Below are 72,089 nucleotides of genomic sequence, written 5' to 3' on the forward strand. Positions count from 1 at the left end.
GCCCCTCATCCTGCTTATGCTCTCTCTCTCAAAGAAATAAAATCTTTAAAAAAGAAAAAGAAAGAAAGAATGGGAAAGGAAAGAATGCGCAAATCCATGAGACATGAAAATTATGCTGAGACAGGAGGAAGGAAGGGGGAAGGGAGAGGGCAGGGGTGGGGGAATGAACCAGAATGATTTCCCTCTGTGTTCTCTGCAGTGGCAAGCAAAGGCAGCCCCCAGATCTCAGGCTTCCGCGGGGTGTGGACTGCCAGCAAAGCTGTGATTCCCAGGCTGTTAATTGCTGGAGTGTTTGCTTCTCTCCCCAAGGCATTTTGGCTCCAGTTTGGCCATTTTTCCCCCATTTAAGAAGTTTCAAATGTGTAAATATCTCAGAAAACAGTATATCCCTACAGGAGGGAGTGGTGGAGGGAGGGCATGGCTGGGCTACGTTACAGAAGAGAGGATGGGTGTGGGGAGGTGAGAAGAAAGCAGGTGGGCAGAGTCACCTCTGGGGGTGGGTTGCACTGCTCCTCCCACCCCCCACCCTTCCTGCCGCTACACCCCTGACCCCCTGCACCACGGAGTAGGGAGTACAGTGTAGAGCCGCAATCACGGTAAACTAGGCCACCTGGACCCGATTTTTGGACAACGCTTTGGGATCATGGAGTAGCTTGGAAGATACCGCAGTGGAAACGAAGTCCAACTCTCAAGAGTTTTAAGAGATTTCCTTCATGACAATTGCTATGTGGGCCAACCTTTGCTGACATCTCACTGTTTGCCAAGCACTGGGCAAAGCTCTTCTCCAGTCTCCAGAAACATGCCGGAGGCTAGGGTGGGCCAGTGAGGGGCCTAGGGCAGCAAATCTAAGAAGCCCTCTCTGCGTACACAGTGAGAGTGAGTGCCCTTTTTTTTTTTTTTTAAGAGATTTTACTTATCCATTTGACACAGAGAGAACGAGAGTGAAGAGTGAGCACAAGCAGGGAAGAGCAGGCAGGGAAGAAGCAGGCTCCCCGCTGAGCAAGGACCACCCCCCCCCACAACATGGGGCTTGATCCCAAGACCCTGGGATCATGACCTGAGCCGAAGGCAGACGCTTAACCGACGGAGCTACCCCGGCGCCCCCCCCACCCGACGTGAATACCTTCTTAAATTTTGCTCCCTCTTGTCCCAGTTTTGGTCTTGTTCACAAACACCTCTTCAGACAAGATCCCTATTCCCTTTCTACAGATGGGAAGGCTGAGGCACAGAGAGGTTGAGTAAGTCTTGCAAGGTCACTCAGAAAACGGGAGATCCAGAATTCAAACCCGGATCGGCAGCGGCAACTTCACCCGTGCCTCAGTATGGCCAGCGTGCCCTGCCCCAGGACAGACCTTCTGAAGCAGAAGGGTTGCAAAAACATTTCTCCGCCCTCTGCAGCATTCTGTGATTTCCCCTCCATTGTGCCTCACACAATACCCTAAGGGGATAGGAATTGTGGCCTGGGGAGGCTGGGAGGGCAAGAGCCAGAGAGAAAGGTCCCCTCCTCCTGGAAGGCCTCCCCTCTTCACTTCCTCCCCTAGACTGCACGGAGACCTTCAGATCCACGTTGGCTAGGGACTTCCTCTCCTGTGTCCCAAGTCCACAGCTCAAGTAAACATCTAGAATTTTATAGGACTTCCCTGCCAGCTGGAGAGAAAGGGAAGTATTCCAAAACAGAAGCAGAGTAGCTTTTTATAAAACCGTTTATTGAGATACAGTTCACCTTTGGAGTATACAATTCACCACTTACTGTATTTTATATATCCTATTTTATATATTACATTGTCAATTTGAGAACATTTTCACCAACCCAAAAAGAAACCCTGTACCCCTTAGCTATCACCCACCAAACCTCCCATCCCCTGTCAACTACTAATCTATTAATCTTCTTTCTATGTTATTAATCTTCTGCTTCTCTCTCTTTGCGCATTCTGGATCCCTCCAATGAATGGAAGTACCCGATATGTGGTTCTTTGTGTCTGGTTTCTTTCCCTTGGCGTGTTTGCAAGGTTCATCTGTGATGTAGCACAAGGGCTGTGCTTCTTTCCTTTCTATGACCAAACACTATTTCATTTCAGGGATATACACTTAAAAAAATTCATTCACCAGCGATGGACTTTTGGACTGTTTGGTGGCTTTTTCACAGGCAAGACAATGCATACACTTGGCAGAGGGAGGACTGCCTGGAAAACAGTTTCATCCTAGAGTCACTTTAACTCCAAACTTCCCGAGCTTAAGCAGCGTGCCCAGGACAGCTCACTGCACTCAGGGCAAAGCCCCAGCTGGCGGCCCCACCTTAGCGATCAGCACACGGAGTCTCAGGAAGACAGGACACTTGCACTTTGGGTTCTAGAAGTGCCACAAAGCAGAGGGAAGCACAGATGGGTATTCTAGACCCCAGGCCGCACCGAGCCATCTTGCCAGCTCATCATTCCACCCCAGAAAATTGAAGACACCATGGGCTGTGTGAAAACACGTTTCTCTAAGGAAGAGAAAACACTGCCACCAAAACGGTGACACATGGCTTTCTGGACACATCACACGTAAAACGCATTCCAATTTCAGAAATGTTTTGAGAGAGCACGCATCCTGGAACAGAGGAATATGGTCCCCTTTCTGCAGGTGTTGGCTGATTCTAAACACGCCTGCTCATCCTCTCTTCCTCGACCCATTCTGATGCTTGACTTAACGTGGTGCATCTGGGGTCCCCACGTGTAGTCTCAGAGTCTCCCTATGTCCCCTCGTTCCCTCTTCTTGCCACCTCATCAGTTACCTTTCCTGGCAAGGGCTCCCCACAGTGGCCAACCCCTCTCCATCCCCACTGCCAGGGCCCTGCTTCTAGTTTCTTCCACGTCGTCGGTCAGTGCTCCTGCAGCCCTTCCCATCCTCTGCACTGTTCTGATCACTGGCGGGACAACACTGCTTTGTTCCCGGTAAGCCTCTGATGTGGCAACTACAGGACAGAATAGAAACTCCTTGGCACTGTGTCTCTGGAGCCTGACTGGCCTCTTGGATCCCCCTCCAGGTTCGGGTGTGGGTCCCAGACCTTCGGCTAGAGGAGAAGGCTCCAGGCTCCCTGTCTTTGCCCTGGTTCTCCCTCCAGGAATGCTCTTCCCTTTATTCCCACTTGGGACATCTGAGTCAAATGGCTCTGCTTCTGTCTCCCATTCCTTGCTAAACTGGTTGCACCCTTCACTTGACTCCAGAGTTCTTTGCACAGCCCTCTGGGACAGCTGCTTACTGAGTGATGGCGCACAGAGGACAGGCGAATTTGTTGGAGCTTGAATCTCGCTCCACAAGAATCTCTTGCCTGTGACACAGGCAAGGTTACACGATCTCTGGGAGCTCTGGTTTGAGTATCAGCCCTCAGTGCACACTGGAAAAGGAAGAAAAAAAAGCTGTAGAAAGAACTTTTCCCGTTGTACCACTCCTTTCCCCAGCTCCTTTCCAGCCAGTCCCCCAGCCCCCAAGAGAGGCACAGTGACCAATCCTTAAGAGCCAAGCCTGCCTTCCTCTCTTCCTTCCCCAGAAAGCTGCACAGGCAGACGTGCTCCGGAGCCTGGCCATCATGCTTTCTGTGAATCAGCCCCAGTTCGTGCTGGTCCAAGCCTCGGATTTGGAGAGGGGGCAGTCTGATGCGGAAGAGGTTTACGGAGGTCTCCAACAGTGTCGCGTGCTTCAGCCCAGGTTTTACCTTAAAGCTCTGCTTTCATCAAGGTGGGTCAAGGGAGCTGTCGGGGTCAGACTGTTGTCCAGTTAAACTGTTGCCCAGTTAAGCACATCTTGCTTCCTGCTTAGCTCTGGCTCCTTGCACACTGCCTTCCTGCTTTGGAACCCCGTAGGGGCAATGGTCCCTGCAGGGCTGGACTGGGGTATTCCTAGCCCTCCATCCTCATGCCACCCGGGTACCAACAAAACATCTCTCACCGTGAACAGTAGTAACCGCACCACTATGGCCGCCAGCCTCCTCTTACCCTCCTCCCTGGGGCCTCCCTGTGTAGACTGGGACCGCCTTTAGGGAATGTCCATCTTACTCCTCACCATCTGCCCAAGCCCACCCCCGCCCCAGCAGACGAGGTGCTCTACACGCTGGTCGATGTGAAGCCCAGGATCTGGGCAGAAGCACCCAACGGGACAAGTGGGACCCTGTTCTGGAATGCGACCAACTGGACTGTTGCGAGGGAGGGGGCTGCCATGCAAATCATTGAGGAAGTATGATTCTGGCCTGTGACATCGCTAACTGGCTGGTGTTGCCTCCCAGTGGTGTCTACCCACACCTGACAGGTTCGTCCTGCCTGGAGCTCTGGGCTTCCCTCTGTCTTCCATGCTGAAATCCAACCCCTTTGCTTCTTTCTCAAACTGCAGCTCTTGGCATCTCCTGTTTGTTGTGAGTTTAATGAACTCAGGGACCCAGGGAGGTCCAGCGAGCCCTAGTGATTCCCACGTGCATGCAGCTTTATGAAGGAGGAAAATGAGAGAATGTATAGCAAAAGGGAGGAGGTCTGTAACATTTCTGGACTTCAGGCCCTCCTTATTCTCTCTCCTTGGAGACTTCTGTGATAAATGAGACTTGATCTATACTTTTCGAACAGTTGGCATTCCTTATGGGGGCTTCTGTTTGGCTGGGACAATTGTGAAGAGTGCAGGGATGATGAGACCAGACTGGGTGAGCTCCATTTGGCCTGGTAAATGCCCTTGGATTGGTGCCTCTCAAGACCGAGAGCAAAGACCAGTAAGGCTTGAACTTCTCTTGGATGCTCACAAAACTTTGGCTTAAGCTGACCTTGAACCGAGGACCCGTATATCCAGTTCTACCCAAATACCCACTAGGTCTGTGAATTTATCATGTGTCCATCGGACTGTCCTTCTTGTTCCCCAGTCATCAGGGGTAAATGGAATCACCATTTATGTGGCGGCTCAAGTTAGAAACTGGGGAGTTACTAAGACATTTTTCTTCCCCATCTTCTGAGAATGTGGCAATGTTCTGGGTCCCTGTTCCTTCATTCCCCCCAATCTTTGCTCCCTGTCCCCTGCTCTGCACCCCTCCTTTGCCAGACACACAGCTTAGACACATTTCCCATGCTCCCGTGCAGCTTGGTGTGGTCATGTGACTGGCTTCTAGCCAATGAGGTATGGAAGCCCTACCAAGAAACTCCTTGCACGGGGACTCTTTTCTCCTGTTTCCTGTTCACCTGCATGGACTGGAACTCTGAGGGCCCTGGGGACAGCAGAGGCTCAAAAAAGAGGGCCTGGGTCCTGAATAACTATGTGGAGTACAGTCACCAACTGGATTTTATGTAAGTGAGAGATAATTTACGTTGCCGAGGTTTGGGGGGTTATTAGAGCAAGCTTTACTGTATCTAAAACACCTTCTGAACATAATAGGATCCAAAAGCCTGAATTCAGATAGAGAATAATACTCTTAAATATTCTCCCTCCTTACAGTCTTCCCCATGACTACCTCACTCTTCTCATGTCCTGTCTTCTACCTCCATCCCATCCCCCTTGAGCCGCCCTCCCTCCCCCCTCTGATTTTGTCTCTCATCATGTTCCTCCACTTTGACGATTAAAAGCTTCTTTTTTGGCAGGCAGGACAAGGCCCAAATGCCAAAAGCCAAAACAGCCCAGCCATCCCATGTCATCCCCATGCTGGCCATTCTCCTGAAAACGCTAGAATACTTTCTGCCTCCTCAGTTTAAAATGCCTTCCCCTCCTCATCCCCCAGACAAGTATTTGTCTTTCGAAAACTTGCTTTTAAAATCACTTGCTGTAGCTTCTCTCTGACATCCCAAAATAGAACTAATCACCCTTCCTTTTCCTGTCACTTCTCTCCTTGTGTTAGGACACTGACTCCCCATGTTATCATTTTCTGTGCCTACTTCTCCCCCATAGACAATACGTTTCATTTTTACCTCCCATTGCTTAGCCTGCTGCCCCACAGGAGCAGCCCTCAGCAGAAATCTGCAAATGAATGAATAGATGCAGAGGGAAGCCAGATTTCAGCTTGAGCCTGATTGCATCCTCTGCTCAGTTTCAGCCCAGATGTCTCTGTGACGCTCATAGGACAGGTGGGAGAGGCATTGAGTGGTTGGAGATCACTGTCTGATGAGCTGCCTGGGAGGTCAGTCAGTGGGCTATCAATGAAACCTGAGAGGCTACTGGTATACTGCCAAGAAAGTGTGCTTTGGAAGGAGCACTCTTAAGTGTTGTGGCCCTGAAGCTGCTCTTGGGTCTGAATTCATCTCCCCACCCTACCCGGTATATCTAAGGAAATCATCAGAGGCTAATTTTTGCTGCTGGGGCCGTAAATGGATCTTGTCTGGTCAGACAAGACTGAACTTACCTTTTCAAGGGGGGAACGAACACAAGTACCCACAGATGACAGATAATAATGCCAATGATTGGAGACAGTCTAGGCTAAGGTAGTAGGGAGTGGTGGGGACTACAGCAAACCAGAGTGTAATAGACCTCATTCAAAAGGAGCAACTGCCTCTCAGTTCTCTAGCTCATGGCTGTCATGCTGTTGTATAATCAGACTTTTTGAGCTTTTAGATGGGAGCTCATGAGAGAGGGGGGAGGGGGGAGTGCAAATACCATATCATCAAATGTAAAATACCCTCTATTATAAGCTGCATCATTATTTTATGTACCATTAAGAAAGAAAACTTTACCAGTTAAACTATGACACAGGGCTTTCTTATCACAAAAGATTTATTTCACATGGGTAGAAAGAGCTATTTTAGACTTATTTAGACACAGATTTCTGTCCTAGATCAAGCTTGTGCCTACATGAAAAAAGGAAATCGTATGCGAAATTAACTGGTTAAAGTTCTTCTGAAGTTCCTCCCATTTGGAATCGGCTTTGTGTGGCTCCTCTGCCAGCATTGTGGGAACCTGCATTCAGCCACACAGGATCATCTTCTCTCCCTACTGCCCTGTCACCTCCAGGACTTTTTTGCACGCTGCTAACACCCATTCTGCAAGCAGCGATGGGAACACGCGCTGGCAGCGACGTGTGGCAGCTGATGCCTCCCTGACAGTGACTTGAACATGCATCCTGACTTCAGGGATGCTAAAATGAGAAAAAGGGGGTGGGGAGAAAAGAAATACAGTAATTCAAATAAAAAAAAAAAGGAAGCAAACAAGCATGGGAAGCATTGACATTACATGGAGAGAACTAGGACAACTCTGGGCCAAATCTGGCCACACAGCTGGCAGTCTGAAGGCCCTGATGAGTCAGCACTGCTTTAGAAAGTCTGTGGGTTCCCAGTGAAAGGGCCCTACTGCCTTCGTCTACTGGTTTCTCCAGTCCTCACGAGACCCTCTCCCACCGCCAGCAAGTGAAGATGCGGTGGGGGGAAGTCTGCTGTCGGCTGGGCTTTCCAGGAGCATCAGGAGCTGGCTGGCTGGCAAGGACCAAGGCCCTAGGATGGGGCTGGAATGGCATGTGGGGAAGCTCCGAGGCTTTGGAATTAGAAAGAACAGCCTCTGCCTCCTGGCCCTGCCGCTTACTAGCAAGGTGATCAGAGGTTATTATTTCCTCATCTATAAAATGGGGAAGAAAACAGTACTTTCTTTTTAGGTGTGTTGTGAAGACTGAATGAGGTCTTGGCCGTAAAGCCTGTGGCACGTGGCATTTCCTGAGCGCTCAGTGTGTGTTACAATCGTTACTCCCTTCTGATCCCAGGTGTTGGGCTGACAAAGTTGACCTGGGATTGGTACTTCCCCGAGCTCAGCTGATGGAAGGCCTTGGGCCACCTTGGCCTCGCATCCCTGATCAGCCTCCTAGACAGAACTCTCATCTCAGGCCCCCTGAAAGGCCCAGCATAGGCAATAGAACCAATTAATTAGAGAAAGTGGTCTCCACACGCACCCTTTCTGGAGAGAAGATAATTGGATTTCTGTGGTTACGAAGACAGACTCGGTTCGGGCTCCCCCAAGAATGAGGCCATTTCCATGATGAACACAGCAGACTTCCTCCTGTTTCATTCCACTCTGTGGTGGGGTACTTGGTTGATAATGGGAGTGAAGACTATTAGGGGCCTGAGGTAGGGGGACAAAGGCCTCCTGCAACTCCAGGATGAGGTCAAGTCTCTCGGGGGACAGAAGAACCTTCCTGATGTCAAGGACACATAGGGCTCTGGCTCTGGAAGACAAATACATTTAGGTGGCTCCAACTTTGGGGAGTAATGAGTCATTGTATGCCTGTCTGACAGCCATGTTCCCTTCTTACTGTAGCAGCTCCTGGTTCTAATTTGGGGGCCGGTTCTGACCCCATACAGTTTGCTGGGCCTTCACTTTCAGTCTCAGATGGGGAACTCCCCTGGGGCAGTCAGCAAATTCCATCCCCAAGGCCATCTCGGGCAGAACTCAAGGATTGGGCACAGGCCTTGGGCCAACACCATCAAACTGGGTCAGAGCAAACCCAGGGGCTATGCTAATGGCCCCCAGAAGAAGCATTTCCACCTTTCCTGCTGGTTGTAGAAATGAGAGGGTATGAGCAGGGAGCACAGGAGCTGTTGGACACAACTTGCTACTGGGATGGAGAGACTGTGGGACATGGAGCCAAGAGCCGGACACCCTGGAATGCAACCTGTGGGTATTTGAGCTCCTGGATCACGTAGTGCCTGAAGCTGTTCATGCCAGACTTTTTAATATAAGGCCAATAAATTCCTTTTTTGTTTGTTTGTTTCCATTTTGGTAGTTTTTAAGTCAGTTTGGGGTGGGTTTTCTGTTCTTCTTAATAAAGTTTATCTGGTAAAAGAACTCGTGGCTTTCTTAGGGCTCACCAGGAGCCAGTCACTGTGTGACTCTGGGATGCACTGCAGACTTTCCTTGCCTTTCCAGCCTGTCAGTATGGGTGAGGTGCAGGAGCACATGGCCAGTCAGGGCAGAGGTGAGCCAGGATGTCCCGCTCTAATACCATCATCCTCTGAAGCACTCGGCAATGTAGACAAAATCTGCCCTAAACCTGAACCTCAGCTCCTACCACCTCATCCCCGGAACCATCTGCTGTCCAGGATGCCCATATCTGGCTGAGAGAGCAGAGCAAATTAATGAGGTACCAAGCATCTCTCACCTCAGGGCCCGAGGCCCACTCAGGGGCTCTCAGGGGGACCAGCTCCTCTCCCTATGCCCTGTTCTCAAGGATTGGTGAGAGGGCAGAGGGCAGAGCACTCCAGGCTAGCCTTCTCTGGGGGGTAACTGAGGCCGTCCCATTATTTGTTTGGGCACGTACAGCTGCCAGGGGCTGGATGAGCTCAGAATCCCGGAGGGCTTTCATGCTGCCTTGGGAGGAACAGGAGTGCACTTAATTCTCCTGCCTTGTTAGGCAGCATCTCCATTTTTTCTGATAAACAGAGACTCAGAGAGAGGGGAGGGGTCTATTTAAGTTCCCATAGCTGGACGGGGCTGGCAGAGTCAGAGATTGCCCCAGACCCACCTCATTCCCAAGTCCCTGCTTGTGGATGCTGGCCTGGAGCCTCAGTGATGGGGTGGGTTAGTGCCTCCTGTCTGGGAACTGAGGCCGTGCTCTTGGGAGCTGGGAGCAGCAGGTCAGGCTTGTCCCTGAGATGGAAGGTATGGGGGTCTACCAGAACTCCACTTCACTCACTGAGCCAGGCTGGAAAGCTGGAGGCCTGGGTCTGGGCTGATGTGGTGGCGGGGGAGTTCTTTGTTCTCAGAGCTTTTATTTTCAGCTTCCCCCAACCCTGGGGGATGGCCTGCTTTGCTGATGACACTGGATTCCCCGCACCAGGGCCTGTCTACCGGCTGGGCTCTGACATCATCCCCAGCTCTAGCCAGCTTTGGCTCCTGGGGGCTGGGCACAGGGCTGCCTGCCTGTCACAGGCTGGGGTCCTGCCAAGGCCAGAAAGCCCCTCTGGAGCCCCACAGACCTCCCTTAAGCACCTGCCTTGTATCAGCTCTCCACCCACATCTCCTCCTACAATCCTCTCGGAGCAGGCATCCCCACCAACTGCTTTCGGATGACAAAACCATGCCAGACAGGTAAGGCGAGTGCCCAGGCTGTGCCCAAGGTGGAGAAGGGAGGGAAGCATCCACACCTGACCCCACAGCTTTCCCCCCTCCTCTATAGTCCCTGAAGACTTTCTCCAGGAGGGGCCGGCTACACCCACAGGAGTTCCTTGCCTCTGCATATCTAGGTGACATGAGCTGGCAGTGTCAGAGACCAGGGTAAGAAACAGCCCCTGGAGTCTGGAGATGTCCCAGTAGTGATTTCTCATTCTCTCTACCTCGTGGAGGAAGCAGCCAGCCACCAGCCAGGACCCTGAGTGTGGGCAGCGAGCACACAGCCTCTGAGCCCCACCTGGCTGAGCAGGTGGAGGTTTCCAGAGAGGTTGGGCTAGGCCCCGCTGCCCTTCCTAGATTTCCAACTAAGAACCAGGAACTCTGCTGGCCCTGGTCTTCTGAGGTCACACTTAATGGCCAAGAAATTGGCCTGAGTCCCCGTCACATACTTTGAGGACTTCCTCTGGGAATTCCCGAGGGTTGTCTTCATGGTTTCCATTCTCTTAATGTCCCTTATGCCTCTCATGCCCCCAACACAATTAGTGACCCCCATTAGTCAGTCTGCCCAAGGCTACTGCCCCTCTCTGCCCCTTCCTTCCCACCTCCAGCCCCTCCAATACTGCTGTGATGTGTTAACAGATGTGTCTCAAACCCATGTGTTTGGGGACAAGGGAGTCGTCACAAAGGCCTTAGTCAGAGCAAGAAACAAGTTATTCCAATCCCTGCTCTCAAACCTTCTACCTGCACTGAGTCTCTCCTGGGGCCGTTTTCTCCCCATGGCCAGCCTGCTCCCCTGTGCTTAGGCCTTCTTTCTCCCAGACCCTTCTTCCCTGCCTCCTGGTTGCCCAGGGAAAGCTCCTCATTCTTCTGACTTGATTATGTAGAGAAATGTAACCTACTTCTGGGCTTCCCGCAATTCTCTGAGCTTCTTTGCCTTAAACCCCAAAAGGCCAGAATGAATTTTTCTAAATAAAACAGTCATCTACCCTGGGCATTTGCCCCTATGAAATGTGGGAACTGTAAGTCACTTTGAAAGCATGATTGTCTTTTATTTGTATCAGGTCAAAATCTTGGGCAGGCCTTCGTCTTCCAGTAATAGGTAAAATCCCTTAAAAGAAGCTGATCTCCCACTCCCACCCGCACCCCTGGACACCATGGGGAGGCAGAGCCTGGGGCAGGCATGGTGTCCTGGGACCTGGGGCAGTCCTCCAGCCAGGGCACCAGGCAGAGGCGGGGATTTGAGTCAAGGCCACAGGGCAGGAACTGGAAGAGAGAAATAAGATTCAAGGTCAAAGATGGCAGAGCTTGGAGAAAGCCCCAGAACCAGAACAGGTAGATAGCTGGGTTTCACTGGAGACGTCTGGTAGATCAGAACACAGGATTAGACCCGGTGGGGGCTACATTTGAAGAGCTGGTTTTTGAACATGGAAAGAGTTCACCCTGTGGACAAGGTGGGGAACAAAGGACAAAAGACAGGAATTGTTGGGGTCTGGAGAAATACGATGTAGGGGATGGATTTTGTACAGCTCCACACTGACTCAGCTGTTTCATTGTTCTGGAAAAATGAGAAAAGATAAAATCTGCAGCCCAGCTTTAGAAGTCCTATCAGAATTGAAATCCATTGAAAGCGAGGGCTTCCAGATGCCAGGCAGGGTAGTTCCTGAGGGCCCCTGGGAAGGCCATGGGAACCGTTCACAGGGCAGGCACCACCGAAAGACATCCAAAGTAGAAACACCTAGAAACACTGAGCCATGCAGACACACACATGGAGGACAAATTCGAGTGGCCACAGTGTCAGTACGATCTCAGTTTTAGCACAGGCTAAGAAGAGCAGTTGTGGGGCTACGTGCTGGCTGGCTGGCTGGGGAATCATCACTTTTGAAGGCGCTGTGCTTCCCAGATGCTTCCCAGATGCTTGTTGGCCATGACATGTTGTCCTGCCAGGGAGAGCTGAGCTTGGTCGGAAACTAGTGGATCCTTTCTGATGCACCATTTCTGATTTCTGAATTCATGGCTCAGTAGAGTCTACGAGTGTGTGCGTCCATTTGCATTCAGATAACACCCAGGGCATCGTTCCTTCTGCCTGAGACGTGCCATCGCCACGGCTGTCATCCACAGACATTTATAGAGTCCCCACTCAGGGCTGGACAGAGGTGGGTGGGTCTAATTCATCCCACTTCTTGGAAGAAGTGAGAATTTTCTCACGCCGCCTTTCTTCCCTACCTCGGAACTAGGTATGCTTGTTGCGATGTGAGTGGTGGTTAACTTGGCTGGGAGGGAGCCCGTTTGCCTCCGCTTTCCCCCACACTCTATCTGCTTCCTCTTTCTGCCGACTTGGGATAACAGCTGATACCTCCAGCATCCAGCTAGGACCAGGATATCACAGGGAGATTAGAAGCTCCATGCAAGTTCTTAATGACATCACACCAGCTTCGCACTACCCACCCCCATATTTCTTTTATGTGAGAGATCTGTATTTCTTTTTAAAGACTTTTTTTTTTTTTTTTTTTTTTTGCTTTTCTATTTGAAGAAGTTGAACATAATACTGATAGGCCTGAATATGTGTGGTTTCTGCCCCACATCCCTTCACTCTGCTTGTAGCCATGCTCCAGTTTCCCTCTGGTGGGCCACCTCCAGCACTACATTCAGCCTGTGTCTCTCTACAGGAGTTGACTGACCGGGGACTGAGTAATCAAAGTGGTATGACCCCTTGTGATGGGAATTGCTTGAGTTGGGCATCAGCATGTACCCTAAAATTTCCAATCAGAACAGATTCCAGGATTTGCTGAGAAGACTGCCTCCCTCAGTGAGGCTCACATATTTCTGTTGGCTTTGTATTTGGTTGCCTGAGCCCTGGGAACTCACATTTGTTATTTATGACCACACTGGTACAGCTTGCAGAGAAGGAAGCCACATTGAAGAAAACAGAGCTAATAAATGGACAGAGAAGTTTATTCTAGTCACATAATTTTGGCCCTGGATCAAGCTGGGCCTGAAGCCTCCAGACTATTTAGCTGTGTGAGCCAATAAATTCCTATTATTCACTTAAATACATCGAGCAAGGATTTTCCTTTCATGTGCAATGAAAAAAGCTCAAATTTGATGATACATTCTTTGAAAAACAAAATAGCATTCCAGTAGGCCAAATATAGGAATTTCAAAGGAAAAGGTACTCTAGTTCACTTGAAACACTTGGAATAACACTGGGAAAAAGAGATCAGTTGGCTCCCCTCAGGGGACACTTTGAGTCACGGGACAGGGTGAGCATGTCCGAAACAAATCTGGGATGGCGGTTCGGGTGACTCCCATGATGTTTCGGGATCCAGGCAGGAGAGGATGTGTCCCTCTCCACATCACCCTTGCAGGCTACACAAACATCAGCTTCTCAGGCAGTAGGAACTTCTAAGTTGGTGAGGAAACAGCTCTGCCCAGAGCCAGTGGGGAGACTCTGGTGGGAGGACGTAGGCTGAGGAAGGAGACAGGAAGGAGAATTGTCAAACTATACAAAGACTCACCCATCTGTGCCCCCCGGGGATTTTCCTCTCCCACAGCAAATATTACCGTCTTTCCCAAAGCTCGGCTCAAATAATATCCTGCTGGTTAATACGGTAATTTTTGGAGGTATGTGAATTAAAAAAAAATTTTCTTTAACCGTTTTGGGCTGTGTAATTTAAAAATCCTGTTTTTGTTTTTGTTTTTGTTTCTATTTAAAGTAAGACTATAGTCTTTCCTCCTAAAATACATTGATTAAAAGGAAATATTCGGTCATTAGCATCGAAAGAGGTACAGCATGTTGGCAAGATTGGGACAGCTGCGAGCTAATGACTGAGGTTTGGGGAAACCATACGGCTTCTTTCAACTTTGATGGCAGCCCTCGTCCTCTGTGGAGAATATCACACCCATTTTACAGAGCAGGACAATGAAGCCCTCAGAGGTGAAAGGCACAGCTTATGTTAGACCTCAGACACCTGGATCTTTCCATTAGCCCCTCCCCCGGTCCTAGGGCACAGGCTACCTCCATGAGAAAGCCAGGGAACCAGTTATGGGGATGGCACGAGACCCCAGAACAGCGGGCCCTCACAGAGTGGGCCCGCTGCAGAAAAGAACGAAAAGCCTGACCTTCTCAGGGAACTGCACAATCCTTTGTTTGAACAGTTTCCAGGGAAGCCTAATTAATCCCATTGTTGATGCTAATGCGCTGCTTTTTTTAAGACTCAGAGTTGATGCTGCAAGCAAATTTCTTTTTGATTTAAGGCTTTGGAAAGAAGACAGAAGTTTTATCAAACGTGCCTGGGTTATGCTGCAGGCTCCGTGTGCCGAGAGATGAAGGCCCGCTTAGCTGTGGCAGGGTGGCCAGCCCCCCTAAAAACACCGCTCCTTATGGTGGCCACTTTCCAAAGACCTTTCTCTGTTTGGGTTTTCTTTGGTGAATTTTCACTCTGCTGACTTGTTTTACAAACATATGGATGGAGAGTCAGGCAACCACATAAATTTTGTACCCATGACAGCAAAATGCTTGTAATAATAACAGTAATTACAATGATAGCAATAGCTACCATTTATTTAATTCTTACACATGCGGACATTTAAATATTTGGAAACAGTTGAGATATAAGAAACATTTTCTGAATGCTAATTGTGTGCTGGGCACACAGAAATGAATTAGACCTAGTATGTAGGGAAGAATGAGGTACAGTCTCACTCCGCAGCAGGCAGGGGATCTTCAGCCCACTGCTGGGGGGCGGGGAGGGGAGATTGCTGCCATCCTCTGGTTCCCGGGGAATGGGTCTGCACAACCAGGGTCTCGACACAGAGGGTGTGCATCCTAGGACTGGGGACTAACAGAAAGATCAGGGTCTCTGAAGTCAAGTGTAAACTCTGCCTTTTACCTCTCTGGGCTTCACTATCTGCCTTTATAAAATGGAGGAGAGCAAGGTTATCATAAAGGTTAAATGAGATAACGTAGTTTTCCCAAACTTCAGTCACTGGCACATAACTATCCCAGTAAGTAAGGAAAGTGGATTCATGGCACTCTGACAAAGTCAAGGAAGGCTTCCCTAAAGTGGGGCCATTGGGATTGGGTTTTGAGGCATGACTAGGAGTACACTACCTGACGAGTAAGGATAAGGGGCATTTTAAGTCTGGGAAAAGTTTATGCAAAAGATCACAGAGTAGAAGTGTAAAGTCTCATAGCTGTTAAGGGGCAAAACAGGGATTTAAATTTGGGTTTCTTTGACCTCAAAGCCTGGGCTGATGAGCAGCAGGCTATTCTAATGAGGACATAGTATTGACAGTACTTGAGGAAGAACCCCTAGGAAGGACTGAGGTTCCACTCTGGGCAACGAGATGGATGGTGTGGCAGAATCTGCATGCTTACCTTAGTATCTGTTCTCTCCCTCTTCTTCAGGGATAAAACCTCCAGTCTTTGGTTGGATATCTGGAGTAGAGGCTATATTCCTAGCATCTCAGGAGGTAGATGTGGAGTGGGGCTAACTTCCAGACAGTGGGATGGAAGCAAAGGAGTTGTATGGCAGTTTCTGGAAAATATTTTCAAAACATTGATGACCCATTTGCCCCCCTTTCTCTCCTTCCACATCCTGCTATTTGGAATATGGACCTGATGGCTTGAATTTCATCTCAGACCATGAGGCTGAGCACAGTTCCTGGGGGTTGGTACAGAAGAAAGCTGGAAATAGTTTGCGTCCAAGACCAAAGTGCAGCCACCCTGCCGGCCCTGGATGGCTTATTCTGGACTTGCTGGATGTGAAAGAGAAACACAAGGTCTGTGTCAACTCCCTTGGCTGAGATGTCATGATGCGCACCTTCATCCATCGAGCGGCTCGGGCTATAAACCGTGGAGTCCCCCTGGACTCCTTTCTTTCACTGTGCATGCGTTCCTGGCAGTTCTGCTTTCAAATATCCAATATCCAAGCATTCGTGTCCACCTCCACTGCCATCACCCTGGTCTGAGCCACCATTGCTCTATGCTAGGAGCCTCCTAACGGAGCTTGCTGCCACCACCTCTGACCCCTACAGTCTATTCTCAGCAGAGCAGCCAAGGGGACTCTAAAGGTCGTGCCATTGCACCCCTCTTCTGCTCAGAGCTCTGCATTACTGCCACCCTTCCAGGGTAAAAACCAAGTCCTTACACGGGCCTTATTCCATCTTCGCCTGCTCCCCCTGCCTCTCTGGTCTATACCTTTTCAAACTCACTGCACTCCAGCCACACTGGTCTCCCTGCTGTTGGTCAAACATAGCAGAACACGCCTGCCTCCCGCCTTCGCTTTGGCCGTCACCTATCCCAGGCACCCCCTTCCTCCTGGCCGCCGGGGGCTCACTCCCTCATCTCCGGCAGGGTCTTCACACAGGTGCCCCTGCCACTCGGTTCAAAGTGACAACCGCTCCCTCTCTAACTCGTAACCCAGCTTAGTCTGTTCACAGTTTCTCTGATGGTTTTAAACATAATCAAATTCATAGTCCCTCTTCCCCCGCCCCCAACCTCCCACGGAATGTGAGCTCCAGGAAGGCAGGAATCTTGTTTTGCTGTTGATGTATCTCAATCACCTACGCTAGTGCACAACACATGGCAGGTGCCGGACAAAGTATTTGTTAATGGTTCTTGCTGAAGGCATTATTTTTCACAGTTTTAAAAAATTACGGTCTGTTTCAAGTACGCATGAATAACTAGAGAGAGAACAGTGTGTCCCACTCCAACATATCCAACTCTGACAACCGTCAGTCATGAACAACCTTTTGTCCATCTACACCCCTTTCCAATTGTACCTCGGATGATTTTGTTTTATTTTCTTAAAGATTTTGTTTGTTTATTTATTTATCAGAGAGAGAGAGAGAGATCGCAAGCAGGGAAGTGGCAGGCAGAGAGAGAGGGAGAAGCAGGCTCCCCACTGAGCAAGAAGCCGGATGCAGGACTTGATCTCAGGACTCTGGGATCAGGACCTGAGCCAAAGGCGGACACTTAACTGACTGAGCCATCTAGGCGCCCCACCCTGGAGGTTTTGAAGTGAATCCCAAATGTCCTATCATTTCATCAGCAAATATTTCAGTGTGTATCTCGGAAAGCAAAAACTCCTATTTTAACAGCTTTATTGAGATATTACTGACATAAAACTTGAGAGTGTAAAAGCTACACAATTTGATATTTTGATATACAGTGAATGATTGCTACAACCCAGGTACTTAGCATAGCTACTGCTTTTACATGTCCACCGTGTGTGTGTGTGTGTGTGTGTGTGTGTGTGTGTGTGGTGAGAAGATTTAAAATCTATCCTCTTAGCAATTTCAAGTATACATTAGATCTCTAGAACTTACTAACTCTGCATAACTGAAACTCTGTACACTTTGACCAATATTTTCCCATTTCCCCCTCCCCCATCCCCTGGCAACCACCACCCTACTCTGTTTCTAGGACAAAACTCCTCTTTTATAATAAAATCGCAATACCGTTGTCATAGCCGAGAGCAGTCAACAATAATATCTTCATATCATTAATTATCTAGTCAGTGTTTGTACTTCCTAGTTGTTTTATATATTTTTTAAGTTTATTTGTTTGAATCAGGATCCAAATAAAATCCACTCTGTGATCAGTTAGCGTGTCTCCTAAGACTCTTTTTAAACTGTAGATTCTTTTTACGTCATTGTGCAATTTGTAGTTGCTGAAGGAACGGGGTCATTTGGTCTCTTAAGTTTCCCACAGTCTGGACTTTGCTAATTGCATTCCTTTGGTGACATTTAGTAAGTTGCCCTGTCCTCTGTATTTCCTGTCCGTTGGTGGTTGGCTCCCGAAGCTTCACAGGCCTGGACTGCTGCTCCAGGAGCCCCACTGTGTATGCAGAACCGTGTTTAGGAAGCAGCTCAGATCCAACTGTCTCTTTTCCTGAAGTTAATGTCTTCTCATTACTAATGTCGAAATTCCTTCTTTCCTTGGGGGTTGCAAAATCACGATCATCCAATTCTACCTTCCTTCCTCACCAGGTTAGAACGAGGAGTTTCGCCACATTAGCAGAGATGTGGTATGTGTAGAACTTCTCGGGGTTTTTACTTGTGTCCAAACCAGACCCACTCACTCTAGGTGGTGCAGCCACTACCCATGCTGTTGGAGGAGTGAGCTGGGCGTGGGAGAGGGAGAGGTGACAACTTCAGGGTTGTTCACAGGCTGAGGTGGCTTTGTTCTTTCTCAGGGTGTCCTCAATGAGGCCAGAGCTGGGAGCAGTGTAGCACTGTCCTCACTGTCTTGTTGGTGGAAGTCAAAGAATGGGTACTGCTTGACACACTTGCCTTCTGTTGACAAGTGGTTGTGTAGATGGATGGACGGATGGACATGACCGTGGACAACTATCATCACACACAAGGTGGTTATAATTGAGAGATTGCTTAAGGAGAGAGTATATAAAAAAGTCATTATCACCACATTCAGACTCTAATCTTTACAACTTAACAGAAGAATAGCAGAGTCTTTGGGTTTAGTATTTTTCCACTCAGAAACTCAATTTTATTTATTTTATTCTTTTCCCCTTGGAGACAGAACTTCCATAACATTTCCCTTTAAAGGGGTTATTTATTTTATTTTTTTTAAAGATTTTATTTATTTGACAGGCAGAGATCACAAGTAGGCAGAGAGGCAGGCAGAGAGAGGAAGGGAAGCAGACCCTGGGATCATGACCTGAACTGAAAGTAGAGGCTTTAACCCACTGAGCCACCCAGGCGCCCCAAAAGGGGCTATTTAAATTCCCAAGGCCATGAGTGCATCCTTGATGGGCAAAACAGCTTCTGACTTGGCTGCAGCCCCCTCTGTCTTCAGAGCTCTTGATCCGGGAAATGCAGAGTAGAGACCGGCCATAATGTTCCCTGGCTCCCCGTTCAATGGTAACAGCTTGATAGCTTTGGGGAATAATTGGCAGATTCACAGCTAACTGATCCAGGGGGAGGCAGAGAGAAAGAGAGAGATTTAAAGCTCTACTGATGAGTGAGAGGCAAAATTATCTAGTCATATCTCTGCCTAGTAACAGCCCTGCTCACCTGTCCAGAGGGCATGGCTTTCCTGGTCCTGGGGAAGCTGGCTGACTACCGTGTGCCACAGGGTGGCCACAGTGGGAACGGTCTCAGTCCCTGCTGTGGCCAGGCACCGGGCCAGGTGCTCCATAAGCATCAGGAAGCCACACAGCCTGGTGGGTAAAAATCTGACCTTCGCATACGATGAACTGGATTCAAATTCTCATTGTTGGTTGGGTTGGGCATTTAATCTCCCTGAGCCTTGATGTTCTCATCTGCAGAATAGGGGAAGTAATTCCTACATCATGATGCCTTTGAAATAGTCAAATGAGAAAATACAAATGAAACACCTAATGTGAATTCAATCAATAGTAGTTGTTTCTGTCATTGTCTCTTGTCCTGAGCTGTGCTTTTTAAACTGCGATGCTCAGCCAACCATCAGGGGATTCTGGTGGTGTTTTAGAGGATGGATATATACATTTGCAGGATAAAGCTCTTCTTAAAACATTTTTTTAAAATTATGTCCAGGGAAATTTTCAATGATTAAAAAGACATGATACACGATGAACTAGAATGTACACGTCATGTGTACTTTTTAATGACGGCATGGGTTTCAAGATTATTTCATCGTTTATGCAGTAGCGGCATTAAACCGCTCCCCGCAACCTTCTAGAATTGCCCATGCATTCCTGCCTGCCTACTGCTCCCCCCAAGAGCTTGAATGATGGTCTTACCACAGTTGTCCCCATTCTGCAGATGAAGGAGGAGTCTCAGACCTTCGATGACGTGGCAGCCGGGAGTCCAAACTTCACCGTAAAGTCCGTGCCCTTCCCCATGCCTGCCATTATATCAGAGCTAAGAAGAGAATAATTATATGATATGAAGTGTGTCTTTCAGGGTTTCCCAGAGAATCAGAACCAATAGGGTAGACATAGGTAGAAGGAGATTTTCTGTGAGAAGCTGGCTCACACAGTTATGGAGGCTGAGAAGTTCTATGACCTGCAAGCTGGAGGCCCCGGGAAGCCAGTGGTGGAGTCCCAGTCTGTGTCTGAAGGTCTGAGAGCCCAGAGCACTGATGTCTGAGGGCAGGGGGAGATGGATGACGAAGCTCAGGCCGAGAGCAAATTTGCCCTCCCTCCATCTTTTTCTTCTATTCAGACCCTCAGTAAACGGGATGATAACCCATGCACACTGGTGAGGGCCATCTCCTTCATTACCAACTCAGACGCTAATGTCTTCCTGAAACAACTTCACAGACACACCGAGAAACAATGTTTTGTTGACTGTCTGAGCATCTCTTAGCCTAGTCAACTTGACACGTAAAATTAACCCTCACAGGAAGCATCCCGACAAGGCCCACCTGCCTCTGGACAGGGCCACTTGGCTTCTGTCCCAGAGGCTGCTGCCTCAGTGACTACCTAGCACTGTCGCCACATCTGAAAAGCCCGGGCTGCAGTTGCTGGGGTCTCCGCATCTAAGCTGGCCACGTTCCTCCCTCACGTCCTCTGTGGTGCCTGCTGTAGCGGGGAGTGCCTCAGTGCTAGAGAAGCCCAGACCCACGGAGGCTGCGGAGGCCAGGTGACACCCTCAGAAAGCAGAGAGTTCGAGCCCAGTGAGAGATGGAGCAGAGTTAGGGATTTATCTAATAGCCCATAAACCATATTGCCACAAGTGTGGCACAGGAGGGACACACAAATCAAGAGGGGCTAGAAACCAGAGACCTGAGGAAGAGGGCTTAGACAGAAAAGGGAGAGAAAACTATTCCAGGCAGAGGGAAGAGCATGTGCAAAAGCCCTGTGGTGGAAGGGAGCCTGATGTGTACAGGGAACTGATAAAAAGGCAGAGCGACTGGAACGCAGCAGCAAGGGGCCATGTGGTGACAGATGAGGCTGGGGCCTGGCCTTGTAAGGCCTTGGGCCCTGGGAAGGACTGTGTTCTTCATCGTAAGATGTGAAAACATTGATGGAAGTGGAGAGCAGGTAAGAAACTTTGCTTCTTTGAGTGATTTTTGGAGTAGGGTGAAGTCCAAAGGGTTGGAAGGAGTAAATAGTTTATGAAGATGTTCAGACGGGCAATTGACAGCACCTGATGATCAGCCAGATACGCAAAGAAAAGGAGAGAGTGTTGCTAAGAGGGATTTGTAGGGTTCTGTTGTATGCAGCTCAATAGAGGAAATTGCCTTGTGCAGAGAGGAGAATGTCCGAAAAGAATCTGTGGTTGGGGGGCGGGGACCCATGAGTAACAGGGAAAAGACAGCTGAGTTGGAATGCCTCGAGAGTGGCGAGAGGAGAGGCAGTATGGACAACCTTGGATTCAGACCCGGATTCTGGAAAAGGGGTCTGTGCTGGAAGCAGGAGCCTGTGAGTCACGGCTGTGAAGGTGGTGGTTGGAGCTGGGGGTGGATGAGATCGCTGCCTGACATTTCAGGGAGCAGTCAGTGAATGGAGAAGTGCTATTAAGCTTTGTAAAATACTTAAAAATAGCTTCCGTTCAACCACCTCTCCTGCCCCCCATCCCATCAAGAACCTGAAGAGATTTTAGAGAGCCAAGTCTGAAACCAATAACCTGTTGGGTTTTCCAACTGACTTTGGTGGTGGGATTTTCTAGCCATACGAATAAACCCAATAAATGATAAAGTGCGCCAACTAAAAACAGAGCAGGTCTAGTTAATGCAGGGTCACAAAGGGCAGGTTCTCTACCACTCAGGCTTCTCCTCACTCACAGGTATCTCTGGGACTCTCAGGGTGTCAAGGAAATCAGCATGCGACCTGCGGGCCTGAATGATTTCCTGTTTGCCTCCACCTCTGAGGGGTTCCGAGTCTTTGTTGGTCTGACGGGAGTGTGCCGACCGTCATCAGTCTGTCCAAGATGGCCCCCAAAGGACCCCGGGATCTTGGCGGAACTCTGGGTCATCTCAGCAAACCTCAGGCATCCGTAGCCCTGACCTTCAGATACTTTGAAGACTTCCAGCCAAAAGAAGTCCAAACAGGCCAGCTTTTACCCAGGATGCAGTTGAAAAACCCAGCTTTCTTCAGTTGAGAATCTTTTTGACAGTGAAAGCCTGCTGGGTTTGCTGAGTGGCGCCCTCATTTAAAAAAAATGCAATTGAACTGTCAGCGGAACTAAGGGCATGTGTTGGATACTGCTCAGTGGCATTGATTCTGCTGCGACAAAGAAGTGGAGGGTGCCAGGAGAAGCCCGTGGGTCTGGGAAGAAGAGGGAAGGGTGGCATTTGGGGAGTTTGCTAGTGCTAAATTGCTCCATCTGTTGCATTAATAACCAATCAGTCCAGGGGGCTGGGAAAATGGGTAATTAAAGCATACGGTACCTATTAGGACCTATCTGCACATATGTAACTGCTCATTTCATCTGTACAAACGACTGCTTACTTATGCAAATGGCAGGTCTGAATGCCCATGGTGGGGAATTCTGCTAGGAAAGCATTTCCCATGGAAAGGCTGGAGTCAAACCCCGAAAATGCTGAAAAGTCTAGGACCGGCGATGCCATGCATGCAATAAAGAAAAAGGATACAAGCAAGGTGGAAAGAGTAAAGTCCTGTTGGAAGGATGAGGTGTCCAAGGCTATGCTTTCCCCAAAGGGATTGGGGAGCCCCGCCCTCAAAGCAAAGATTGCAGCACTCAAAGCAAAGTCCACCGCGGGCCTGGAGCTCCAAAATTTGGGAGTGGTTGGGCGAGATCGCCCAGTGTGGTTTGTGGGAGAGACACAGGTATTAGGAATGGCACCATAACTAGTCACGGGACCCTTGACATAACCTTGGGCTCCTTATTGCTGAGGCTGCCATGCAGAAGACTGACCTAGAGAACCAAATGTGTCTTCGTGATCTGGGGGAAACTCATGGGGAATTACTTGTGATACTTTCTGTCTTCATTCACCTGCTTTCCTGCCTGCTGTATTTCAGCCTATAATCCCTAGAGACCACAGTCAGCTCTGTCACTGGTTTCTACAAGTGGTCCACATTTCGTGGCTTTGGACACTGTACCAGAGTGGGGAGATGTGGGGACTGTCGAGCAAGAGGTGTGACCACATATGGCTCTGCTCTTTCAGCCATCTCCTCACTCCCTTCCCTCCACTTTCCTTCTTATTCTATCACTTTGATACCCTCCCAGACACAAACAATACCCTCTCCTCTGTTCTGCCCAAGCTCAAAGGCTTTGCATTCTCTGCTGTGACCTCAAATACTTATCAATCCATTTTTCCCCACTAAGACAATGATCTCTTTCTAAGAGGAGTTTTGGTAAATGCAATTTTCTCTAATTTGTTACATAAAAATGGACCCTGATTCAAAATCCAATATAAATTTCTCTGTATAACTCTGACCATTCCTCTATTTCTGAAAGAAAAGTGGGTTTGGCTAAGCACTATCAGATCTTGGACAGGAGATGACTTAGGATACTTTGGGCTCCCATTCAAATTAAATGATAAAGCAATTTATATCTCACCTCATAAGAACTCTGGAAGTGAGGTAGCTTTCTTGGGGTTGGCTGATTTGGTAGCTCAGTTATCTAATTAAAGACCCATATTTCTCTGCCCTCCACTCTGTCACTTTCGGTAGGTGAAATTTGTTCTTACATTGGTTCTCCAAATGCCCATTAAATGGTAAAACACTTCCAGGCATGACGAGTCACAACCTTGTTCAGAGAAGAAAGGAGGCCATGGCTTCTTCGTGTCTCTTCAGAAGAGCAAGGAAACCATTTTTGCAAATTTCTATAGGAAATACTCCTTCCTGTCCCAGCGGACCAGTAATCTGCCATATGCTCATGACCAGCATTCACTGGTGTGGTAACCTGACTCAACCTGATCTGCCTCCAGAACCCAGTCTCCACAGCTTGAAGTACAGCGGTTACCTCCCAAAAGCCCACGATCTGGCATGGGGGAGGGGAGTCCCTAAAGCAAATCTGGGCTCTGTTGAGAAGGAAAGAAAGGAGGAAATAAACATTGAGTAGACAACCAATTTTTTTGTCTGCTCTAGGAAAGGTAATTTAGTGCAAAACAGAAGGAAGTTGCCATAGGGCTGTGGGCAATGTTGTTTCTATGGTTCTGGAAACTACTATAGGCTCTTGCATAGGCACAGATGAAGGTACAGAATTGAACTTCTTTCTCTCTGGACTGTGAATGCTGGGCTTTGAGCAAATCTTTGACCTTATCTTACCTGCCAGACAAGCCCAGTACCTCCTTGATTTTGTTCTTTTCGATTACCTGCCCTATAGCTTCATCAAGGACCACCCACCTCTACCTCAACCTTGAACATGATGGATCCCATAGAGCTCATGGATTCTGATACATCAACTGCATTTACCAAAGTGGGCATGGCCAGGATGGGTTACAGAATCAAAGCCAGGAATGGTATGCCAAAACACAACCCTACCCCAAAGACATCCAAGACCTGATCCCTAAAACTTTACATTGTATGACAGAAGAAGTGATAGGATTAAGGATCTTGAGCTGGGGACAGGATCCTGGATTATCCAGGTGGGCTTTAAATACAATGGAATATTTCCTTACAAAAGAGCAGCAGAGGGAAATTTGAGGACAAAGAGGAGAAGACGATGTGACCATGAAGTAGGATTTGAAGATGCTTGCCTAGAAGACTGGGACAAGCAGCCGGAAGCCAAGAAAGGCATCAGCCTTCTGTAGCTGGAAGAAGCAAAAACCAGATTCTCCCTTAGAGTCCCCAGAGGAAGTGCAAACCCGTTGACATTTTGATTTTATCTCAATGAAACTCATGTTGGACTTTGGGACTGCAGAAGCGTGGGAGACTAACTTCTACCAAGTTTCTCGTCATTTGTGACAGCAGCCATAGAAAACGAGTACACCAGATCTAACCAGAATGAGAGCTGGTGTGGGAGGTGTGGGTGGGCAGGGCAGGTTGCCTCCATTCCCCCCCCCGCCCAGGGGTTCAGTCTTCAGGAGTCCAGCAACAGATGAATGAGACTGACCGAGATTGACTCCTGATTGCTTGACAGAGACCCTGCGGGGATGCCCACCTGCACAGATCACGTACTGTGTGAGACACAGGAGATGTCTGGGCTCCGGTCCCACTATCCGAAGAGCAAGGGATGGCCACAAGGTCTTTGGAGAAAGTGACCAAAGGAACAAAGCCTCTTCTATACCCAAGGGAGACAAGTCCTATGTCACCACAAGTCAGAGGAAGGCATGGAGGGGGCTTCTTCTTAGCAGTTTAGCCTGTAAGAGGGAGCCAGAGATTCCATTTGGGGGAGTGAGAGCTGAGACTTCAGTGCCTTTCCTCCATTCAGGGAGTTTCAGAGGGCCCGTTTGTTACTTAGGTATTTAGATAATGGAGGCCTTGCCATTGTCAAGGTAAGGTTGTTTTCCCCTCTAGCAATGTACTAACATTAAGATGGTTGTGAGATCCCTGGAAGAATGTCACACAGGTCCCGCCCAGAAGTGGGGAGAGGAGGTACAGGGTATCCCTTCGTGCTTTGTCCTCAGCTAGCCTTCCGCTCCCTCATCACAACCATAGTAATGTCCTCAGGCTGCTGTAAAAAAAAATACCATAAACTGGGAGGCTTCAATAACAGAAATTTCAAGTCTCAGGGTTCTGGAGGCTAGAAGTCCAAGATCAAGGTGTTGTTAGGGTCAGTTCCCTCTATGGGCTGTGAGGGAGAATCTGGTCAGTTCTCCTGTCTCCTAGCTTCTGGTAGCTTTGGGCATCCTCGCCTTGTAGGTGGCATTCTCCTGCAGCCTCACACCATCTCCCACTTGTGTGTCTAAATTTCTCCTTATAAGGACATCTATCACAGGAGATTTTTGCCTATTCTAAGGAGCTCAGCTTACCTTGACCGTCTGCAAAGACCTTATTGCCTATGAGGTGACATTCACAGATATAGCCAGTTAGGACTTCAACATTGTTTTAGGGGACACAATTTAACCCATAACAGGAGTCATTGGTCACACAGTTTATGAAATATTTTCCTAGCTGTTAACAAATTCTCATAACATTTGTGTGGGGCTTCTAAATCAGGTCTGCCCATTATACAGATGAAGACCAAGGCACAAATCCATGGCCAACCAGTCAGTGTCCAGACGAGGACTGAGACCCAGAACTCAGTCGCTTCTTTGCTAGGGATCTTTCTGGAGTCTGTGCTGATGAGGAGTGGAAGGCGAGCTGAGGACAAAGCACAGGCTGACTCCCCGCGGCTTCCCCAACCTCTCCACTCCCAGGTGGGATCTGTAGGACACCCCTCAGGTATGCCTCGCTGCCCTAAAACTAAGGGAAGGCAAAAACAAATGGGTAACTGATAGAGATCACTGTCCTGCAAGACATGAGCCTCCATCTGTTTACCAATGTCTTCATGATTTACCAGGAAAAAGCATTCTGATCAATAGCCTAGCTTCCAGAGACCCATAACTCAATTTCCTGGAGCCCTAACATCACCCTCCCTTTCCAGGAGTGCTATGGGAAACAGAGGCAGAAGGGAAAGTAAACAAAATAAAATGTCATTATAACCTGAAGCCCATTGACAAATACTTAAGGCAGGGCAGAGTGTATCATTCCCCCAGCAAGCTCCCAATTATCTTAATGTCACTGCCTTACTAGAGGGGAAAATGACCTTAGCTTGACAATAGCAAGGACTCCTGTATCACTCAAATCTTCTTCAGCATATGAAAGTCCTTTTGGACACCTCCCTTTTTCCTTACCTACCCTGACTCCCAAGTATAGAATCAGCCATTCGCCCACAACCGCTGAGCAGCCGCTCTTTCTGCCCACGGCTTCTGTCCCGGTGCTTTAATAAAATCATGTTTTTCACACCAAAGACATCTCAAGAATTCTTTCTTGGATGTCAGCTCTGGACCTCACCGATGTTCCAAAAACGACATCCCATGCTACTTCTCTTGTAGGAGCGAGGGAAGGAAGAGGCCAGAGGGAAGGAAGCCACCTGAATGGCAATGGGGTGACCCAGAGGCAGGCCCCAGAGCTGGAGAAGTTCATCTGAAACTATGTTTTTTTCCAGGTGGGTTAACTAGCTGCGTTACCTTTCTCCCAGACCAGAGCCAGTTAGAAAAGGAGGAAGCTGCTGGGATACCTTCAGTGTTTGGTCTTGATAACATTTTCTTCCATGGTGGGACTCAAGGGTTTCTGCTCCTGTGGCCAATAAATTATTTGGCTAATTAATTTTCCCACCCCCCGCCCCCATCTCTTATGGCCATTGGGAAACTCGTGGCTACATGACTCTGTGGGGGGAGGCTCATGACCTACATACCCACGCCCCAGCTTCCTTGCTGTTCTCGACTTTCTCATGAGATGCATATTTTCTTTGGCCCCAGTTTTTTATTTATGACCTCTAGTTTATTGAAAGCATTCGTGTAAGCTGCCTCTATTCCTTTGTGGATTGAAACAGAATACAAAGAAATAAAATATTATCTTATTCCAGGAAGAAAAAGAAGTTTTGGAAAATGAAAGCCTTTTTTTTTTTTTTCATGATAGAAACAAGATAAGGGAAAGATTATCCAATTTCAGCAGCTTTGTGCTCTGAAGAATACAGGCCTATGATGCTCGCTATTAAATGCATGGGCTACAGCATAAATTTCCACTATTGTAATAATTGTGCCAATGTTGTTATTTTCATCTCCATTAGCACTTTAACATGTTGTTATTGGGGGCGGGGAGAGTAGGATTTGAATTCTTTCATCCTTTTTATTCAAAGTCAGGTTTATCGAGAATTAATTTACAATTTGGGGCGCCTGGGTGGCTCAGCGGGTTAAGCCTCTGCCTTCAGCCTAGGTCATGATCTCAGGGTCCTGGGATCGAGCCCCTCATCGGGCTCTCTACTAAGCAGGCAGCCTGCTTACCCCCCTTCTCTCTCTGCCTGCCTCTCTGCCTACTTGTGATCTCTATCAAATAAATAAATAAAATCTTAAAAATAAAACAAAACAAAAACCAAAGAGTAACATTTATCCTGCTTGGGGATGCCAATGCGGTGCATTTCGACAAAGGTTTAGAATCCTGTAACCACCGCCACAGCCCAGGGATAGAATATTTCCATCACTCTAGAAAGTTCCCTAGTGTCCCTTTGTAGTCAAAGGGACTCTCTCCTCCTCTCCCCTGCTCCTGCTCCTGTCCACTCAGCTTATTTCTGTCCCCATCGTGTTGTTTTTTCTCCGAGTAACATATACGTGAAATCATACCTTGTGTAGCCTTTTGTGTCTGGCTTCTTCCAATTAGCATAATGTGATTTGCGACTTATTCATGCTATTGCGTATATCAGTAGCTGATTCCCTTTGATAGCTTAATAGCATCTCACTGGAGAGATATTTCTTCATCAGCTGAAGGATATTTGGGTTGTTGCTAGTTTTTGATGTGTATGAATAGAACTGCTCTGTACATCTGTATACAGGTCTTCTGCAGACATAGCATTTTTCTTGGGTAAACGTCTAGAGTAAAATTGCTGGGTCATACAATTGATGTGCGACTATAAAAGATGGCCAGTCGTTTTCCCGGAGCGGCCGGAAGGACCGTTTTCATGCCTGCCAGAGATGTATTCCGGCTGCAATCGCTCTGCATTCTTACAAGGTGTTTGTCTTCGTCCGTTCAGGCTGTTAGAAGCAAGGACCCCTGACTGGGAGGCTCATAAACAACAGAAACTTACTGCTGGAAGCTCGAGATCGGGGACCAGCCTGGTTGAGCGAGAGCCCTCTCTTCTGGGTGGATTCCTCCTTGTGTCCTCACAAGGTGGAAGGTTCCTGAAGAAGCTCTGTAGGAGAGCTCTCAAGAATCCCATTCCTGAGGACCTCACCTTTATGACCTAATAAAACCCCAAAGACCCCACCCACTAATACCATCACCTTTTCCGGTTAGGATTTTAACACATGAATTTAGGGCAGGGGGCACACAAATATTTAGACTATAGCAATATTGATGGGTTTTTTTTGTTTGTTTGCTTGCTTGCTTTTACCATTCATTCTAATAGGTGTGCAGAGGTATATCCTTGTGGTTTTAATTTGAGTTTAGGTCATGGCTAATGATGGTGAGCATTTCTTCATGTGCTTATTTGCCATCTGTATCTTTACTTTAAATAAGTGTCTGTTAAAATCTTTTACCCATTTTTGAATAGTAATTATCTCTCCATCACTGAGCGGTAGGAGTTCTTTATGCGTTCTGGACACAGACAATTATCAGAGAAGCGTTTCACAAATCCTTCCTCCCGGTCTGTGGCTTGTCTTTTCATTTTCTTAACAGTGCTTTCTGAAGAGCAGAAGTTTTAAATTTTAATATAGTCCATGTTATCAATATTTTTTTCTCTTATGGCTTTTTGTGTCCTTTCTTCTGTAAAAATCATCTAAACCAAGGTCACAAAAATTTTCTCTAGTTTTCTTCTAGACGTTTCAGGGTTTTAGGCTTTGCATTGAAATCTATGATTAATTTTGAGTTGACTTTTGTATGTGGCATGGGCTAAGTGTTCACGTTCATTTTTCCCATATGGGCACCATTTGTTGGAAGGTCTCTGTCTCCTTTGACTTACCCTGGTGCCTTTGTGAATTCTCTCATTCTTGATTTGGAATGAGATGCTGTCATTCACATCCTGCCCTTGCTTTCCAAGGCTCAGCCTGGCATTGAGCCTAGACGGGGACTTTTGTTGCATTAGGTAACCATCTGTAAAGGGGAAAATGTTTGCTGTAAGTGACTAATAAAAATGCCTCCTAAAGCCTGATGAATTGGCCTCGACATCTAAGTGCTTCCCCCAGGTTTTAAAAGAGAAAGCTGAAAGGCCTCCAGTCTCACCTGCTCGAATGAAATTCAGCTTTCTCTGATTGGATGGTCATAAAATCTGCTTTTATCTGCCGCCCTAGCCTTTTCTGAAAGAAATCCAATTTAGCAAGTAGAATATAAAGCCATTCTAGACAATAAATACAAGCTGGTGGCAAGCCACGGAGAGCCTCTCCGCTCTGGCACCTGAAGACCCGCTAAGAGGAAGGTGGCGTGGCCGACTCCGTGGTGGGCCATGCGTCTTGGGTCCCGGAGCCTCCCGGGGCCATTGGAGCTGTGGTAGTAGAGCCTTCAGCATCCAGGGAAGAAGCACAGGACTTCAGAGTCATCAGGCCTGTCACGGCTGCATTCTTTGATCTTTGTAAATCGTTTCCCCTTTGTGAACCTGTTTCCTCACCTGTAAACTGGGGATCGGAGGCCCCCGTGTCAGGGTGGAGAGAAGAAGCAATGCGAATGAGATGATGCAGTACTGAGCGAGCTCTCCGTGATGTCAGCCTGGTAAGAGGAAAAATTCAGGTGGACTTGGGCAGCCGTGCTGACATTTAAATCCTTGTAGTGTGACTTGCTAGGTGTGTGATGAGGGAGGGCTTTCTTCTCCAATCCTACTACTTGTAGGGTTGCTGAGTGGATGGAGAATAATCCCGGTCCAGTGTTCTTAGCAGTGGAAGCACTCGGTTAAGGGAAATAGTAGGTGGTGTTATTTATGGGAGACTCACTAATGCCCCTCCCCCCCCAACATGTACACGCCCTCACCCTTGGAAACTGACATGGCAAAAGAGACTTTGCAAATGTGATTATGTTAAGGTTCTTGAGATGGGGAGATTGTCTTGGATGATCCAGGTGAGCCCTAAATGTAATCACAAGGGTCCTCATGGAAAGGAGTCAGGAGGGTTGGGGCCAGAAAAGGTGGTGTGGTGGAGCAGAGAAAAGTTGGAAGATGCTACACAGCCAGGTTTGAAGACAGAGAATGGGACTATGAGCCAAGGAATGCAAGCAGCTTCTGGAAGCTGCAAAAGACAAGGAATTAGAGCCTACAGAAAGAATGCACCTCTGCTGACACCTTGATTTCAAGACTTCTGACCTCCAGAACTCGAAGCAAATGACCTTGCCTTGTTTGAAGCAACTAAATTGGTGGTCATTTGGTATAACACCCATAAGAGGCTCATATATCATCATCATTATTATTATTTATACTAATTATCCGATAAGTTACAGACCCTCTTCTGTGGATAGTAATTCTATAGTGTTCTCTCTGCCTTGGGGTGTTAATTACACGGCTGTTTGTCTTCAAGGGCCACCATTTTGTTTTTGTTGTTAAGCTTTCCACACACTGGGCTTCATGCTTTGAACTGTGGATCATCATAAAAATGTACTTTTAGCTTAGTACAGATGGGCTGGGAGTGGGACTCAAAAATGACCCTTCAGCAGGTTGGGTGGTTCAGAGGCAGACTGCTGTGGTAGTGGGGGCCTTGAGGAACCCCACCCAAATGGTTTTCTCTCTGACCAGCATTCCCAGGGGCCACGCGCACACTAGAAAGAGCACACACTTAGGGATCAGATCTGGGTCTGGCTCTTCCTCCCTTATCACAGCCTGAGTTAAGTTACTTTTTTGTCTGAGCCTCAGGTTCCTTCTCTGTCCCATGGGAAAAGGATTCTAACCTCTCAGGGGAGAATGATGGGTCACCCAAGACAGCATTTCTGGGATTGCTAGTGTGGAGGGCTGCCTGGTGAGCAAGCCGCCATGTACTATGGCATCAGGGCCTTAAAAAGCCTGGTCTGGAGGATTCCATCACTCAGGTTGCTATGACATACCTTCTGTTCCCTTACAGCTTGAGGCCTCTGGTCACATTTGAGACCATTGGTCTAGACCCGTGCTGTCCAGGAGAGCTTTCTGTGATGAGGGAAATGTCCAAACCTCTTGCACACCTATTGCTGCATGAAAGCCATGAACCCTTGGAGCATGGCTAGTGAAACTGAGAAAACGAATCTTTACTTAATTGTGGCAGTTTAAATGTAAAGAGCCAGCCCAAGACTTGGAAAGTCATGGCAACCTCTCACAGCAGGGTCAAGAATAAGAAACACCACAAAGGTGCCAGGATAAATGATGAGGAAAGCAGAGTTCTTTTCACCAAACAGATGCTGGTTTATTTATTTAAAAAAATTTTTTTAATTATTTAATAAAAATTTATTTTTCTTATTAAAAAAGAAGTAGCAATTCGGGGCGCCTGGGTGGCTCAGTGGGTTAAGCCGCTGCCTTCGGCTCAGGTCATGATCTCAGGGTCCTGGGATCGAGTCCCGCATCGGGCTCTCTGCTCAGCAGGGAGCCTGCTTCCCTCTCTCTCTCTCTGCCTGCCTCTCTGTCTACTTGTGGTCTCTCTCTGTCAAAAAAAAAAAAAAAAAAAAAAAAGAAGTAGCAATTAAATTTAACTTTTAATCCGTTAAAATGAAACAAAAGTAGACATTTATTTTCTCACACCAGCCCCATGGGCCCAGCAGCCCCACACACGGCAAGTTGCTACTGTGCTGGGCGGTGACTGTCCTAGAAAACTTCCGTCTCCCAGACTGTTCACTGGACCATGTAGACCAATGGAAGGCCCATCCCCGATTTGGCAGTTTGGTGCAGTTTTACAAAGTATAGACTCGGGTCCTTTGCAGTGGCTGTCGGTAGGCTCTGTTGAGAAAGATTCTGAATTGGAGTCTGGGCAGGGCAGGAAGGAGCACAGGGGTAGGTTAGCAAAATCTGCCTGGGCATGGGTAAAGAGTACCGGCCAGGGCATCTCCTGTTTATGCAGCCAGCTGCGGAGGCTAGGACTCTGCCCACACTCAGCTCATTCCTCTCCTCCCTGGTCACGTGCCTGAGTGCTGCAAACCCCAGCGATCTGTGTCAGCGAGAGCCACCAAGCTGCCTACCAGTGACTCAGGAGTGTCCTGTGAGGACTGGCCTCTCCGTCAGCAGTCAGCGGTAGCTCCTTGGCCCATTTCCAAAACCCAACTTGTACCTGGGAGCGCTAATCGCCCCTGGAAAGTGTTCTTCATCCAACTATTTGTACTTAGGAACATCTGAGTGTCTCCTCGATTATTTATCAGCGTTGAAAATGCTCCCCGCCATACTTAGGGCAAATGCTTCCCGAGACTACAGACTTAGCACGCTTGAACGTTTCCAAATCACGCAGCTGCCTATGAAATTCCACTTGGACTTTGCTGGGGACTAAAGGCCCCCACGGACTGCTTCCTGTACACTGAGCTCCTGGCCCGGGAGGCCAGAACATTAGCTGATCCCCGTTCCTCCTTCCTTCCCTCCTTCCTCTCTCCTCCCTCTCTTCCATTCGTTAGTACTGCCGGGTCACACAGTGTGTGCTGGGAACTTTATGTCTCTTTATTCGTGAGCCTTGCAATAGCCCTGTGAGATGCCGTTCTCTCTTAGATGAAGAAATACTTTCATGACAGTAGGTTGGGGTCATTTTACATTCCAAGGCAAGGGAAGCTGCAGGACAGGCCGTGTCTCTGTGCTGTAACACGACATGCGGGATGCCGGGGCCTGTGAGCAGCCAGAGGAACTGAGGACCCGTGGGTGTAAGATGGGAAATGGGGGGCCGATGAGTTTAAAAAGGGAAAATGGCTTCAGATTCAAAGGGGAATGAAGAGCAGGCCAAAGAAATGGAACCTTTACTGTGCCAACAACAGGGAGCTACTGACCGATTTTCAAGCAGGCATCTGCATACTTACGTTTGCATTTAAGAAACACTGTGTAGGGCGTGGGCTGAAGGAAGCAACAAGAGGCAGATAAGTGTATGAATCAAACAATAAGTCAGTGGATAAGAAAAGAAAGGAGGGAGAGAGAAAATACAAATGAATCAAACTGGCTAATGGGGAGTATCTTCCTCTTGAGTGGGATTTTGTGGCTGGTAATTCTGAGATGCAGAGATGGGTACGCAAGCCCCGTGCCTAGGCCTCTGGGGCCGGCTCTAGAGACAAGTCGAGAGTTGGTTGTAAATGGAAGAAAAGCCATTTACCGGTCTTAGAAAGATCATAAAATTCAGCATATATGAGTCCTCTGGGGGCTCTTGTTAAACTGTGTAGCTATGAAGTGGGGCCCAGGAACTTGCATTCCTAACGAGCGCTCAGGTCCAGCAGAGGCTCTTGGTCTGGAGGCCACATGAGCAAGATCGAGTCCAAATCCTAACACAGTTATTTACCATAATTATATAAGCCTATGTTTTCTCCATTTAGGAAAAACCCATCAGCATGTAAGGATACACCTGTTGGGTATCATCATCTCCCATTCCATTTCCCTGTACAGGTGCAGGAATAGAGTAGCATGTGCTGTTGGAGCATGGGTCTCTAACGGGAGACAGAGTCTGATGGAGGGAGGTTTAAACCTCAGTCCCTCTACTTAATGGCTGTGTGACCTTGGGCAAAGCATGTATGCTTCCTGAGTCTTCCATCCTTATTGGTAAAATGCGGCCACTTATCCTCATTCTAGTAATTAAAGGTGAAATGGGACAGCAGGTGTAAGTCACGTGAATGCTTGTCCTCTACACATATTCCCCGTGTTGTGAACCTTCATACCTTTGCTTTTAGGAGAGACCTACGTTAATAATACCTGTTCTTGCCTAATGGGAAGAAATCCAAAGAGGATTTGTTTGTTAACGGGAAAAAGGACACGAGTGAAAGTAGCATTCAGTGTTTTGCTGTGGGCCATTGTAGAACCAACGGGCAGCCCAGGCAGGGTGGGAGAGAGGCCGTACCTAGCCCCTTCCCTGGGGACCTGCTTAGCATCTCAGCATCAATCCTCCAGAGCTCTGAACTGTGTCTCTGAGCATCTGGGCTTTGTCTGCATTTATTTTGTGCATTTGTTAGCAAGATGTGTCCTAAGGTATCAGAAAAGCTGGAGAGAGGTGATTTTGGGGGGTCTGGGAACGTTCAAAAAATTTTTCCGTGTAAACGAATGGTAACTGCCTCTTCGATGTATGCTGTTGAGGCTTGTGAAAAGTTTCATAGGAACACTGCCTTTCCGGTAGCAGGGGACACCGATAGCCGGTGTCTGGGCCACGGTAACTATGGGGTAACAGGCGTGTGTCCAGCCCTAACTGCCTCGCCCTGAGCACAGACGGATTCTGGCTGCTTCCCTGCCTTGGGCGCTTTGAATTCGTATGTGTCACACAAGCCCCCAGGGAAGGACGCCTCTGCCCCACAGAATACATTTTTTCAAAGCCCTAAAGCTGCAAGATAGGCATTCTGCCTGGTTGGCCAAAGCATCTTGGAGAGATAAGGAAAACAGACCACAAGGCCCCCAAAGCAAGAGTCTTTGAGTCAACTAACCATGACGTAATTCAGAGCAGCTTGAAGATTAGATGTACTTTCCGTAGTGGAGAAGGGAATTGACTGCACATCCATCCGTTCTCATCCCGCTCTCCAATTGTTGAGCATGTGCACAAAATGGGAGAGAAAAAAAGAAAAGAAAAGAAGACCCTGTAATCTTATGCAGGGCGGCCGGCAGCCCGGTGCCGTGCCGGCACATCAGTGTGGCTCCAAGTCTCAGCTCTGACATCCGCTGGGCCATCTTGGGTGAGCCACTTCATTTCTCTAAGTCTTGTTTCATTATCTGTGAAGTGGAGATAACACCGGCTCGCTCCCAGAGTTGCTGGAAATGAGATCACATGCGAGAGGAGCAGCGCCACGCTCGAGGAATGCCCCAACAAGGCTTTTGGAGAGAAAGACTTCCTATTACCAGGCTCCCTGTCAACACCTGGAGGATGGCAAGAGTTTTGTTCATTATTTACAGCCCACTGCCTTAGACGTAGTAATTGCTTAATAAATGCCTTTTGAGTTAAACTGATGCATCTGTTTCTTTGAGATTGGAAATATACTAGGGCTGGGGAAAGCGGGTCTTTTTTGCTGTCTCGAGATCAGAGTCCTTTCCGTTGAGCACAAATATGAGCCTGGTAGTTCCTGCACGGAGGCCGGAATGTCTCCCCAGCCTACAGCGGGGATGCTCACTGGTTTCCGTCTTCACGTTCCAGTTCTGATTGACTGGCTACTGCTGCCCAAAGTGCTATGAGGGAAGGCTTCTGGGCTTAGTGGGCAAGACGTAGGCGCTGATTCATGATCTCAGGCATGGGTGTGGCAGGGGATGGTGAGGGTACATGTACCAGAATTAGAGCTTCCTGGCCTATAGAACAAAATCCGCGAACATTTAGAACTAAAAACCAAACTTCCGTATAACTTACGACTTCATAAAGACAAATTCATAAAGAAAAATTTAAAAATACTTGGAACGGAGTGATAATAAAAATACAATGTTACAAAATGTTGGATGCAATTATATTGCTTTTTAGGAGGAATTTTATGGCTTTGCATGATTATGCTAGAAAAGACAAAAATGAGAGGGAAACAAATGAACTAAGCATCCCACTTAAGAAATTAGAAAAAGCACAAGCAAATAAACTCAAAGCAATCAGAAAGAATGGATGGATATAAAAATAAAAGCAAAAATAAGAAGAGGAAAAAAGATTTAATGAAACCCCAAATTGGTTTTCTGAAAACTCTAAAAAAATTAATAAACCTCTATCAGTATTGGCAAATCCCAAACAAGACAGAAGACTCAAATTTTAAAAAACATTTAAAATGGGAAAACAGACAAATGCAGATTCAGCAGAGACTTAAACAAACAAACAAACAAACAAAAACAAGAGACCCTAGCTGTAATTTTATCTTAATAAATTTCAAAGCAGACATAATGGACAAACACTGGACAAATACGAAATTATTAAAAGTGACTCAAGAAAAACAGAAAACCTGAATGGCCCACTAACTGTCATGGGAGTGAGCACCTGGGTGGCTCAGTCAGTTAAGCGTTGGCCTTTGGCTCAGGTCATGATCCCAGGGTTCTGGGATAGAATTCCACATCTGGCTCCTTGCTCAGCAGGGAGCCTGCTTCTCCCCCTGCCTGCCGGTTCCCCTGTTTGTGCTCTCTGTTTCTGATAAATAAATAAATAAAATCTTTAAAAAAGAGAAACAAGTATCTTATTCAAGCATGTCACTGAAAAAAATTCCTAAGTCAAATCTAATCCTTCAATCAAATTTAGAAAATGGAATCCAACAATGGATAAAAACATTACTATACCATAATTAGATTGATTTTATTTAGAGAAAACAAAGTTGATTCAATAGCAAGAAGACCTATTTATGTAAATTACCAGATTAACAGATCAAAGGTGGAAAAAAAAATCACCTCATCATCATATTAGATGCCGGGGCAAGGTTTGACAAAACTGAGCCCCCTTCATGATTAAAAAAAAACAAAGCTTCTCTAGAACTAAAAAGTAACTTCTTCGACCTGATAAAGTTTATATAAAACAAAATAAACAAAACAACACAACAATGGCACTAAGTAACTACCAAAAATGTCCTCCTGGAAGGTGCAAGGTTAAAAGCATATCCTTTTTATCTGTAATAAAACAAGGAAGTTTGCTATCTCCATTAGGCTTCTTACACTAAGGAAAATAAATGGGAGATTGTAAGGAATAGAAACAAAAACTATAATTATCTGTAGATGATTTGTGTCTACTTAAAAAAAATGGACATAGGGTCCCCTGGGTGGCTCAGTCCTTAAGCGTCTGCCTTCAGCTCAGGTCACGATCCCAGGGTCCTGGGATCGAGTCCTACGTCGGCTCAAGCAGGTAGCCTGCTTCTCCATCTCCCTCTGCTGCTCCCCCTGCTTGTGTGGACTCTGCCACATAAATAAATAAAATCTTTTAAAAAGTATATAAAATTATTAACAAAAATATTTAGCAAGATTGTTGGACATACCACCAAAATATATAATCAACTGCATGTACCAGCAACAATAAAAAATTTTTAATTTAAAAGATAAGACCTATAGAAGTATAAAATTTATAAAGATATGCCAGGACTTTATGTAAAAAATATGCAGACAATCACACTTTGCTAAATATATATTTTTTTAAAGATCCAAATAAGTGCGAGGACATACTGTGCTTATGGGTAGAAAGAATCAAATGTTCTAAATATATCAATTTTCCCCAAATTGGTCTCTAGACTTGATGGCTTACCCATCATAATGCCAGCATAATTTTTCGTGGACATTGGCAAGCTGATTCTAACACACACACACACACACACACACACACACACACACAAAGGGCCGAGAGCAGCTGAGGCATTTCTGAAGAATGATAAGATGGGGGACTTGCCTGACCAATAGCAAGAAGGTTTGATGTGACAGAAGAATAAACACATGGCTCAGTGGGAAAGAGCAGAGGATCCCAAATGCCCAGAGTTACCCTATACATGTACAACAACTTGATAGATGACAGAGGTGGCACTGTAGAAGAACTCAATAATTAGGGCAGACACAGGTTGTTACCCATATGGGAGAGAGGAAATTGGGTGACTTCCTCATAAAAAAAATCAACTTGGGATGGATTAAAGAATTAAATGGGAAAGGAAAAGTTCCAAACTTTTAGAATAAATTTAGGAACTTAGAGGAGGAAAACTGTTTTTAAATATAAAATAAAAATGCAAGCTGTGTGATGTGATGAGTGCTGGGGATTACATGCAACTGATGAATCCCTGACCTCCACCTCTGAAACTAACGATGTTCTATATGTTGGCTAATTGAACTTAAATTTAAAAAGCACGCTGTAAGGAGAATTTCTGTAAGTTTAACTATATGAAATTAACAAGCCCCAATGAATGGAGGCAATTCACAAACAAAATTTATCTGAAACCTAAAAAGGTTTAGTGTGCAGAATAGATATAGAACTTATAGGCATCAAGAAGAAAACACTATCACCATGCTCCACAGCAAGAACCTACCAGACAGAAAACCTGGATACAGGATCAGAGATGAGGAAATACAAATGGTCAAAAAGCATATAGAAAAATGTTCCATCTTATAAGAAATCAGGAAAATGTAAAATAAAACCACAATGAGATACCATTCAGTACCCAAAGCATTTGCAAATTAAAAAAAATCGGTTATAACTAAAATAAAAAACTTTAAAGCAAAACAAAAACATCAGTCATTATTAAATATTGGTCCACATGTGAAGCAACAGAGAAACTCACACTCCTTGTAGGAGTATAAACTACTGTAAATATCTTTAGAAAGCTTTGGACATTACCTAGCAAGTCTTACTATGGCACTTGGCAGAGCCAGCAACCACATTTCTGTGTATGTGCCCTAGGCTAGCTGGGCATCGCCTCGTTGTTTGCAATAGCAAATTAATGCAAACCCCACAAATGTCCGTTAGTAGGAGAATGGATAAACACGTTATGAAATACTATGTGACAATGAAAATGAACTGCAGTTATATATAGCTATATTGATGAATAGTAAAACCAAAATATTGATCAAATATTGAAAAAATAGCAAAGTATGATTTCATTAATTCAGAGAACATGATTTCATCCCTGTAAGAAACCCCAAATGTGTAAAATATTGGTCAAAACCCCAAATATGTGAAATACTGATTTGGGATTCATATATAGAAATTTAATAAACCTACGAAGACACCCAAGTGAATGGTTGACAAGAATTTGGGGTTTAGTTGCAGACTGCTCTCTAATATAGTGGTAATGTTCCCTTTGTTTAACCTGGGAGGTGGGGCCCGTGTGTTAAACTTTACGTTTTATGTTCTATAATATAAATGCTACATTATTATTTATATTTATTATCACGTTATTTGTTGTTATACACCCTAGACGAGGTACCTCATAATTTCCAGGATGAATGGGAGTGGGTGTGCAGAGCAACATAGTTGGTCACTTCCCATCCTTTCTTGTCCACTAATTCATCTGAAACAATGCGCCAACCCCCTGTTTAGATTTTGGTTCGGTATAAATGATTATTTTTTAACTCTACATCCCGAGAAACCTCCTTGATTTTCCTGTCCTCTCCTTCCATTTCTCCCTCTTCATTCATGTCTAGACCAGACTCCAAAATGTATTTTCTGTGCATACACTCCTTGCTCCGTAAATGGAACAAAACTGCATCTTCTTCCAGCAGGGTTATTTCTAGGAGTTTTTTTTTCTTGCTTGCTTAGCAATGTGATTAGAAATAAACTGAAAGTGTTAACTTTTAGAGTGATTTGAAATAGAAATACAAAGTCTTAGGGGCGCCTGGATGGCTTAGTCGTTAAGCATCTGCCTTCTGCTCAGGTCATGATGCCAGGGTCCTGGGATCAAGTCCTACATCGGGCTCCCTGCTCGGCGGGAAGCCTGCTTCCTCCTCTCCCACTCCCCCTGCTTGTGATCCCTCTCTTGCTGTCTCTCTCTCTCTCTCTCTGTCAAATAAATAAATAAAATCTTAAAAAAAAAAAAAGAAATACAAAATCTTGGAAGGGACAAAAGAAAAACGACATTCTTTTGTGGAGAGCGGTGTGTTTGAACTAGAAAAAGGCGGGATCCAATCCCACCGTGACCTCTTGTGTGCCTGACTCCGCAAACCCAAGCTCTTAACCACTGCTCCGTGGTCCCTAAACTGATTACCTTTTGAATCTCAGTCTCTTTGTCTGTAAAATGGCACCTTGTCTCTCTGAGTCCATTCCCTCATCATGATCTCTGCATCACAGGTTGTTGTGAGAATAAATGAGAACAGGTGCATAGGTCAAATAGGATGAAAATAGAGTATGACCTAGCATTTTCCACTTCTGGGTATTTACCCCAAAGAATCAAAAACAGAATCTGGGAGAGATGTTTGTACACCCATGTTCATGCCAGCATGAGTCATAGTAGCCAATAGGTGGGAGCAACCCAAGGGTCCACGGATAGAAGAATGGTTACACAAAATGTGGTATTTACAGCCAATGGAACGTTATTCAGCCTCAAAAGGGAAGGGTATTCTGATAAGGGCCACGTGGATGAATCTTGAAGACCTTAAGTGAAGTGAAAGAAGCCAGTCACAAAAAATACAAATATTGTATGATTTCACATACCTAAGTTCCTAGAGTAGTCAAATACATTGAGACAGAAAGCGGACGGCTGGTGGCTAGGGAATAGGGAGAGTGGGGTGTAGAATAGGAAATTGTTTAATGGGTACAGAGTTTCACTTTTGGGAGATGAAAAGAGTTCTGGAGGTTGGTTGTAGCACAGTGTGAACATACTTAACCCTACTGAGTACACACTTGAAATGGTTAAGATGGTAAATTATGTGTTATGTGGATTTTACCATAAATAAATACACATATAAATGCATATTGTCACAGTGCTTAGTGCATAATAAGAATGCATTATGGTCTACCATTCTATTCTTATTGTCATCCTTAGAAGCTTACTTTTTTTTCATGTTACAAGATAGAATTCACTCTATCATGAAGACCATATGGTCATTTTTATTTTAGAAATGCCATTTACAGATGACCTAAGTCCTCCACTGGCGGCTGTGATGTGAACAGAGGCAATTATATATGAGATGCTAAAATGTTTGTATCTCTTCCGAAATCAGTCTTCAGGCTTCCACACTCCAGCTATTACGCTCATGCTGGTATCTCTATTCATAATTGACAAAGCAGAGAGTGAATTAAAAATTCATTCAAAATGCTTTGAAAGGAAATGGAGCTGATGTTTTTGTCTGTTTCTGTTGCTTGGCATGTTCAATGTCTCTGTTTAATCCTGGCTCAGAAGACCCTCAGTGGTCATGCCCTCTTGACCATCTATTTCTCTCTCACGCTTGGAGGAAGATGGGGAGAGAGTTCCCATAAAACAACTCATCTGATTACACTTAGGAATTGCTTCTCTTCAGCATCACCGAAGAAATGGATCGGAAGATAAGCACGGCTCCCTAGTGTGGGCTGAGATGGCCAATCATGCTTTTTCCCAAACATGTTGTGTCCTCAGTGTGATGCTGTCTGCAAATATTCCAGGACAAGTTAAAGGCCCCTGATTCTTTCTTCCTACTTCTCTCCTTGCTCCCATCTAAGAAGGAAGGCTAACAGGATTGCGTAGAGCCAGGTTCTTTAAGGAGAGGGTAGGGGAGGTCATGCAAACTCTCTGCCCTGCCCTGTTGATCCGCCATCTTTGTTTTTTCACTTCATGAGGCCAGCTACCCGGCTCACTCTCTCTGTGTGTCTGTCTGTACACTTAAGTACGATGACCACTGGATGTTCCTGTACCAAGTGGCTCCCAAGGTACTGAAAAGACTGGAAAATTTAATTAGAGCTTTAAGAGAAACACAAGTCCCAACTTGGGCCTTGAGGCTAAGCCACGTACCCCAACTGGCTTCACCGACCAAGAGTCCAACAATGACAAAGTGGTATATACTTGGTTCTCCTTTGCTAATTGTCATTATGAGAATAATCTTCAGCCCTGTGGGAGATGAAGGGGTGGGCCAGGCACCATCCAGGCCCCTCTGCATACTTGAGCAAATTACCATCAACTGATCTGAACCCTTTAAAGCAAATGTAGATCATACAAAATTATATCCAGAGAGAAAATGTTCCCTGTTCTGTTTGTTGTTTGGCTGAAGATCAAGGGAAGAGTATGACAGAGTAGAAAGAACAGTGTTTTTCTCAGAGAGCTCCAAGTTCAAACTTGAGATCTGTGTCTACTTGAGGGACTATAGACACATTTATATGTATATTTAATTGTGGTAAAATCTGCATAACACAAAATTTACCATCTTAACCATTTCAAGCATGTAACTCAGTAGGATTAAGTACGTTCACACTGTGGTACAACCAACCTCCATTTCCCCTTTCACACATCAGTTTTATTATGTTGTAAGTGGAAAAAATAATAGATTATAACTCCAACTATGGGGTTGGGAGTATTAAATAAAATAAGGCATGGAAATAATTTGTTGGGTTCTCATTATTGGCTGCTGTTAATGTCACCATTATTATTGGGACCCAGAGTGGAAAGACTGAATGGACTGTGGCGAGTGATATACTTAGTTTGTCTGATGACCACTGAAAATAACTGTTCTTCCTTCCAAGATGATCTCTGAGAAGGGGACTGCCTGCTCACCAACTTGCTGGGTCCTTATTTCACTCTTCCAAGAACTGGTTGATAAAACTTGTAGTTACATTGATCCAAGAGTCTCCTAAAACTGTTTCATCTCTAGTTGCCCAAAAACTAAAGACCTGGAGGTAAGGGCAACAAGGAGCTTATTCTTCTCAAACCTTCACATTATTCTGGCACCATCTGTCTTCTCCAAGCAGTATGCCACTTTGGGGTATGTCTGTCCTTTTGGAGGGAGAAAGGGGATTTCTCTAGTATTTACTCTGTTAAAATGAGGTATCTGGTTGAAGCAAAAATGAACACAGGCTTAAATTCTGGAAAAGGATATTTTTCTTTGGACTTTTTTTTCTTTCTTTTGATATGATCACACAGGTACCAAATGTTATTACAGGAAGATAAATTAAAAATTAAGAAGAAAAACAGAAAAATTAAGACTCACATATCTCTACCACTCAGAAATAACCACCTCTAACATTTTTTAACATTTTTTAAAGGATGTATTTATTTATTTGAAAGAACGAGAATGTACAAGCAGGGGAAGAGGCAGAGAGAGTGGGAGAAAATCTCAAGCAGACTCCGTGGTGAGTACAGAGCCTGACAAGGGGCTCGATCTCATGATTCTGAGATCACGACCTGAGCCAAAACCAAGAGTAGAACATTCAACCAACTGAGCCACCCAGGCACCCCTGTTAATATTTCAGTGTATTTCTTTCAAATATATTTTGCTGTCTATCTGTTTATCCATCCTTCCTTTGAGGGGAAAAAAATGGGGATGCTTCCACATTAGCCATTTTATTTCTTTTTATTTTTTACTTTAACATTTTCCCACAGAAATAGATACGTATAGCAACTATATGCCATGGCTGCAAGACATTCCTTTGTGGGTGTATCACTCTTTAACTGGCCTACTCCTATTGCCTATTTTAATGGATGCTTCTTGGTTGTTTATCCAATTCATCCAAGTATTTTTCTAATAGTTGTCTAAATTTCATTTAAGAGATCACATCTCCTCTGTGTATTTGACTGCATTCCCAGTTTGAGGAGTGGGTGCCAATCAGCATACTACATTCCCCCAGACAAAGCCCTTTGTGGTTGTCTTGCTGCCTCAGTTGGTCCAATTAGTCAGACTCATCTCACTGTTACTCTTATTTGGAAGGCAAAAACAGATGTTTCCTCTCTTTCTCTCATGGATGAGAAAACAGATAGCCCTAGGAGATGTTGGCAGCTGTCTTGCAACAACAAAGGGAACCAGGCTTAAAATGTCATGTGCTGCCTGATTCCAAGGCTGAAAGGCATTGTTTGGTATCTTTTGTACAGTTTTTTTGTTGTTTCTGGTAGGAGGCTATATCTGCTCTCTGGCACTCCATTTTGGCTGGAGATGGAAATCTGAAGCATCTGAATGTCAAATGGAGGACAAAACTCTAATTGCCACCACATGGGTTGTTCATCCTTTCCTGTGACCTAGATTATGGAGGGAAAAATGTCACCAAGGCCACACAGCGGGGACATGGGTTAGTTCATCGGATGAAAGGGGCCCATCAGGCAAGCTCTGCCTATGTTAGCATCTTGCTGGATTGTCATGATGATTAATCAAGAAACTATATGAACAAGGATTAGCCTGGAATGAGCAAACATTTCTGACAGCTATGTTTTACAGTTTGACGTATGTAATTCTTTCATTCCCTTGGTTAAGTTTATTCATAAGTATTTTATTCTTTTTCATGCTATTGTAAATGGGATAATTTTTGTAATTTCCTTTCACATTTTTCCATTGTGGATGTATAGAAATACAACTGATATTTTTTGCATGTTGATTGTATTCTGGAACTCTGCTGAATTCGTTTGTTAGTTCAAACAGATTTTTGTTTGTTTGTTTTGGGTGGGGATCTTTAGAGTTTTGTACATGGTGAGATCACATCTGTGTGAACAGAGATCATTTTCCTTCCTTCTTTCCAATTTGGTCCTTCATTTCTTTTTCTTGCCTGATTGCTCTGGCTAGGACGTCCAGTACGATCATGACTAGAACAGTGAGAATGGGCATCTTTGCTATGTTCCTGATCATAGAGAAAATTTTTTTTCTTTTCAAAGTGGAGTATAATATTAACTGTGGGTTCATTCAGCCTCCTGTTCATTTCAAGAAGCCTCTCTGCCACACTCATAATAGATGGTCTTTTAGTCCCTATTTGAATAGTCCCATGAACAGGGAACTCACAGCCTAGGGAAGCACCCAGTTTTATTGTTGAATAATTCACCCAACCCACCAGGTACACACCCAACCCACAGGGCCTTTACATGGAATTCATTCCCCTTGCCAAAGCCCTCCCCTCCTCTAAATCTTTGCTCAAACATGACTGGTTTGGTGAGGCCCAACAGACCACTATATTTATTTATTTTTTAAATAAAGATTTTATTTATTTATTTGACAGAGATCACAGTAGGCAGAGAGGCAGGCAGAGAGAGGTGGGGGGGAAGCAGGCTCCTTGCTGAGTGAGCGGAGAGCCTGATGTGGGGCTCAATCCCAGGACCCTGAGATCATGACCTGAGCCGAAGGCAGAGTCTTAACCCACTGAGCCACCCAGGTGCTCCCAGACCACTATATTTAAATTGTAATCTCCCCTCTATCACTCCCTAGTCCTTCCATCTTGAACTATGGGTTTGTTTGTTTGTTTTTCCATAGTACTTATGACTTTCTCACATACTCTTTACTCTCTTTTTTGAAATTATGCTTATTTTCTGTTTGCTCTGATCAGAATATGAGTTTCAAGAGGGCAGGGATTTTTATCTGTCTTGTTCTTGATGTATTTCTAGTGCTTAGAGGAGTACCTGACACATAGTAGCCTTGAGAGCTATTTAATAAATAAATAGATTATTAAGCTTATTTTCAATTTCTCGTATCACTTTTATTCCTTATCTATTTTTCAAGCCCTTATGAGCCCCGGGAGATATGGGATGGTAGATGGGTAGATGGGATATTATGCTGGCCATCAGGAAGCTCACAGTTCTGTGGCGGGGACAAGAGGGAAATCACAAGGCTGTGGAATAAACCCCAATAGCAAATCCCAACCCATATGGTCTGGGGACCCGGAAGGGGCATGATCCAAAGGGAAGTTTCCTGCAGTAAGTGTCCCAAAAGAATCAGGAGTTGATCCATTGTAGGGTTCTCAAAAAGCAGATTTCAAATAAATAGAGAAAGGAAGGTTGAGAGAAGTATTATACCTTGTTTTTCTTTTCCCTAACTGAAACAAAACAAAACAAAGCCCACTGGCTATGATGATGACTGTAATTATCGTAATCATTATTTTGCTCCTCTACCAAAACATAGTTCAACCACTATAGTCAATGCACGTATATTGTGAGAAGGAGTCTAGGGGGGCATTTTTCACTCTCTCATTAATAAGTTTTTCTCCCCCTTCAAATGGAGATGCCATTGGAAGGTGACAGCAGAAAACATAGCCATGAATAATTCATGATGCCTAATCTTACCCGATTTCATTTTCTTTATGAGTTACTAATTAGCAAACGCAGGTTATTTAAGGAACAGAAAATAGCTCTTTAAAGTCAGGTAAAAGGAAGTCCTTTACTCGTTTGTTTAAGAAGTAAGTAAATGAGACTACAAACAAACCCTCTGAAAATCCTAATGGAGTTGGCTTCCTGGGCCTGGGAGCTCCTCGGGGCTGCAGGGCTCATGGAGAAGGAAGGCATTCGGGGTTGAGACACAATTCATGGGGGCCAAAATGTCAATGCTTCCATGAAATTCAGACACTTCGCAGGATTTTAAATCAGCAGTGACTTGAACACCCAAGATACTCTCTTTGCCCAAGGAGTTTGCAGGCCTCTGATTGGGCGTGTCTACATTAAGCAGATGAGACCTTAGGCAAGGGTGCCTAGGAATGTCCCCCTGACTTGGCATTCGTTTGGGGGGGCCTACTGTGAGTGGTGGCCGAGTAGAGAGGGGCCCCAAGGAGATCTGATAGCCAGTATCTCCTCTAAGTTTCTTATTTACAGGGCTGTGGAGAAGAGTCGGTGAGATAAGAAACATCACAATTTCGGTTTTTAGCCTGGAACCTAGGAAACTAATTATTATGTACGTTTTGTTAGTGGTAGAGGCGTTCCAAGTATTGCACGATTGGAAGGCACAGTAAGATGAAAATAACGAGGGCCAGTACCTTAGTCATTCTCTGCTTGTCCCCATTCTCAGATCCTTGCCCCTCCTTGCTAAGCCTACACTGTATTTGGCTCCCTTTTGTCTGTCCAACATTCAGTCCATGGGGGACTCCGACCAAAGGAAGACGGGTAGGGCATTCACCTCCTCCCTCACTTCCTGCTTCATGCTTTTTGGGTTGTTTCTACTGTCATGGCTCCTATTAGATGGCCTCTCTTTGCTTCTGGAGCTGTCTCCAGGCTCTGTGAAACGCTGTTCCCTTCCCTTGCTCTTTGGGCCTACGAGGGTGTGGGTAAGAGGAGTAGGATCAGCCTCTGGGGGGGTTCTCATAACCCTGCCCACACCTTCATAAATAGCCTTTCCATTCGATCCCCCAGCTAAACCCTTGAGTCTGCGGTCTCTAGCCTGCCGGGACCCTGACTCATCCGTATTGAAACCAAGTTCCCTCCCAATCTTACGTATTAAGCAAAGAAAGAGCAGAATGTGGGACTAAGCCCAGAGACTCGTGACTAATTCTGCCCAGTGTGTGGCTTCCATGTCATAGTCGCCTGGGGCTGCTTTTATTGGCCCAGTCTCAGTTGATACTGTCCCGCTGTGTCTTCAAAGGTCACCAGTATTGGCATCAGTGGATGTAGGAGTTAAGAAAGCTATGAGATGCGAGGAACAGAGCACCTGCCTGGCAGGAGCCCAAGTACATGTAGGACTTGGGGCTGTGGCTTGACCACACTTTGAAAGACCAATCTTCTCCGTCATTCTATTATCCCTTGTAGCTTGCTGGCTTGTCGTTCCATAGTGACATATTAGCTGCTTGTCCAGGAAACCCACCCTGGCTTGAAGAAGGAAGAGAATGGGAAAGGCATGGCGCCTGCCATGTGTGCTGCTTTTATGTGGAACACCACTTTCTTTAAAACTAACCAGTAGATTAATACTTGTGTCTCACTGGCCAGAGATCAGTCCCATGTAGCCCCCAACAACAAGCTCAGATGGGAAAATCAGTACTGAGCTTCTGTGATTGAAATTAATCAAGGTCAGACCAGGCAGGTAATGCCTGCTGGGTCACAGGAAGGTGGGATTACATCACACCATCCACACTCTCCAGCCTCAGACCCATTCTTCTGCGTAAGAATCAGTAGGGTCACGATAACAGCAGTTTCTGCTGTGCGAGCCTTTGCCAATATTGCCATGGCAATAAACAAGAACCTCCTGGTCAGTTTTGCCTGCCTGCCATTCACAGCTCCTGTGTCTGCCACAGCTCTCTGCAGCTGGCTGATGTTTAAAAAAATGTCAATTGACTGTAGCCATGTAAGTATTTTTATAAGTTTTTAATAGGAGCAAAGAGGCATACAAGGTGTATATAATTTCATCTTCTTTTTAAAACACCTTATGAGAGTGGTGCTTGGGTGGCTCAGTCGGTTAAGCCTCTGCCTTCCACTCAGCTCATGATCCCAGGATCCTGGGATCGAGTCCAGTGTTGGGCTCCCTGCTCCGTTGGGGGGTCTGGTTCTCCCTCTCCTCTTTGCTCATGTTCTCTGTTGCCATCTCTGTCTATCTATCTGTCCGTCTCTCTCAGGTAAGTAAGTAAAATCTTTAAAAAAACAAAATAAAACAGTTATTGAGAAAGGATTTATTAATCCCATTTTAGAGACAAGGAAACAGATACTGAGAGGGATGAAATAGCCAGCCCTGGGCCCCAAGAACTGGAAGCCTGGTCAGCCTGATTCCCAGTCTGGTCCCTGGGTAGAGTGTGTTATGGCCTCTGATGGGGGGAAACCAGAGAGGACTGAGGAATGGGGGTCTCCACAGAAAGTCTCAGGCCTCTGCTCTGTGGGTGTGGGTAGAAGCTGTATTTAGCAGTACATTAATGCCTCTGCGGAATTCTTGAGTTGTGACTACAGATTAGCCCTGTAATGGTGGGAAAATTAAAAAGCAAAGGAACAGGAGAGAGAGAACAGGTGTGTATAATGGACCACATTTTTTTTTTTAACTTTAGGAGTCCATGAGAATTGATCTGTAACACTGTCTCCATTGGATGCCCTGGCTCTCCGGCTACACTGTTTGGAGGAAGCCACACACGTCCGGCTCCCTGAGAACATGGGCCTTCTGGAGACTCCCAGACCATCACTGGCTGGTATATTTGAGAGAAACTAGAGCTCTGATGAAATCCCTGTGGCAAATACTCTCTTGAGAGTTTGCCAGTTGCCTCAAAACCTGCCCAGACTCCACAGAAAGGCTCGTTATCTCTGGGGTAGCACTTGGTAATTAAAAAGGTATAATAGATTACCCAAGGCCTGTCTGCCAACAGCGCTGTACCTGGGGGCTGGGTCTGATGGCTGCTCAAGGAGTTTTTGCTTATCAGATTAGAAGCAAAGGTGCTTCTGAAAGAGGGAAGCGAAATGTCTGGGAACACTGGAAATGCCAAAGCTCCTGACACAAAACAACCCTCTCACTCTGTGTCTTTAACAAGAAGACTGTCAACAATCCCATAATCAGGCTTTGTACTTCAAAGGTGGAAGTCTCAAACTGCCACTCAACAGTTAGGGAGAACTCTTGTTCCCGAGGCCACCTTCACTGTCTTATCCTTAATGTTCTGGCCATTACGTTAGAGGCTGGAGCCTTCAGCTCTGCAAAGAAACAGAGGATGTTTCAAATGGATCAGTTACAGTCCGTCCACCGGCCCATCTTCCCACCCACCCCACATAACTACACCTTATTCATAAAGTTTACCTATCCATGTAGCTTCTCATCTATCAATTCATTTATTTTTTTTTAAAGATTTTATTTATTTATTTGACAGAGAGAAATCACAAGTAAGCAGAGAGGCAGGCAGAGAGAGAGGAGGAAGCAGGCTCCCTGCTGAGCAGAAAGCCCGATGCGGGGCTCGAACCCAGGACCCGGGATCATGACCTGAGCCGAAGGCAGCGGCTTAACCCACTGAGCCACTCAGGCGCCCCTATCAATTCATTTATTAACTCATAAATACATATATACATTCATTGATTGAAAAATCCATCTGTCCATCCTTCCATCCATCTATGACCTGTCAATCAACTCATTTATAAATATATACCTACATTGATTGATTAAAAAGAAATCTGTCCACTTGTCCAATCAGCTCTCCACCCACATACCCATCCAGCCACTCACCTACTCACCCACCAACTACTAGTCCATTCATTTAACTAAACATTCACTTGTTCTTTTATTCAACGAGCATTTACTAAGAACTAATATTAATGATAAACATTTGAAGATATGCCAGGCATAGTGCTAAGTACTTTGTAGGGATTTTTTCCTTCTCTCTCAAAATAAGACTCCGTGTTAGGTGTTATTATCATTTCCATTTTAGAGATGAGGAATCTTACTGTCAGAGAGATTGAGTGCTTCTCCAAGAGCACACAGCTATTAAGTGGCAGAGCCTATGTCCTTCTTCCCTACTTGCTGTCCTGCTGGAGGCAGGTCATAGGCTGGACCCCAGTGACACAATAAATGACATGGTCCTCAAGGTGCTCACAGTCCATGGAAATGACAGAAGTGTTAAAAGAAAATTTAAACACAAACTTCTATTGCCTGTTTTTGACCAGTGGGGACCTGACTTCAGAGAGGTTGACTTTCCTAAAGTCACAAAGACAGGGCTGCCTTATCCAAGCCACCTTTCCACACAGGCAGTGTCACCTAATCTTCAATTAGTTAGATAACATCTTTATAATTTTTTGCCATTCCCGTACCTCCAAGTTCTTTAACATTTTTCTTCAACTCAAATACTTACACATCACTCTGACCAATATCATTTATAATATTGAGGTTTTTAAAAAGATTTTTGTTTGTTTGTTTGTTTATGCGTGTGAGTTGGGGGTGGAGAGGCAGAGGGAGAAGAGAGAGAATCTCAAGCAGACTCCATGCCGTGTGTGGAGCCTGATGCAGGCTTGATCTCATGACCTTGAGATCATGACCTGAGCCGAAATCAAGACTCAGGCACTCAACCAACTGACTGAGCCACCCAGGCACCCTTGGTATTGCATTTTGATGTGCACAGTATCTATTTTTCCTGGTACACATTGCATTAATTTGCAAGGGCCGCCAGAATGAAATACCATCAGACGGGATGGCTTAAACCACAGAACGTATTTTCCCAGTTTTGGAGGCTGGAAGCCCATGCTCAAGGCGCTGGCAGGGTTGATTTCTAGTGAGACCTCTTTTCTTGGCTTGCAGAAGGTCACCTTCTCACTATGTCCTCCCATGGTCTATCCACTGCATCTACAATCCTGGTGACTCCTTTTCTTATAAGGACACTAAGTCCTATTGGATTATGGCCCCACTGTTATGACGTCATCTAACCTAATTACCTCCTTAAAGGCCCTGTCTCCAAACACAGTCCCTGTGAAGTTTGGAGCATCAACACACAAATTTGGGGGGAATACAATTCATTCTATAACACTCATTCATGTTCAAGTCTGAAAATGTTCAGCCACATACCCTCCAAAATCATTCTCCACACCACCAACAGTATACTCAGGGGAACACGGCGCTCCCCAGTGTGAATGTTCATAAAACAGTGATCAAGCAGCTGTTGGAAGTGCTTGGTGGATACAGACATACACCCAGATGGAGGGAGGAAATTGGGGTAAAAAGGACTAAGAGTCCCCAGTGTAGTAGCAAAGTCCTAATTGCTGAGCTGCTCCCCAGGGACACTGATTAGGCAGAGAAGATGGAGCAAAACAGGTGTCTGGATCGCTGGGATCCAAGCAAGGAGCCATATTTGGCTCTATTAGAAATGTGCTCATTTGCTACAGATTAGATGCCAACCAGGCTGGAGCCACGCTCTGCGCGCTGCGAGGTGGGGTGTGGCTGCTGCCCTGTTTATCCTGCAGCTGTTGCCTTTCTGCTGAGACTGGCATGGAACAAACACTTGCTGTTCCCATAATGAACCTGTCCCCATATCCCCGTGTCCCCAACTCGGTCCTTGATGGACTCTGTCACGGCAGGCCAGGGTCTTCTCGGATATTTCACTTGCATCTGTAATGCTTGCATGAAAGCTGGTGGGGTCCTCAGAGTCTCAGAGCAGAAGAAAATATTCAGACCAGCTGAGGACTAACATAGGGGTTGGTCCATGAAGCAAACCGGGGGATGACAGTAATTCTTATTGCTATTATTATACTGGTCTCCATTGCTGGAAGGTCTATTACATGGCAAGCCCTGGGCTGGGGTTTGTATGTCTTGGATCGCTAAGTCCGGTGGTGCAGGGACCACAGTGCTGGTGAGAATGAATGAAGAAAGCTGGGTAATGTGGGCTGGTGTGGACACGCCCCATCTGAACGGATCCAGGCTATGCAGCTGAGGTCAAACACGTGGGCCACGTTGGCACCTGGGCCATTGTGGCTAAAACTTCCGGATTTTTCAAGAAAGACATGAAATCTTCATTTTTCTTTGACAGCTCACTTTTTTATGGTAATATTAGGAACTACATTTTTAACACATGAAAACAGAGTGACCCAGAGAAAGTACAGGTGGGTCGTACCTGCACTTCTTGCTCTCTGGAACACTTGTCAGGATTACTGGCTTTCGCCCCAGCTCTGCACCTCACGCTCCACTTCTCAGGGACCCATTTTTCTTACTCTGCCCTTTTCCTAGACTGGAAGCAAGCTGACAACTGGGACCATGACCATGTTGTCATGTTCTATCTAGTCTTTGTGCCACCAGGACTGGGCATGGAAGGCATGCTTATATGAACACCTGTGCATTTAACTGAATGAAGCCCAGGGCTTGGGTATGGAAGCACTGAGCCAACCAGGCTTTCATTGGCTTGGCTCTGGAAGGTTCTATGAGGGGCCATCCCAGCCAATCCTTACTTTGCCCAGTACTAGGTCTGCCAGGTGGGAGAGTCATCCAAGACTCTTAGGCTTCCCTGACCTCCCCTTTCCAGCTTAGATCACCTTGTTGTCTCCTGACCCTGACCCTTTGCAAATGCTGTTCTTTTCACTGGAAACACCCTTCCAGCATATTTTCTGTACTTAGCCAACTCCTATATGTTCTTCAGAACCTAGATTAGGCATAACCTCCTTTAAGATACTTTTACATGTCCTACCAGACAAAATTAACAACCCTCTACTACAGAAAATACCACTCTCGCTTGTTATTGAAGACTCTTTAGTTCTTCATCCCTCTACTAGATAGTGGGTTTCTTGAGGACAGTGACTCATGTCTGAATACATAAGCCAAATATTGTCCTCAAATTGAGTGTGATTTCAGTCACTGGCCCCTGCGTGGGACCTTTGGGGGAACTGAAGCCTACTCTTTGAAAATGCAGGTGCGTGGGATTTTATTGACTCCAAAAACCATCTCAGACCCAAGCTGGGGAGCCCTGGGGAGCCTGAATTGGAGGGCAAACAGATGTGCCCATTGAGGCCATGGGAATGCCCTGTTCACACTGTCAAGAGCAGTCTTGCCTCTGTCCACTCTGTGTCTGTTGAGCCCTGCATGGCACCGGCTCAGGTGGGAGTTCAACTAGTAGCTCTTCACTAACCCAGTAAAGATAAATTGGTAAACATGTGTGACGAAGCACAGACAACTAATGTTTATATAACTTGTTCTTATGAAACTCTCTTTGTGGTTTGCTTGCTAACATAGCATGGTTCTCACTCCAGCTTCTGAACAAACTGGGGTGGTCATTTGGACCTTTGCAGAAGCTGCCACACCCCAGGATTTTGTGAATGTAGATCCAGGGAAGTAGCCTTCCTTCTGTGGAAGCCACCAGAAGAGTGGTTCTCAGATGATGCCCCATCCATGACTCACTCTGGCCTCACTGAGGTTACCACGCTTGCTCCAGTGTCATTTTCCAGCCACAGGGCTCCCCTGATGAGCCAGGTTCAGTCAGATGCAGGGTGACGAGGGTACTCAGGATGGAAACCTTACTTGGTCACCTTGATTCCCCCAGAGCCAACTGGAGCTCGTGCCCTATTGCTTGCACTCAATGAGGGCTTACCAAAATAAATCAAATTGCTTCTACAGTTAAGCAATCTAGTTTTTCCTACCCTCTCCCCACCCCCGTTTTGACCAATGAGCGAAAACAAAGGCTGACACTTCCTGCATCACTTTTCTGCTTACCCTTCAAACCAGTTTTTTTTCTTTTTAAGATTTTATTTATTTATTTGACAGACAGAGATCACAAGCAGGCAGAGAGGCAGGCAGAGAGAGAGGAGGAAGCAGGCTCCCTGCTGAGCAGAGAGCCCGATGCGGGGCTCGATCCCAGGACCCTGAGATCATGACCTGAGCCGAAGGCAGCGGCTTAACCCACTGAGCCCCCCAGGCTCCCCTTCAAACCAGTTTTTATGGAGATTGGACACTAGTGGCATATGGGATGCAAACAGAGCAAATGAAAATTAATGAGAAAACTTAGGAAATCCGCTTGGGCTTAATTTGGCCATTCCTTTTATAATTCATTATATTTCATAGCCTGCAAATTAACTATATTTAAGCTTTACAAGTAACATAAAATTACTGGTCAGATTTCTGCCAATAATATCATTCCTGGGCCAGATGTCCCTTCTTCACAGGTCTCTGTCATGAGCTTATGACTTGCAGGGACTCCACCATCTAAAGGAGTTTAAGACCCTTTGTTTCTAGAAGCTTTTTGGCATTCCATCTTTTCATTTTTCTGTATTAACTCTCTCTCTCTCTCTCTCTTTCGCACACACACACACACACACACACACCACAGATGTTTAAAAATATCCCTGTAAAATGTTTTCATGTGGGCATCTGTGTTGAGAAATATGATTAGCTTTTCTTGTTTGATCCATCTGATTTGGAGGTGTTGGAAAGCTTGCAGTCCAAGGCCATCCATCTCTCCTTCACACTGGCTTTGGGACCCTGGCCAAGTCAGTGTAGAAAGTGTCCAGAACCATAAAACATGTGGTTGCCCAGAATGAATCTCTACAGAGAGAGCCAGGAGTCTAGGATTCACAGAAACTTTTCAATCAGCTCATGCCCTGTTGCTCCAGAGGGCGCAGAGTGTTTGCCAAACCCGGGCCCGAACACAGACATTCAAGACATGAACTTCTTCTAGTTGCTCTAAAACCGGCCTTAATGTCTAACTCCAGCCTCTGTTCCTCAGTCCCTTGTGGTTAATCTCAAGCCCAGATGATTCCAGATGATCTCATCAATTTAGGGTCTCTTTAACCAAGTCAGGGGCTTTTTCGCTCCTTCGCCTTCTCAACGTGTCTGAGTTCTTCAAGGCTTCTGGAGGACCGTGGCTTCATGGGAAGTGGGTTGTCAGTTCTGTGTCCATGCTGGCGTGGTGCGAGTGTCCCCCAGTGTCCACCACTCCATAGCAACCTCACTTGTCCTCCTTTGCACATGTCACTGGTGTCCTCCATGCTGTCCTCACTCCTGACTCATCATTTTCTCCAGGTCGTAACCCATCAGCTGTCCTTCTGTCATGGGAATGGGAAATCTTCTGACCACAGGGGATGCCACATGCTTATCTCTGTCTTTTCTCATCTAGCTGTGACACGTCACCATTTCTACCCTGCTGTGCTAAGGGGACATATTACTGAACAATCTTGCCACCTCCCTGGACCCTATCTGGAAAGTAGGGACTAGGTCTTGTCTACTCTCAGAGAGCTCTTAGATTTACCTGGGTTTTCCATGCCTTATAGTCTCTTTCCTCCCCCAGGGCTCACAAACATCTTTGTCTTTGACCCTCCTCACCCACCCTAGTCCTTGTTGCACGTATATATCTAGACTTCCATTCTGGGCAGAAGGTGGCAAGCAGTGCTGGCTTTGCCCAATGGCATGTTGTTCCAAATCTTTTGATCTCACCAGGACTTCTGGCTTTTCAAAATCTAAGGACTTGACTCTTTTGTTCCAGAGTTCCATTGTGTCAGTCTCCTCTTGAGACGCTTGTGGCCCACAGCCTTCAGAAAAAAGAAAAAAAAAAAAAACCGTATCTGCGAAGATATCAAAATATCGTCCCACTGCGGCTTTATTTGGGGGAACAGTGGCTGGAGTGAAAAGAGTCGATATCTGACAGTTCCCATTGTCTCGCTTACATCTCCCGGTTCCTAAGCGGCTGTGAAATCTACAGACGGAGCCACGTTTGCCAGAGGGTGATGCGCCGCCGTTCAAACCTGGCACAGTGGAGCTGGAGCTGAAACTGTGGGAGGAGGGAGGGAGAGGGAACGAGATTTCTCCCCTCCACACTCAAGGCTGTATTGCCACACCATCTGGAGCCAGAAGGGGAGAATGGGGCTGAATAAATATAAGGTGTAAAGGCACAGAGCGTAAATGCATGAAATTGGCAATGACTAATTCATCATTTCACAAATCTGTCTTTACAAAGAGAAATAAAAATCAAGTCAGTTTGAGCAATATGGAAGGAATTCAGCTCTTCCCAGAATAGCTAATGAAAGGGGGGAGGGGAAGGAGAAACTGATTGGAAAATATGCAAATTTATGAAATTGGCAGATTCAGATGACACTTCAGGGTGATTAGTATGCTGATTGGTGCGCTTTGGGGAGTACTAAGGAAACATCATATTGTTTCTTTCTTTCTTTCTTTCTTCTTCTTCTTTTTTTTTTAAATAATAGTGAAGCAGAATAAAAGAACCCAGTGCTTCCTTACTGGAGGCCAAATCTGCAATGTCAGCTGTGCCTTTGTGAATGGCGAGAAGTGCTTTGTGTGATCGCTCTCTACATCATGGGGCTGTCTTAGCTGCAAGGCTGGCATAAGCTATTTTATTTACTTACTTATTCATTCAATAAAGGTTTGAGTGCAAATGCTCTATGCCAAGGACTGTGCTGGGTGTTTAGGGCAAATGAAGAATCAGGCACATCCTCTGACCTTAAGGACCTCTGTGTCTGGTAAGAGACAGAATGTAAGTTAGGTCCACTGCAATATGGGGATTTCAGCCAAGTGATGCTATAGCATAGCAGAAGGAGAGACGTGTTAACATAACAGAATGAGTTGGTGGTGATGGGGGGAAAGGAGGTGGAGAAGCTTCATAAAGAAGGCTGACATTTGAGCTGAATTTGAAGGATGCATAGATATTTTCCAGATGGAGAAGTAGGCAAAGGGTATTCGAGGCAGAAGTAACAGCATAAGCAAAGGCATGGAGGCATGAATGTATTTAACACAGTTTCTGGAATGACAAGATGACTGATAAATGGTTCTTTCTGCGCCTGCCCACTGGAGAGTCATCACCAGATGGACTGGTGAGGCAGGATGCTTGGGCAGCTCAAGGCTCAACAGCAAAGGTATAGCAGAAACGCCCATAATAAGAGCAGTTCGGTGCCCCTTGGTAGGTTCATCAAATTTTCCAGCTTTCTAGACATATGGGTTCCTGGAGGATAATGATGACCATCTTAAATTTAATTTTTCCACGTTTCCTAAAAATCCACAGGCCCACTGGAAGAGAAAACAATAACAACAGCAACAATAACCATCACCACCACCACCACCCCAGTCTACAAGAGCTGTAGTTGAAGAAGGAGGAAGAGAAGACCACAAACTTCAACTTACACGTGACTCCAGGAGCATGGATTTGAGTTGACAAGAGCTAGAGCCAAATCCTGACCAGTGCAGGGACAACTATGGGGACTTTGTGGAAGAGCAGAGGATGAAGCAGGGGCCCGACAGTGACAGAAGCCACACCACATCAACAAGATTCACCAGGAGAGAGACCTTCCCTCAGTGGGGAAGCACCGAGATCTGGGTGAGCAAAAGGGAAGCGGTTGGAAGGAAACAGAGAGACAGTCGGTCATGGGAATACACTGGTTTTACTTTCATCATTTTTTTTTTTTTTTTGCTTATGACTATCTCAATTTTCATATTGAAAGCCTCCTATGCGAACCCCCTCTTTCCCAGACCAAATGGGAAGATTGATCATTCCACTTTTCTGTACAAGAGAAGGAAGAGGTTCAGAAGAAATTAAATCTCAACACAGAGATGCTGTATATTTAAAAAAAAAAAAAACCCTACCTTCTCACTGTAGAATAGAGAATCTTTGAATTGAGAAAATAGAAAAGTCACCCAAACACCTCTTCCTCTACTCCTTTTGCCATGGGAACCACCATTAATAACTAGTTCAGAAAAATCCAACACACTCAAATATGAAAAACAAAGAAAGAAGACATCAAAGATTTTGTAAGAAAAATGACAGTAAATGGGAATAAAAAGATTTCCAGAGGCACAAGAACACCAGAAAAATCTCATGAAGAAGCAGAGGAACACTGAAGCATAATATTCTAACCTAAATTTTAAAATAATTATATAAGCAGGGGCACCTGGGTGGCTCAGTCAGTTAAGCATCAGCCTTTGGCTCAGGTCATGCATGATCCCAGGGTCCTGGGATGGGATCTCATGTCCAGCTCCCTGCTCCACAGAGAGTCTGCTTCTCCCTTTCCCTCTGCCCCTCCCCCGGCTTGTGCACTCACTCTCTGTCACAAATAAATAAATAAAATCTTAAAAAAAATAATTACATAAGCAGTGGCAAATATCTATAAAAGGACACCACAGAACAGAAATGCAAAAACTCCTAAAAATATGTAAGAAGGTAACTGACAAGACAAAATCATTTCAGAAACACAGACTAAATTTTAAGGGAAAGGAGGGAAGGTAAATATGCCTCAACACTGTCATGGGTCCTGGAGTACAGAAGTGAGCAGAGCTGAGAACCTGAATCAGAAATATAGATAAAAAGATCAGAGAGGAGGTTGAGATACAGGAGATATTCAAAGAAGATTCAGCATACATAGAACTGGGCTTCCAGAAAAAGGGAAACAAAACCCTTGGATATAATATTTAAAACTTTGATTCAAGAACACTATACTGAAGTGAAGACCTGCATCTCCATATCACAAGGGCAGACAAAGTCCTTAGGGAAAATGGGCAGAGAGACCCTAAACCCAAAACATCCTTATACAATTGTTAGCCTTTCAATGTAAGGAAAAAAGTATTCTCTGGACCTCCAGTCAAAAAACAAACAAACAAACAAACAAACAAATTAAAAAAACCCACAAAGTTTTCTCCAAAAGTAAAAAAAAAAAAAAATCAAGTTGTCATTGATTTTCTCAAGAACATAAACATAGAAGAGTACATCCACAAGACACATGAAGAGTGGGAAGCCTGGGTGGCTCCATTGGTTAAGCATCTGATTTGGGCGCAGGTCATGATCTCAGGGTCCTGGAATGGAGTCCCACATTGGGTTCCTTGCTCAGCGGGGAGTCTGCTTCCCCCTCTCCCTTTGCTCCTGCCCCTGCTTGTGCTCTCTCTCCCTCTCTCTCTCAAATGAATAAATAAAAATCTTAAAAAAAAAAAAGCAAACAAACATGGGAAGAGAAAAAATGAGTTAAGGATTTTGAATACAGTTCAACTTCAAGTTTCATGGAGAGAGAAAGAATAGTTTGAATATGCAAGAGCTGGGGGACAACTGTACCCTTGGAAACATCAAACTTGACCCAAGCAGCCTGGGCAAATGAATGCTGGGAAGCACTGAAGGTGTCGAACAGTAGAACTAACAAGAACAGAGCAGACTGGAGTATGGAGAGAAGAAGAAATGCATGTGTCAAATACTCCGACATAAGAAAAATAACACAACTTTTAAAATGGAAGAAGGCAGAAGTAAGAGGGAGAATGGGATCCATTCACTGTGGAATGGCCAGTGAGTGGTGTTAGCTATCTATTACCTTGAAGGTAATGGATGAGAGAATCAAAGAACATCACTTCAAGCTGACATACAAGCAGTAGAAAGTTAAGTCTACCTAAGAATGGAAAGGTCAGCATAAGTAAGATCACTCTGCAGACAGAAAGTGGCTGGTGAAGGAGTGGGAGAGGGAAGAGGCAGAGTCTGCAGTTTAACACATACTGCTCAGAGCGGAGAACCATCAGACACTGTCTAAAGGAAAAAGGTGACTGCAGGCATCATGTAAAGATGGTAATGTGAAGGCAATCCCGGAGGCAAACAGAAACATCTTCCTAAATATTAAAAGAATAACAAAAATAAAATATAAAAAAGCAGAGACCATGCATGAAAAGGTTTTAAGATATTTTATCTTGTAACAAAATACGTAAAATAACTAGGACGATGACTGGACATAGTGATTGTATCCAAACACATGAATGGGTTTCACTTGGATATTCAATTTTTTTAGTTTCTTTTTTCTCTTGGCTGAGCCCTTGAACTTCAGTGAAGTCCCAGGAATTCTTCAACTTATTGACTGAGGGAGTGTTGGAGTGCTCAGGAGGAAAAGGTGTTCTTGGGAAGACAGGAAGTGATCTGGACCTGCCTGTTGTAACTGTTGTAACTGTTAAAAACTGTTTGTTTTTAACTGAGCTCATGAAATCTGACACATCAGTTAAGGTGAGACTGGGGTCCATATTGATTGGGCTCCCCAATTATAAGAAGCCCAGCCCCCTGCTGGCATGTCCCAACCACAAGACAGGTCCCCAAGGCCCCACATCACGAGTATGCACTTGAGTTCAAACATCCTTTGCCCCTAGTGTTCCCCATCCACTAGATTATTCCCTCTGCCACTACCCAACGTGGTGCAAGGACTTGGATTCATCTCTATTCTTTAAAGCACAAATAATACCAAAAACTCAATTGGAACAAACTTAAGGAAAAAAGAACATTTATTGGCTCATTTAACCGAAAAGTCTAGGGATAACTCTGATTTTAGCCATGACCATTTTCTCGTTCATTCTCTTTCATTTCTCTTTCATTCTTAAATGGGCTTTTCTTAAGTGTAGGTGTGAATGACCACCGACAGCTCCAAACCCAGCACGGGAACAGGGCCCTTCGGTCAGATGTCATCAGCTTCATTTGAGTCACGTGTGCATGAGAACCAACTGCCATGACTTTCATTGACCAAGCTGGGTCATGTGTCCAACCCAACCTCCTAGTGGCATAGGTGAAGTCAGCCTTGAGCCGAATGACCAAGCGTGAAGGAATGGTGATCCACAGAAGAACATCCAGGCTGAATGGAGCAGCAGGCCCCTAGTATATGGCCAGAAGAACTTTGGGGGCATCAAATCTGAAGTCTTTGTTCTGGCTCAGTTGCTTAAAGTCATAGGACCTCTGGCAAGTCTCTTAACTTTTCTAAGGCTGAGTTTTTCTTCCTGTTAAAGGTAGCTAATAATACATCTCTTATAGCTATAATAAATGGGTCTACTGTTCACCCTGATACACCAAATATAACTTCTGCGATCCCAGCATGACTTCGGCCCATGGAATGGCGCTAGCTAAGCTGGGTGGGGATGGAGGGAAAAACGCATGTCCCAGCCCCACTGTCTCTATGGTATAAACCTGGTCTACATTGGAATCCCTCCTCCCAGCCTATCTGGAGTCATTTTCATTTCTTATATGGCAGGTCCAGGGTGTGGATCCATCCTTGTTCAGCAAGGGGATTGCATATTTAGGAACATAATGGAACACCTCTCTACAGGCCCATGCTAACAGGGAAATCCTGTGTTGCCAACAATAAGAGTTAATTAAAAGTTTCTCACATTCAGTCAAGCTGATATCCCTTTGGAGAGCATCACCAAAGGTGTTAATTACTTAAATTTTGATGAGCCAGATTTTAATCATTTGTGCAGCCATAAGAACTCAAAAGGCAAAAGTTAACATCCCGCCTTCCCACATAAGCTTTGGCAAAATAGCCATGCTCGTGGTCAGGATCTCAGGTGAGTAAGGCCTTTACAGAGAGACACAACTCCTCGTCCTGGTCTAAGATGGAGTTCGGTTCACTGCTGGCACCGAGACCACTACAGACATGGACATGTGCTTTCAACTCTTTCTCTGTTAAAATCTGAGTCATTTCATATGCAGAATTTCTCGAACTGGAAAATGGGACGGCTATAGGTTGAACTGTGTCCTGTTCCAGCTTCACATGTGGAGGTTCTAATCCCCAATACCTCAGGATATAACTTTATTTGAAGATAGGGTTTTTAGAGAGATAATCAAGTTAAAGTCAGGTCATTAGGGCAGGCCCAGATCCCTTATAGCCGGATCCTTATGCAAAGTGGAAATTGAGAGACAGACACTTAGCCGAGAGAGCATCGAATGCACTTGAAGACGGTCATCTACAAGCGGAGGAGAGAGGCCTGGACCAGATCCTCCCTCACAACCATCAGAAGGAACAAAGCTTGCCAACATCTTGATCTAAGATGTCTAAGTTCCAGAACTGTGAGACAAATGTCTGTTTAAGCCACCAGATATTTTATTACAACAGCTCTAGCAAACTCAAACAGGGATACATTTACTAATGTGTCAATAAAAATGGAGACATTTTTGTTCACTGATATTTCTCTAGAAGAAAGCATCTAATTTCACCTTGCTAGGCCCCACAGGGTGGAGGATGAGGCCCCTGTCCCCCTAGGAGATTGAAGCCACAAAAGATCTTTCCTTAACTTTTATGAATGAAAAAGGTTAAGAAAGAGTTTTCATCGTATGTGGAGATTTGAGAAAACACTGCAAAGGCGATGGCTGAGTGTTAGCCCTGTCTGGAAGTCCATGACCCACACATCTCCACTGAGATTTATGAGGATTCTCGAATGGTTTCACCTAAGTGGGTTTCCTCTGGACACTAATGCTGGCACTGAGTTTTGTGTCTGAGTTGTAGGACCTGGGGCAGAGAAGTCGTGGGTATGTAAGCCTTCCTAAGCAGGCAGAAATCTCATGAGAGAGTCTAGTTTTCTTAAAGCCAGAGAGTGGTGGCTCATGTCTGTAAGATCTAGAGATACGAGGATGCCTGGGGCACCTGGGTGACTCAATCCATTAAGCGTCTGCCTTGGCTCAGGTCATGATCCCAGGACCCTGGGATCAAGCCCCGCATCAGGCTCCCTGCTCGGTGGGCAGTCTGCCTCTCCCTTTCCCTCTCCCTCTGCATCTGCCTCTACCCCTGCTTGTGCTCTCTTTCTCTCTCTCTTTCAAATAAATAAATAAAAATTAAAAAAAAAAAAGATACAAGGATGCCTGGCCAACTTGAATTACGCTGAGAACAGTAGTGACACAAAAAGAAAAAAGAAAAAAAAAAAAAAGAAAAGAAAGAAGGCAGATGGAATATAAAACACACACAAATGTAATTGCTATCAAATGATTTCCACAGCCTACACACTGTTGTTCCAACCAATCAGGCCTCAGCAGTGCCCCCATCATTTGGTGGCACAAACAGACTTGATCTCAGAACTTTGTGCTTGGTTTGAAGTACAGCAGAGGGGAAAATGGTGAAGTCTGTGTAGATGGGTTTGGATCAGTTTAAAAAAAAAAAAAGATGCAAAACTGTCATTAGAGCCTGCTGATGTCATTTATCTGTGGGCTGCTCCACTGTAAAATGTACCTGTGGGCTGCTCCACTGTAAAATGTTGAGGATAGGGAGAGAGACTGGCAAGGGCAGAAAAAATATAACACAGTGTAATAAGATTTTTTGAAGTGGCTCACATTAGGTGAATATAGATAGATCCCTGTGGAACCACTATCTTTTAAACCATAGTCTAGCAGTTCTATTGGTATGGGCTGCCCCCCAACCCCGTACTCTTCCCTCTTACCCTCCCACAAAATGCCCATTGCCAGAATGTCCCATTCTACTAACTCCCGAAGAAGCATAGCCCCTCCCAGCCTCGCAGCAAGGCCCAGAACGTGGAGTGCACTTAATCTCAGTGCCCTCACCCCCCACCCCAATTAAGAGCAATGAGTTTACGCAAATAGTTAAACTGTTGGAGAAAGTGCCCAAAGTTGTGTTTCTGTCTTCCTTTTCTTGCTCTCAGTAACTTGCCCAGAGACATTAAAGCCCCAGCCGAGGACTCGAGTCCCATTGCTGGAGTCTTTCAGTCTGACAGCTCGCTTGTCAGTCACCCGCCACATGAAGAAGGCTGAGGTTGGGGGAAATGAAAGAAACTGCATTTGCTGAGAGATGAGACAGGGACGTGATAGGAAATCCCATCGAGAAGATCCTCGGAAATAGAGATGAAGTCAAGAAAAAGAGGTCTAAATGGAATCTAAATATACTCCCAAATGAACAGAAAGGAGACAAAAACTGAGGAGTGAGTCATTTCTAAAAATGAGATCCCTCAGGGGCGCCTGGGTAGTGCAGCTGGTGAGGCATCCCAGTCTGGGTGCGGCTTGGGTGCTGACCTCAGGGTCCTGAGATGGAGCCCCGTGTCGGGCTTGGCACTCAGCGGGCAGTCTGCCTAAGAATCTCTCCCTCTCCCTTTGCCCCTCTCCCCCACATATGTGCTCTCTCTCTCTCTCTCTCTCATAAATAAATATGTCTTTAAAAAAGGAAACAACAACTGAGATCCTTTAGCACATACCCCTAATGTTTCTTTCAGTGAAGAGTTGTTGAGTAATGGGCACTGTTGTGTCCGTTCTCGAACATCACCCCAAGCACATGCCATAGCACCACAGGAGCAATTGGATCCTCATTTCACAGACAAGGCAATGAAGGTGAAGAAAGTTGCCCAGAGTCCCACAGCTAGAGAGAGAGAGAGAGAGAGACAGAAGGCAAGGAACCCCATCTCAGACTGGTTCCAGGGCTGGGCTTCCTTTCGTGATGTTTCTCTCAGCCAGGTGTTGGGTAAGCTTCCCGGGGCTGCCGTATTTACAGAGTACCATACAGTGGGGGACTTAAAACTAGAGAAACTCATTCTTTCTTGGTTCTGGAAGCCGGAAGGCTGAAATCAAGGTGTCAACAGGGTCATGCTCTTTCTTCAACTTTACGTGGAATCCTTCCTTCCCTCTTCCCAGCTTCTAGTGCTGGCTGGGGATCTTGGGCGTGCCCAGGCTGGCAGCCACATCACTTTAGTCTCTGCCTCAGTCATCACATGGCGTGTCCTCCTGGGACCTCCCATCCTCAACAGATGATCTCTACAATGACCCTATTTCCAAGTAAGGTCACATTCTGAGGGACTGGAGGTTAGGATTTCAACATATCTTTTGATTCAACCCTGAGCAGTTCTCTTTCCTTTGCAAAGGACGGAAAGCCCACCCAGACAGACTTAAGCAGAAATGAAATCGGCTGACTCTTGGGACCAATGAGTCTAGGGTTAAAAATCTGGTCAGAAACACATGGATCTAAATGTTCAGGTGGTATTGGGGGAAGCTTTGTCTCCCTCCCTTTCTTTCTAGTATGTTTCTGTGCTATCTCTGTTTTTTCTAGGGATGTTATTCTGATACGGTGGCCCCAAGCATTCACATACTCGAATTCTGTTTCTGCTGCTTAAAAATGCTTCTCTTTGTGAGTAGATACAACAAGATCCCAGAATGAAGCCTTGCTGGCAGGAGTGGGGCCCGTGCCCGTCTGGAAGAAATCACGGGCACAGCCCAGAGAGGGATGGGATGGGTCCCCAAGGAAAATTATTACTAGTCATAAAGAACAACTTAACAGATACCTTTAGAGCACGGTTTGTCTTAAGAGCTTATGCACAACATTCCTGGGGACCCAGTGGAGCCAGCTTTCTTGAAATCGTTCATCTGAAAAGAGCTCTGGGGGGTTTTGGGTGTGAGCAGTCTCCCAGGCATCAAGGCTGGGCCCGTTTACCAAGATCCAGGCAAAGCTTTCTTATGAGTCACCTGTTCCCTTATTTCTATGGCAACTGTGAGATGGGAGACTTGTTTCTATGTGGGCCGTGCTGTTTTTATCTGGTACCAATTTAGAGCTATTCAGCAAGGGTTGAATTCCGGCTGCAGCTAAATTCATGGGGTGAGTAGGAAATTCAGGACCAGCAAAATCACAGGAGGAAGGAAAAATACCAGTTCTCTTCAGTTTCAGCCTCTTGGTGCCTCTCAAGCTAGAGGAAAGAAGGACATTTCTCTACCCTCAGTTCATCAGTTTTCTGCGACTCACAGAGAGCTGAGAACGAAAGAAAGTAAGATATTTGGAAACCAATTCTAACCTTAGAAGTATCTCTCAGGAACTCTTGAGAAATAGCTGGGGAAGTGGTTTTGGAGTCAGAGGTAACAAAAATAGTGTTCGTTTTATGTGCATCATGTGCCAAGCACTGTGCTAAAGAATTATGTATTAGTTAACCAGTGCTGCGTAACCAACTACTCCAAAGCATAATAACTTAAAATAACATAATCTGTCATGTCAGTTTCTGTGGGTCAGGAATCTGGACACAGATTAGTAAGGGCCTCTGCTTCAGGTCTCTCACAAGATGCAGTCAAGGTCCTCCTGGGCTGTAGACATCTCAAGGCTCATTTAGGGATGGATCTGTCACTAAGTGCACTCATACAGTTGTTGACAGATTCAGTCCCTCATGGGTTGTTAGATTGAGGGCCTCAGTTCTTCACTGGCTGTTGACCGGAGGTCACCCATAGTTCCTTGACATGTGGATTCCACGTGATACTTGTTTCATCAGGTGAAGCATGAGGGAAGAGCCAGCAGAGGAGGAAGAGGAGGAGGAGGGGGGGGGCGAGGAGGGGGAGAGGAGGAGAAGTAAAGGAAGGGGAAGAGGAAAAGGAAGAAAGAGAAGGAGGAGAAGGAGAAGGAGAGGAAGAGGAAGAAGAGGAAGGGAAGAAGAAGAAGACATATGAGAAGAGGGGAAGGGAAAGGAGAGGAAGGAGAAGGAGAAGGAAGTGAGCAAGTGCAAAACAGAAGTCTCATATAATCTTATTTTAGAAGTGGCATTCTATCGTTTTTGCTATATTCTGTTCATTAGAGGCAAGCCACTAGGTCCATCCCACACTCAGTCAGAGGGGATTACACCAGAGTGTGACTTTCAGGAGATGGGAATCATGGGGGTCAATTCAGAATTGCTAGGCATACATTATAGAGTGTCAGCTTTCTACAACATCCTCTAGTATCCATGCCCCCACAGTCCATATCCATCTTGCTTCCCAGACAACTCCGGCTGTAGAAATGGGCCTTTCTCTGGGCCATGACAATGAATTACCCTCATACCAAAACATCAGTAGGAAATGACAAGGAATCTGTATTGTTTCTCTATGAAAGGACATCCCCAGGGGACTCATGGCCCCGTTCTCCACCCTTTATTCTCTCCTCCAGTTGGAACGTTGGGAGATGCTGCTGTCTCAGACCTGTCACCTCTCATTCCTTCACATCTGCCTGACTTCAGGAAGAGAGTATTTTCGTCTACTTGCTTGGCTATCTTAGCAGAGCTCTGCCTGAAGATTGGGCAAGTAAATTCAATTGAAAGCTTTAACAAACCATTTGTCACACCGAAGCCAAGTCCTCTGGCACAGCTTTTCCAGTAATAATGCAGCACTTTGATCTCCATCTCTGATTCCTGACTCTGTCTCAGTAAGTACAGGAGGTAGATAAGGTTACCTACAAAGAGCCACTGGATCTGGCCTAGGTTCTCAAAGAATCTCTTTTGCTGTCCTGCTGGGACTAGACTGTAGGGGCATGGGTAGAATCAGGGAGGCCAGAGGAGGCTCTTGTAATCTTCCAGGCAAGACCACATGATAGCTGGTCCAGGCTGGTGAGAAGCGAGAAGCTCTAAGGATAGAGACAACAGGAGTAGCTGGGAGATCAGAGGCAAGATATGAGAAAGAGGGGAGCCAAGTCTCTGTGACTTTGGAAACTGAAGGGATGGACTCATCATCAGCTCAGACTGGGCTGGTTGTGGGTGGTGTTGGTTTGTAGAGTGGGGAAGAGTGGATGTTTAGATGTGGACCTGTCAAGTCTGAGATGCCCATTACACAGTGTGATAGGCAGAATAATGGTCCCTGAAGATGTCCACACCCTAATCCCCAGAACCTGTGAATATGTGATCTTATATGGCAAAATGGAATTAAGGTTGGAGATGGGAATATTTACTAATCTGCTGACTTTGTTTTTTTATTTATTTTTTTTAAAGATTTTATTTATTTGACAGAGAGAGAGAGAGAGAATGAGAGAGAGAGAGATCACAAGTAGGCAGAGAGGCAGGCAGAGGGAGAGGGGGAAGCAGACTCCCTACCAAGCAGAGAGCTGATGCGGGGCTTGATCCCAGGATCCTGAGACCACGACCTGAGCCGAAGGCAGAGGCTTAACCCACTGAGCCACCCAGGTGCCCCGACTAATCCGCTGACTTTAAAATTGAAGATTATCCTGGATTATTTGGATGAGCCCTATGTCATCACAAGGTTCCTTAAAAGTAAGAGAAAGAGCCAGAAGAATTAGTACCATGTGAAGACTCAACTGGCCACTGCTGCTTTGGAGATGGAGGAAGGGGCCAATAAGCTAAGCCAGGCAGGAAGCATCTAGAACCTGGAAAAAGCAAGGATATGGTTCTCTTCTAGAGTTTCAGAGGAACATAATCCTGCCAACACTTTGCTTTTAGCCCAGAATGACATGTTTTGGACTTCGGACCTCCCTATTAATAATAAATCTGCGCTGTTTTAAGCAGACACTTTCTGTCTGCTCCCTCTTTTAAGGCCAAGAAGGAGGAGAGAGAGGGAAGAGGACAAAAGTCTCTTCTCACTGGATGCTCTTGTTCCCCTCATTCTTCTGTTCATCACCACTCCTTTGGCTAACACTTTGGCTTTGATGACTTCTGTCCAGAAGGTGTTGGAAGCCTTCTCACTGGGACACATATTTGGGTCCTGGAGGAAGAGGGATGAAGCCTTTGCACCCTGAACTCATACGATGGTTCAAAGTTCCAAAGATGTCTTCATCCTTGCCTTCTTCTCTTCTGGTTAATGGAGCCAGGGAGGCGTAGGATAGGCGTGGGGTGGTTTGGTGGTGCCAATTCTGTCCTTCTTAGCAATCCCTCGAGGACGGTCTAACCTTGGACATCTGAGGGCCCCAGTCGGTTGTCCTTGTGCAACTGCCTTCCTGGACCCCAAGCTCTGAGACATCTGGGAACTTGTCCATTAGCCTTCTGTGCTACAAGGGCATGAAACAGATGCTAAGCACGTATTGTTGAATGAATCAATGAGGGCATTCAGTGGTTTTACGATGGAGAGAAATCAAAAGAAAACAGGCTGAGATGGATCCAAGGAAAGGGAACTCCTGAGTACCATCATCTGCCACAGATGTTGACAAAGGATGGAAAAGCAAGTTCTAACAACACGGCAGAAAGCAGGGATGAGAGAGAAAGGAGGCCTCATTTTTATATCCCCACCAAAGCCACCAATATTTTAGAAACTGGTACAGGCCATGTATTATTTCGCTTAATTCTTGCAGCCTCCCCTCAGAAGGCAAGTATTATTCACTCATTGTGCCATGTGAAAATGGGCTCAAGAGGCCAAGTGCCTGCCCAGGTTCACGCAGATGGTGGCTCTGGTGTTCAAACTCACAGTTGCTGCCCCCAGGACTTTGATGGCTCCAAGATGCCGCCATCAGCAAGAATCACCGAAGTCACCTAACTTACAAAGAAGACTCATCCTGGCAGATCCCCGCAGCTCTTCTGGGAAGCTGGACAAGGCCAGGGCAGCTGTGTCAGAAGATATCTCTGCCTCAAGGTTTGAAGATCTAGGAGTTCTCTGACCTCAAACCTTCAGAGGATCTGAAATGACTTAAAGAGACAGTTACAAGCTTCTCCAGCAGAGAGAAGATGTTTCTTGGGAACTCTTTTTTCTTTTTAATCTTACATCCTAGTTGGCTGTCTCCTGGTCCCCACCACTGCCACTAGGTTTTTTCTCCTAAGGTGGTCTTAGGAATGGCAGAAAGGCAGTGATTATCAAAGCAAAAGTGGTGGGAATCACTGTTAGTCTCTCTGCTTTTGCGTAGGTGTGAGTGTTTGCATGGGCTGAGATTCTATAGCAAGGTGGATTTGTGACCTGAGATAGAAAACAGCATGGCTGTCACATTCTCATGCGTGGGATAAATAGTATTTCTGAAGTCTGTTTAGGTCAGGAATCAGCAAACTACAGCATGCCTATATTTTCCTTTTTTTTTTTTTTTTTTTTTTTGGCTGATGCACCGTTGATGACGGTGTTGTAGTGATGATGGTGGTAATGTTGATGATGGCAGTGGTGGTGATGATCATGGTGATGATGATGGTGGTGATGATCATGGTGATGATGATGGTGGTGATGATTATGGTAATGTTGATGATGGTGGTAATATCGCTGATGATGGTGGTGATGATGATGATGGTAATGTTGATGATGGTGCTGGTGGTGGATAGTGATATAACGGACTTTCTTCAAAACAGACCAAGGAATACATGGGTGCTCTCTTAGGCCAGATGTGGTCCCAGCAGCAGAGAAGACCAGCTGGGAGTGGCCTTACATTCTGCTGAGAGGATCTCTTCGAAGAGGCAGCTAGCACTGAATGCAAAGATGGTCCAGAAACGGGCCTAAGGAGAGAGCAGAAGGCCAAAGGAGAGACATCACCATTCTAGGAGGTACAGCCGGGGGGTTCTAACACAGGAGCCTCCTGAGAACCCACAGAAGCACTCTCATACGAAAAGTCAGCTTTACACCCTGTGCCAGCCAGCGAATGCAAAGCCACTTGTCATGTAGAAACAATTGTTTCCCCTTCCCTCTCCCTACTTCCACCTTGCTGGGATATTAGAGTGTTGGTGAGTGCATGGGTGAGCAGACATTGTTATTTCCAGAACTAAAGCTGTGATCAGGGGACTTAAGTGGCTTATGCCTGTCTCTACTACCCCTACCCCGGAGAAACACAGGGACCACTCATCTAATGCAGGAGACGAAAATAAAGTTGTTTCTGGACCACCTCCCATGAGTGGTTCTCATTCAATTCAGCAACCAGTCAAGAACAATGAGGTCGCACTGACAACCACACGCTCTCCCCACCTTGTAGACCCCTGGCCGTCATGCCAAAGTCCATGACCTTCAAGATGACTGTCCTCTGACCCTACCTGTCTCAGTCCTTCTGTGACCTGCTCACTTGTGTGCTGAGCTCCAGACCCACGAAGCTGAGCACTTGCTGGTCTCCCTGAACCAGGTCCTCCCTCTGCCAAGTGCCTCCCTCTCCTTCCCCTGAAGGCCTCCTCCTCAAACTTGAAGACTCCCTGATCACCCAGGGTAAGGTCCCCACCCTCTCCCTCTCACCAATCCCCCTGCATGGCTCTTATCATCATCCAGTAATGTCACTGCCGTGCAATGCTTGCCATTGGTCTGCCTAGGCATCTGCCCTCTTCCCACTGCCCCACCCAGCCCTTAGGTCAAGGCCCGGCCCCTAGCTGTGCTCTCCACATGCAATCCCCTCCTCACAGTAGAAGTTCACAATTTTTTGACAGTGCAGGTCACATAAAAGCTGTGTCTGGACTGGATTCATTGCATAGCTGCCTGTGTTGGATGGCTGTTCCAGGAAACTTTCTGAAATGCTAAAGAGAGGGGAAGGACCCATGGTGTCCAGAGCTCAGGAGGCCACAGGGAAAGGTCCAGATGAGAAGAGAAGATGGCAGGTGGAGAGAAACGGAGTGGCCATAGGAAGGGCATGGTCTCCAGGTCCAGGACTCCTTCCAGAATGGCCCCTGTCTCAACACCTGCTGTCCAACGACACAGTCTCTGCCATAGCCAAGGGCAATGGCCTGCTGGTCTCTGCTCCAACTCAGGCTCAGAAAGAATTCTGCCTGTGAATCCAGAATGTTAGCACACTGGGTTTGTGATGCATGACTGGGGCCCAAAATAGCATCCATGCCCCCTCCCTTCCTCCCTGGAAAGCCCTAAGGCTCCACTTCATTATTTTGGTGTCACTGTCTGCAGTCTGCTCTGCTTTCTACACCCTTTCTCCACCCTGCACCCCCAGCTAACTCTCAGTGGGAAAGCTGTGAACTCAATTCTTAATTAAGTTTCCTTGCTGCCAAAAATAACTAGACCTACACACACACACACACACGCACACACACACATACATGGACATATGCACACACACAGATATATGCACACACGCAGGCATGCACACACAGACACACACACACGTGTACACACATCCATGCACACATACACAGACATACGCTCACACACACATGCACCTGTAGACACATAGACACAAACACAGAGACTCCCATGTTCTTTTTCCCTATGCATCCAACAAAGCCAGATTTGGAGAAGAGAGAATCAGGGCAGAGGCAGCCACTTCCACACCTCATTCCTCCCACTTTCCATCCCTCTGTTCAACCTAGCCACATTTCGGGAACACGCAGTGAGAGTTTGGGATAGTGACAGACTCCCCGGGTACATATCGACCTCTGGAGCTTTCTGGCTGTGTGTCCCTGGGCAAGTCACTTCACCTCTCTGAGCCTCT

The 72,089-nt window shown here is 46.0% G+C and overlaps 2 long non-coding RNA genes across 2 annotated transcripts; one reads left to right on the forward strand and one right to left on the reverse strand.

Moving 5' to 3' along the window:
• Positions 1–13,023: 13,023 nt before the first annotated feature.
• Positions 13,024–28,784, reverse strand: LOC125100373 (uncharacterized). Its single transcript, XR_007127519.1, has 4 exons — positions 28,669–28,784; positions 19,773–19,893; positions 15,407–15,566; positions 13,024–13,495 (listed from the first exon to the last, which is right to left on the reverse strand). It is a non-coding gene; the product is annotated as an uncharacterized LOC125100373 (long non-coding RNA).
• Positions 17,886–49,178, forward strand: LOC125100374 (uncharacterized). Its single transcript, XR_007127520.1, has 4 exons — positions 17,886–17,928; positions 18,022–18,059; positions 26,921–27,033; positions 48,923–49,178. It is a non-coding gene; the product is annotated as an uncharacterized LOC125100374 (long non-coding RNA).
• The last annotated feature ends 22,911 nt before the right edge of the window (positions 49,179–72,089 follow it).

The sequence above is a fragment of the Lutra lutra genome, chromosome 5 (assembly GCF_902655055.1).
Source record: "Lutra lutra chromosome 5, mLutLut1.2, whole genome shotgun sequence".
Classification (NCBI taxonomy): domain Eukaryota; kingdom Metazoa; phylum Chordata; class Mammalia; order Carnivora; family Mustelidae; genus Lutra; species Lutra lutra.